General features: G+C 34.2%; 1 protein-coding gene across 1 annotated transcript; it reads left to right on the top strand.

Annotated features, from left to right (window-relative positions):
* The first annotated feature begins 36253 nt into the window (after window positions 1–36253).
* LOC144431019 (uncharacterized) lies at window positions 36254–65308 on the top strand. The gene is made up of 12 exons (XM_078118969.1): window positions 36254–36258; window positions 37765–38224; window positions 51619–51798; window positions 52534–52651; window positions 53348–53417; window positions 54287–54369; window positions 57319–57385; window positions 58434–58495; window positions 61756–62019; window positions 63211–63993; window positions 64532–64617; window positions 65252–65308. The coding sequence occupies exons 1-12, from the start codon at window positions 36254–36256 to the stop codon at window positions 65306–65308; spliced, it is 2235 nt and encodes a 744-aa protein (XP_077975095.1).
* The last annotated feature ends 6781 nt before the right edge of the window (window positions 65309–72089 follow it).

Below are 72089 nucleotides of genomic sequence, written 5' to 3'. Positions count from 1 at the left end.
AATTTGATATTTTGTGGGAATTAAATAGCAGCCACTATGCGGCAACAATGAGCAATATCCTTTTCGGTATCCATGGTGACTTAATTGTAACTTCCGGCCTAAATAATTTTACACATCATGGAGGCAAAGTATTAGAAAAACAGGCAAAACTTCGGAATTCTTAACGTTGGAGATGTAGCTTAAATTTACTATTATTTTGAGGCTATTGATATACAACAACCTATTTTATTCCAAAAAGAAGATTACTATTAGGATAGGACAGAATAGAATTTAAATATCCTGCAGAAGAGGAAAGCCAATAACACCACTTAATCCTATGGAAAACCACCGGTTACCTGTCAATGTCGGGTATAGGATTAGTTAGCAAGTTATTTGATTTCGGATTCATGTACTTGATAGTGAAGGGAGTTGCGACTGACCAGTGGTTACGTGAACCACCTTACGGTGGGGAGGAGTCCAACAATCATCTTGTACGTAATTATCCATCACAGGATTCAAACCTGCCAACCCACGCAAGGTAAAGTCAGTGGTGCGGCAACGAGAGTATTTCTAACGCTTAGCATGATGAGTCGCATCAATTAGCAGAAATTAGGCCTTGCCAATAATTTTTTTATATGCTTTCTTTTCTGGTTTTCATGAGTTGGATTCAGTTATTGTCCCACTTTTCTCTGTTTATCTCATTATCCCAACCTGATATAAGCACAGATAAGAAAATAAATCAAATGATTCAGATTAAAAATAGAAATTTCCCAGGCCTCAGTAAAAATTTTATTTTATATTTGACTTCTTATAAAACTCTTTTGGGCCATGTGGCTAAAAAGCTCTTCATAAGCCTTACCTATCTTGGCATTGCAGGTTAAAATGTCGTGTTTGAACCATTCACACTTTTGAATAGGAAAGATTTCAGACTCCAAATATTGTATATCAGTGGAAGCTTATACAGAGCCTATTTTAAAGTGAAAGGCAGGAAACAAACATTTAATAGATGTTCTTGTTATTGGTAAGAAAAGCTATAGGACAGTGGTCACCAAAGTGTGGGTCGCGAACCCAAGTTGGGTTGCTCTAAATATTTTAGGGGTCACCCAGTGTCCGGCATTGTATACTTGTTTTATTTTTTATTATTCTATTGCGTGCATTCTACACCGAGCTGACTAGCACTACATAGCAAGTTTGGATTTTCTGAATTATAGTGATATCTTTTATACAGGGATCTGCAAATACAGGGTTGTGACCCAAAACCGTCTACTCTTAGTCGCAAAACAATTGCAATTTTCCGTAAATATAAAAATTGTGTCTGTATAGCATATTTATCTATCACAACTTTATGAACATCTGATTAAAATTATGGATGTTTTCCTGAGCATCGGCATCTTTATTTACTGCTGTAACATTGGCCAATCAGCATAAGTGCAAAATTTGATGTCACAATAAACGTTCTAGCATACACTCAAACACTTTTGTGTCACTCAGACAGATTTTAATGGTGAATATTATCTTGTTTTCGCATGCTATTTGTAAGTTTTCAGTCGTGTTTTGGTAAATATAAGTCCAAATCAAATAATAACAAATGATCATTTTGTCTTCGTATGAGTCTCATTTTAATTGCAGTAATCAAAATTAGTCTAAAAATAGCTGTGACAGACTAGACTAACTTTTCTACCGGTACATTTAATTGGAAGGTTGTTGAATGTTTTGATTTAAAAAGATAGTCTGAAACATATAAACTGGTTTATAGGCGCGGACTCGTAAAACCACTCTTTAAATAAGTACCAATAATTTTGCACAGGTAGAGTATACAGAAAGAATATCAGGGGATCAAAAGTCGGGGTAACATTTATTGCATAGTCGTTCGAAATGTTATTTGTTATTATCCTACTACGTAGTCAATTGTATTGTTTTTTAGCAATGCAAGGTTAGCAGCAGCTGTGTGTAATTGCTAAATAAAACAGATAACAAGATTTTATGTGCTAATTGTCAGATAATTTTGTGCAAGAAAATTGCTAGTGTCAATAATAGTCAAATCAATAATCAATTAAATGCTTACCAAATCTTTGGGTCGCAAAAAATTAGAAAAACATTTTTTGAGTCGCACCAAAATATACTGGCGGACCCCTGGTTTAGAATAAGGCTATTATGTAATGACAATAATCTGAATTATAACACTAAATCAAGAGCGTATGATGGAATTTTCGAAATGCGACACAGGCCTGAGCTGACAAGAGAAATAAAGGTACTCGATTGTAACAGACACAAGTGTGACATCACAATAAACAGTGGCGAACAAAATATGCGTGAAACATACATTCTCTGAAATTATGGGAAGTTGTGGGGCGTCTATTTAGGCGTTGGAAAATATGGCAAGTCACACTTTGAAAACGCTATATTGCAAGTGCACGAGAATAAGATTTCACTGTGATTAGTTTATAGTGGTTTGAATAATTTTAATAAATATTTTTTTCTTGACTGTGGTATTCATATACCTTGGGGTCATGAGTGCTTATCATACGCCATAATTTTTTAAATCGGGCCGCGTCTTAAAAAGTTTGGCGACTACTGCTATAAGAGACTGTTTTGAGCTTTGGCAAGGAGTAAAGCAGGCACAAGATTTTAAAATCATGCAGTTCTAATGTTTGTTGCTTTCAGTTGAGGGACTAAAACCATTAGCTCGATACTTGTCAGAAGCATTGTAAAGAGTAAAGTGTATTCACTCCAATAAACAAAAAAACTTTTATTTTCTATTGGAATCTAAATTTTGGTCAAAAATCAGATTCAGTCAGTCTATTCATATGACTTACTATCGAGCATGCACTGATAATCCTTGTGTTAATTTTAACCTGAATATATACATTTCATTTTATGTTTTACTAAAAACTTAGAAAATATATAGCGAAGTCTTACTGAAATTGAATTCAATATTTTCTGACTCCAATCGAATTTTACAAAAAAATCTTCCCGGTGTGTCATATTTTTTCTTTAATAATATGTTAATGAACATATATATGCATGTATGATTAGGATACAGTTTTTTTTTTTTATTAAAAAAATTAGTACTCTCAAAGTATGTGAACCACTGTGGCAGACACCAGTACGTAGTATGTGTACCAAGTTAGGGTTAGGCTATAATTTCTGGTACGGGAGTCACTTGGATGGTCCACGAACTCGTAATAGAACTGGAATAAGGAAAATTGGAATAAAATTATGGTCAAATTTTGAATCAAGATTGATTGGAAATACAACTCGTACAATCATACAGTAACATTCAACAGTTTAACTTGGAAATCTTTGCTTTTAAATTGAATTTTAAATATTGTATCGAACACCATGATAATATTCCTAATAACACTTATATATAAAGTTTACTTTTTTGGACTTTTTCCGAAATGGGAAATTGTGACTGAATATTTTTTGTGTGTGCTCTATATTTTTGTTTTAATTCTTGAATTCAGAAGATATTTTATATTTCATTTTGCATCTTCCTGTCATTAGAGTAGGCTATATTAACACTTATTTTACTTTCCATTCAATTGAGGCTTTTGAGCCTTAGGATTTTTATTTTCTCAAATTGAATAGTTCTTAAGTAGTGGTCTCAATTTTTGCTTTCAAACAATGAAAATACAATGGGAAGTAGGAAACCTCACCAGCTACTGGTACAGATTAGCATGTGACAAGTCATCTTCGCCAGCCTATTTCGACTTGACTCCACATGGATCAAATGAGTGTACATGTTGTGCGTGTCACATGGACATTATGGCAAGTACATGTTTAAAAATAGGTTAATTTTCATCTGGAATTTGGCTTGTTAACGTAGTCATGTTTATATATTTTAGCCTTGCTTTTATAATATGGAACTGGTACCGGTATCGTACTCGTTTTCATCATCCTATTTTTATAATATTAGTGCTTCTTATGTCTCATGTGCTGTCGTACTAGATCCATATTACTGTGAGTTTAACAACCTCTTTTCATGTATATAATTACCTCCAGCACCCAGCCTCTGTAGAGATCCATGAGTGTATATTTGAAACATCACTTAGCTTCTGAATTAAGTAAGATTGTTCGTTGATGTGTACTGGAATTCAGTACTGCGCCAAAAAAAAAAAACAATAGTCCTTAGCGCATCCATGAAATAATTACCGGTACCCTTGGTTGTTTATTCAATGATCCGTGGCTGCTATGGTTACCTCGGATGTCATGTCTCAAAGTCCGGCTTTTGTTAGTATTTTAGGTTCGACTTCTTTCTCAGTTTGGTTTATTGTTAGACTAACCCTCTCATAGGCGAGGCTTCTCGATAACCATCAATTTAAAAATTCTTCATCCATGTTGGATATGGCACCCTGCAACATGAGTTATAGAATTTCTTTTTAGCAACTTATTTAAGAGAATTGCATGATTATAATTGGTGGCAAGTTTAAGCCAGGCACAATGTTAACTCCCAGTAGGCTAATGACTGAAATGAGCAGGCTAAAGTTTGAAATTTTGAACGTTTCATACTGTCATTATTAATTTACTTTGAATGTAAAGTCAAATATTATTGGTGATTTTTGACAGATGGCCTAATGTTTCCAAATTCATTCATTTGAAATTTATTTATCTGTATTTTTCTGCTACTGCCCCAACATTAGTTTTCAGCATTAATGTTGTTTTGTTTGCTGGAAGTGAGGTTTAGTGTCCCCCCATCCTCCGTTTATCTCATTAGTTGTCCCATGGTTAGTTTAAAAGCGACAAAAGCATAAAACATTATGTTTTTTATCCATGTGAGTGCCTTTTCAAACATAAATTGTCGGATTAGGGTTTTATGCTTGATTGGGAAAAAAATCTGAGTGTTGACAAGAGCCACACTTGATGGCTTTGCTGGCCAGATTGTGGCCCACGGACTGCCTGTTGCACAGCCCTGGTTTATCCCAGGGGAAATAGAATTGCAGTAAACAGATAAAAAATTTAGTGGCATGAAATAAAAGATTACTGCAAAGCTCAAAATCTTTGTGCTGAAATGCTTTTATTTGTTTAACTGTTGCACAGCCCTGGTTTATCCCAGGGGAAATAGAATTGCAGTTAACAGATCAAAAATTTAGTGGCATGAAATAACAGATTACTGCAAAGCTCAAAATCTTTGTGCTGAAATGCTTTTAATTGTTTAACTTGTGTATGATCCATTCGTAAGGTAATATTTCCACTTATCAGTAATTGCCTGGGAAAAGCTGTTTTCAGAACGAAGCTGTAAATCTTGGCATTGTGCGCATCGGGCTAAGCATTAGGGATACGCACTCTATTGCAGCCCTGACTGTCACTACTCAGTGGTGGCATTTTGTGGTAAATGTTTGTGGTATTTAGAAGTAATATTCCAATTTTGTCAATCCCAGGAAATTTTTTAGTAACCTTGTGATGAATTTTTGATTATGTATTTTTGATTGATGTCCTATTTTGGAAGAGTGAAATGTAAATGATTGTTCCTAATTAAATTAATTTCACAAATGAAGGCAAGATTAATGTTGAGCTATAAATTTATTAATAGTATCAACCAATTTGATTAAGTCTGCATCAGGCTTGAATGAACATACAATTTGTATAATCAATATGTATGACTCAAACGTTTATTGGGAGAATCCAGGGCTTGAAATCAAATTTTTCAGGTTTTCAAATATTTTGATCCAGATGATGGTTTTGAACGATTTGCCAACTCTCGTAATTATTCTCAAAATATAAGCTTATAAAATTTAATATGGTGACCAATAGGAAGGAATTTTTTTGGAGTCAGGGTTTAGTGACATAACATTGAAGGCCCACATGATGAGCATATTGTAGGCACTATTGTACCATTTGATATTTTCTTCAATGAGTTCAATTTTTTTAACTCTCCCAGTCATCACATTCTTGAAAGGACTTCCCAGGCACTATATTTTGCGACTAATTAGTTATGAGACATAAACGGTTGTATTGTTATGCACATTCCAAAGGGTAATGCTGGCCCTGGATCTCTTGTGGTAGAATACTATTCATTTAATTAACTATTTGTGGCTTCAATTTTTTTGTAAATAATGTCTGTATGTTTCTTAAACCTAATTCCAAAGTTTTGTCCATTTTTTCAATGTTTTTGTGTTCCAGATTATTGCGAAATTTTCTCTGTAATATTTCTGTGTCCTATCTTTAACCTTAGTCAATGATTAAATAGTTTTTCTGATGAGATGACAGTTACTACCAGAAATTGGAGTGCTATGTAAACAGTTGATGACAACAGGTGATTATAAATGTATATTCGATAGTCCTATAAAAGATGTATGTAAACGGGGTGTGTCCATGCCACGCCAGTTTTTGAATTGTGTCTGTTGAGTGCCACTGTGAAACGAGAGAGCTTATTTCCATTTTTCTCTCACATTTATTTTTTCAATTGATTGAAAGTTGGAGAGAACCTACTGATGTCATCAGTTTTCAGTCACGTGTATAAGTCAATCCTAGGTGAATTAACTTAAGCAAACCAACCCATTCATTGTATTTTGCATTGAATTTGCAAATTCCGAAAATACAATGTGAAATTCTCAGTAACTATCTATCATAATGATTGTACTATTGTTTTGTAAGAAAATAACACAAGAAAATGTTATGGGCTATTACTCACGCTTAACCTTTCACTAGACAGTAAAGCACTCGTCACTAATGTGCTTAAATAAACGATTGAATGAAAATTAGTTCTAATGAAATGGTTCGCGTTTATTTTTGATATATTCAACAATAATGCATTATCTACAATCAAATGTAGCAAATATGTCAATTATCTAATCTGTGTTAACAATGCTAAAAGAATTGGATGTTGTCCCTATCAAATCCCAATCAATCTCGATGCAGGCAATGATGGTAAATGAATTACCGGTAGACGAATTATTCAATTATTAGATTTTTCAACCTCCCCAGTCATGCATAATCATTTATCACACATACATACAAAGGATTTTCATGCCAGAATGAATTGCAGTTAATTGGTCTGGCACAAAATGTGACCGAATATATTGAATTCTCATGTACCCTACCACAGATAATAATTGGACCCCTTGCGGATGATATTAATTTTATTCAAACTTTACTATTGAAAGCTTTCTCATGTGCTAAATGAAAATCTGTATGTGTGCTTGATCTTTTCTGTGAATGTATTTCAAATGCAATACTAAAGCGAGATTATCAATCTTAAGTTTTTGCCACTTTTTTGATGTTTTCATTCCTGCTGGTCTGTCTGATTTGTAGTTTTGTAGTAGAAATGTTAAAGCAAGTTTCCCTTGTATTGGCTGGATATTTTTTTCAGTTCATTGCGCTTCTGAATTGTTGCAAAATTCCTTTGTAATATTACTGCGCCCTTTGTTTACTCTTAGTCAATGATTTACTAGTTTTTTTGATAAGATGCCAGTTAGTACCAGATATTCAAGTGTTAAGTAAACAGATGACGACAGACAGGTGATTAATATGCTGTATTTCTTGAAATAGCAATATATTTGCCTGTCCTATAAAGCCGTAAACGAAGGGGGTGGGTATATAATAATTGAAATCTTCTTTGGCCGATTCTGGTCAGTAGGTTAATCATACCTTAATTGTGCAATCCATCAGCAGCCCATGTTTGGTCAATCTAGTTCAAGGAAAGTTAATTTAATGCAACATGAAATAACAGTGAAATTAACTGCTTTATCTTAAATGTATTATTGCTCATATCTTAATAGTTTGGCATTTCACAATTCTTTATTTTAATAATCAAAACTTTCAATCATTCAGGTAAAATTACTTTGCTGCATTATTATAGCTGATACCCAATTTAACTTTCCAAAATTTGATAGGAAAATCTTGGACTATATTGTTTGATAATTTTTCATATATTGCATTGAAAACAAAGATTAATTGTATAATTACCTATATAAGGTATACGCAGTGTTATATACGTAGCCTGGGTCCTGTCCCAAATGATTTTTGAAAAGTGATTTTGCAGCATTCGCTGTGAGACATAAACTCATGTGTCTCTGTCAACATCATTTTGCTCTACTTGTAAGTCAGAGGGGCACAACCTTTTTTCTATAGACGGCCGGATTACGTTTTCAGAAGTGGTCTATGACTGGAAGTGGAATTGACGTTTTTTATAAATCATACTTAATTAGGGAAATTGGTGTTTATTGATATATCTCATTGGCGTGCATCTAAAACGTTTTGTAAGATGGTAAATAAAAAGTATACTGAACAAAAGTGTCTAAGGGTGACCAAATAATTTTATCAAATCGGAAAATTTCAATGAATATGAGATATTCGAATAATTTAATCTACAATCTACAGAGAAACCAGAGCACTGGTCGACACTTACTGTTGGTATTGGCGCAGCGAGAGGGCCAGCCCTAAAATCCTGCTTTTTTTAATATTTCCTGGAGACCTAAGAAGTCCATAATAGCGTGTGGTATTTTCGCATAGCAAATGTTATTTAAGTCGTCGATTGTTTTGGTCAGCTCAACGCGGTTATTTAGGCCGGCATCGATATTATGTCGGTAAACTATAATTTTGGAAATCTTCCCATTTCAAAAAACTTGTTATTTTGCGAGCATCGGCATAGAGACGTTAAGTATAAAATAAAAGGGTAAATCAGCTACTAAAAAAGTTCCAACTGAAAATGAAGGAGTGAATATTAAGGCTCCAAAATTGTTTTATAAAATATTAACAACATGAACGAAATACACCGTAACTTTTGCTTTAGGATTCGCGCCATATGAAAAAGTGCTATTTTAGACATTGCAAATCTCCAAAATTAGGCCATAACCCATAATGCTAGATTGGTATCTATATCATAATTACCGAAGTTGAATCAAATATTTATGCCCACGATTCTGGCTGGCTGCGCTTCTGGCATTTGTAATAATATGAAAATGTATGAAATGTAACAGACTTTTTTCCTCCTTAGTGATATGGAGCAATGTTTACAACTGCTACTTTTTATAATCTCAGAGTTTATTTTCCGTTAATAAAACACTAACATATGGTATTTTGGAGTAAAACATACACACCAGCACGGTCACACATTCACCTTTGACGGCCGCTGATTGTGAACCTTTGTTGTATGTGAATAACTGATAACTCAACATGTTTTAGCTTACTAACAGTCCATACTCCAAACGTAACGACCGAGATATATGAAATTCCGCGCTTTATTTCTTGAATAACTTTAAAAGGTAAGGTAAGTTTGTTAGGAGCTTTTTAAAGATATAAGTGGCTGCTTGCTTGTACGTGGTTGTACCTGTTGTCATGTTTTATTGGTTTTGTTAGATATTTGCCAGTTTCAGTGATTCAAAAATCCAGGTATAAATCAAATAACTCAATGGTCATCCATCTATCATTTTATCCAAGGTTAGTTGCAGTAAACAAAATATAGTTTTGTAAAAGCGACAATTGACTAGACCAGCCGTTCCCAAACTTTGTTCTTTGTGTGACGCTAAATTATCAAGAAAAAAATCACTGGGCACTTCAAGTTCAATTGTAGCAAGAAGTGTCTACCTCTATTGTTGCATAACAATAAAGCCAACAAAAGTAGTGGACATAGAAAGATAAAGTGAATTTATTGATTCATAAACACAGAATTCGAAATAAAATAAAACATTTACGATAAATACAATATGTAAAATATTTAATAGGATATCAGTTATGGTGGAGACTAGGTTTAGCTACCAATACTTTTGAATGGCAGGTTTTCAAATATTTTGATTCAGATGATGGTTTTGAACGATTTGCCAACTCTCGTAATTATTTTCAAAAAAATATTCTTTTAAAATTTAATATGGTGACCAATAGGAAGGAATTTTTCTGGAGTCAAGGTTTAGTGACATACACATTGAAGGCCACATGAAAAGGCATGTAATTTTGTTTAGAATTTTTAGTGTGAGTAGAGTTTTACCCCTCAAAGATTTTAGCCACAAGATTAAAGGTTTTTTTATTGAAGTAAGTCAGTATAAGGGTAGCTTGTGTTCAATTTCTAGTAAATATTCTGTAGGAAAGTTCATTTTCATAGTCAAGGTTCATTGATATTTTTTGATTGAAGGATTTAGAATGGGTTCCTACAAATTCGAAGGCACTATTATACCATTTGATATTTTCTTCAATGAGTTCAATTTTTTCAACTCTCCCAGTCACACATGACCAAATATCACATACTTGAAAGGACTTTCTAGGCGTTATATTTTGCGACTATTAGTCATGAGACATTGATTGTATTGTTATGCACATTCCAAAGGGTAATGCTGGCCCTGGATCCCTTGTGGTAGAATACTATTCATTTAATTAACTATTTGTAGCTTTAATTTTTTTGTGAATAATGTCTGTATGTTTCCTAAACCTAATTCCGAAGTTTTGTCCATTTTTCCAATGTTTTTGTCTTCAAGAATATTGCGAAATTTCTCTGTAATATTTCTGTGTCCTATCTTTAACCTTAGTCAATGATTAAATAGTTTTTCTGCTGAGATGACAGTTACTACCGGAAATTGGAGTGCTATGTAAACAGTTGATGACAGACAGGTGATATTAATGTAAAGCTGTATAACCTATATAAGCTGTATGTAAACGGGGTGTGTCCATGCCACGCCGAATTGTGGCTATTGAGTGGCACTGTGAAACGAGAGAGCTTTTTTACATTTCTCTCTCCTAATTATTTTTTCATTTTGGTTGAAAGTTGGAGAGAACCTACTGATGTCATCAGTTTTCAGTCACATGGATAAGTCAATCCTAGGTGAATTAACTTATGCAAACCAACCCATTCATTGTATTTTGCATTGAATTTACAAATTCCGAAAATACAATGTGAAATTCTCCGTAATTATTATTATTTTAACTATCATAATGATTATACTATTGTTTTGTAAGAAAATAACACAAGAAAATGTTATGGGTTATAACTGACGCTTAACCATTCACTAGACAGTAAATCACTTGTCACTAATGTGACGAGGTTACAGAGCCTAAATAAACGATTGAATGAAAATTAGTTCTAATGAAACGGTTCGCGTTTGTTTTTGATATATTCGACAATAATGCATTATCTACAATCAAACGTAGTATGCCGCCAATATGTCAATTATCTAGTCTGTTTTATCAATGCTAAGAGAATTGGAATACCTACATTGAAACCAGGTATGACCCAGCATGTGGGTCACTTTCGTCTGTTCACTAGGTACAAATTACTTATGGTTTACGGTGCTTTAACAAATTGGCCATGTTTGATGAGTTGATTTCTCACATCCATTAGTCATTTCACAGAAAGAGGTTGAAACTGGGTGTGTCGTTGTCAATCAGACTTAACACAATTTGTTATTTAATATTATGTATGGCCAATATGTATATTAGACGCTACAGTATTGGCCGCAGATTTTATACAATTTTTGGAAGTTATATAAAAATAATTCCATACAATTGCATGTGAATTTATAGAACATTTAAGCAGTTAGAGTTGTACCAGTGCATCAGGCCACCAGTAGATGTTGCAATTGTGATAAAAATGACCAACTGTCTTATACATCCACATGTATTTGAAATATTTTAAACGACTCGCAACGATGACTGGAAATTAAATGTGTAACTCAAACCATCTTTGTCTCCTAAAGGTACAAAAATTTTGTGAACCTAGAGCAGGGTGGTCCAAACCCAGGCCCGCGGGAATGTGGCCCGCTGCTTCCTTTTTTGTGGCCCGCGTCGCATTCGCGCAAGGGTAAACAAAAAATTGAATTTGGTGTTGTTTCCTCATAAAAATAACCAGAAAAATCTTCTGACTTATTGTTACATTGCCATTGTCATCGAATTGACTGGTGTTATGGCTAGCTGAGGCAACTAGCGAAATTGAATAAAGTGGTTGGCTAGTCTAAATTGTTACCTGGTTTCTATATTTTCGGTCGGGAATATATGCTAACAAAATCTAAAAATCTAATGAGGAATCTATTAGCCTAGGTTTACTATGCCTGATAACTAAATATTAATGTAATGGTCGACCAATATAATTCCTGCCGAGTGTTTTTTCTGCAACCAGCCTGAACCGTAATACAAAAAATGCTGCCTATATGTCAGAAAATATAGTAATTACCTTCATGTATCTCAAATTCGGTAAAAATCGGTAATCAATCAGCCTGCAGTTATTTGTAAGTTATTTTGCAAACATGAGTTTGAAATAAAAGCTAACCAATTCAAACATGTTTTTGACTAGATACGGGAGGGAAAATATCACAATACTTGCTTAATATAATAACAAACACGGCATTTTCTTCGTATGGCACTTCCTCCGTTGTGAAGGTTTTGAAGTCTTACACTGAATGTAGATATAGTAAAACTTTTGAAGTTTTTTGGCGTTTTTTGCATGTTTAGCTTGATAAATGACAAATAAAGACCAATGTGTTTGGACAATAAAAGTGTTTGTTTTGTATGGCACTGTTTACTTATTCTTAGCACTATTGTGGCCCGCAAACAATACAAAAATTATAGTGTGGCTCGCGAGGCAGACCACCTTGGACCCCCCTGACCTAGAGGTTTGTAAACTATTGAGCAAACTGTAAATATCTCAATACTTTTAAGTGTCTGCTTGTCAGGAGCATTGTTCAAAGCAAAGATTTTAGAGGTTTCCTCAATGTATTTAGAATCAGAATTCTATTGGTTGATTGATAATTTTCAATCTAATAAATGAATGAAAAGGTTCTTATCTCTCACTTGGAATCGGAATTCTGGAAACCAATCCGATTTGATTTACTTTTTTCATATAAATATATTTTATTTAATTACTGTTGAGCATATGTGGATAGGTTACACCGTATATTGATGTCATAAAATTTATTGTAAAACTTAGTGTAAATGATGTGGATATTGTATTAAAATTTACGGTAATTCTTAGGCAAATATCCATAGTTTAATTATTGAATGTGCCTAATCACCAAACTTTGATGTCCAATTAGGCTTGATGCAGTGTAAACTACATTGATAATTGCTATTGATATGCATATCCAAGTGATGAACTAGCCTATATTAAAAAACCTAACTCTTACTCCTATTCCAAGAGAACGATATTGCATTGCATTTTTAAAAATGCTCACGATATTAGTTGAAGTGTAATAGAGATTGATCAAATTGTATGCCCAATCAATCTCGATGCAGGCAAAGATGGTAAATGAATTAGATGAATTATTCAATGAATTAGATTTTTCAACCTCCCCAGTCATGCATGATAAATTATCACACATACATGCAAAGGATTTACCTGCCAGAATGAATTGCAGTTAATTGGTCTGGGCTGGCACAACATGTGACAGAATATATCGGATTGTCATGTACCCTTCCAAAGATAATAATTGGCCCCCTTGCGGGATGATATTAATTTTATTTAATCTTCACTATTGGAAGCTTTCTAATGTGTTAAGAGAAAATCTGTATGAGTGTTCGATCTTTTCTGTGAATGTATTTCTTATACAATATGTAAACATAATTATCAAACTCAAGTTCTGCCACTTTTTTAATGTTTTCATTCCTGCTAGTCTGTCTGATTTGTAGTTTTGTAGTAGAAATGTTAAAGCAAGTTTCCCTTGTATTGGCTGGATATTTTGTTCAGTTTATTGCGCTTCTGAATTGTTGCAAAATTCCTTTGTAATATTACTGCGCCCTTTGTTTACTCTTAGTCAATGATTTACTAGTTTTTTTAATAAGATGCCAGTTAGTACCAGATATTGAAGTGTTAAGTAAACAGATGACGACAGACGGGTGATTTAAATGCTGTATTTCTTGAAATACCGATATATTTGCCTGTCCTATAAAGCCGTATGCGAAGAGGTTGGGTGTATAATAATTGAAATCCTCTTTGGCTGATTCTGGTCAATAAGTTTATCATACTTTAATTGTGCAATCCATCAGCAGCCCATGTTTGGTCAATCTAGTTCAAGGAAAGTGAATTTAATGCAACATGAAATAACAGTGAAATTAACTGCTTTATCTCAAATGTATTATTGCTCATACCTTAATAGTTTGGCAATTTACAATTCTTTATTTTAATAATCAAAACTTTCAATCATCCATGTAAAATTACTTTGCTGCATTAGTATAGCTGATACCCAATTTAACTTTCCAAAATTTGATATGAAAAACTTGGGCTATATTGTTTGATAATTTTTCATATATAGCATTGAAAACAAAGATTAATTGTATAATTACCTATATAGGGTATATGCAATGTTATATACGTAGTCTAGGTCCTGTCCCAAATGTTTTTTGAAAAGCGATTTTGCAGCATTTTCTGGGAGAAATAAACTCATGTGTCTTTGTCAACACTATTTTGCTCTACTTGTAAGTCAGGGGTGCACAACCTTTTTTCTATAGACGGCCGGATTACGTTTTCATAAGTGGTCTATGACTGGAAGTGGAATTGACGTTTTTCATAAATCATACTTAATTAAGGAAATTGGTGTTTATTGATATATCTCATTGGCGTGCATCTAAAAGGTTTTGTGAGATGGTGAATAAAAAGTATACTGAACAAAAGTGTCTAAGGGTGACCAAATAATTTTATCAAATTGGAAAATTTCAATAAATATGAGATATTCGGATAATTTAATCTACAATCTGAAGAGAAGCCAGAGCACTGGCTGAAATTTACTGTTGTTATTGGCGCAGAGAGAGGGCCAGCCCTAAAATCCTGCTTTTTTATAATATTTCCGGGAGACCTAAGAAGTACTCAATAGCGTGTGGTATTTTTGCAGAGCAAATGTTATTTAAGTCGCCTATTGTTTTGGTCAGCTCAACGCGGTTATTTAGGCCATATTCGATATTATGTCGGTACACTATATTTTTGGAAATCTTCCCATCTCAAAAAAACATTTAATATTTTGCGAGCATCGGCATAGAGACGTTAAGTATAATTAAAAGGGTAAATCTGCTACTAAAAAAGTTCCATCTGAAAATGAAGGAGTGAATATTAGGGCTCTAAAATCGTTTTATAAAATATTAACAACATGAACGGAATACACCGTAACTTTTACTTTAGGATTCTGCGCCATATGAAAAAGTGCTATTTTAGACATTGCAAATCTCCAAAATTAGTCCATAATGCTAGATTGGTATCTATATCATAATTACCGAAGTTGAATCGAATATTTATGCCCACGATTCTGGATGGCTGCGCTTCTGGCATTTGTAATAATATGAAAATGTATGAAATGTAACAGACTATTTTCCTCCTTAGTGATATGGAGCAATGTTTACAACTGCTACTTTTTATAATCTCAGAGTCTAGTTTATTTTTCGTTAATAGAACACTAACATATGGTATTTTGCATTAAAACATACACACCAGCACAGTTACACATTTCACCTTTGACGGCCACTGATTGTGAACCTTTGTTTTATGTGAATAACTGATAACTCAACATGTTTTAACTTACTAACAGTCCATACTCCAAACGTAGCGACCGAGATGTACATGTTCTCATGTTTTATTGGTTTTGTTAAATATTTGCCAGTTTCAGTGGTTCAACAATCCAGGTTTAAATCAAATAACTCAATGGTCATCTATCTATCATTTTATCCAAGCTTAGTTGCAGTAAACAAAATGTAGTTTGGTAAGAGCGACAATTGACTAGACCAGCCGTACCCAAACTTTGTTCTTTGTGCGACGCTAAATTATCAAGAAAAAAATCACTGAGCACTTCAAATTCAATTGTAGCAAGAAGTGTCTTCCTCTATTGTTGCATAACAATAAAGCCAACAAAAGTAGTGGACATAGAAAGATAAAGTGAATTTATTGATTCATAAACACAGAATTCAAAATAAAATAAAACATTTACGATAAATACAATATGTAGAACATTTAATAGGATATCAGTTATGGTGGAGACTAGGTTTAACTATCAATACTTTTGAATGGCAGGTTTTCAAATATTTTGATCCAGATGATGGTTTTGAACGATTTGCCAACTCTCGTAATTATTCTCAAAATATAAGCTCATAAAATTTAATATGGTGACCAATAGGAAGGAATTTTTCTGGAGTCAGGGTTTAGTGACATACACATTGAAGGCCCACATGAAAAGGCATGTAATTTTGCTTAGAATTTCTAGTGTAGGTAGAGTTTTACCCCTCAAAGATTTTAGCCACAAGATTAAAGGTTTTTATGAATGAAGCATAAAGTAAGTCAGTATAAGGGTAGCTTGTGTTCAATTTCTAGTAAATATTCTGTAGGAAAGTTCATTTTCATAGTCACGGTTCATTGATATTTTTTGATCGAAGGATTTAGAATGAGTTCCTGAAAATTCGAAAGCACTATTGTACCATTTGATATTTTCTTCAATGAGTTCAATTTTTTTAATTCTCCCAGTCACGCATGACCAAATATCACATACTTGAAAGGACTTTCCAGGCACTATATTTTGCGACTAGTTAGTCATGAGACATAATCGATTGTATTGTTATGCACATTCCAAAGGGTAATGCTGGCCCTGGATCTCTTGTGGTAGAATACTATTCATTTAGTTAACTATTTGTAGCTTTAATTTTTTTGTGAATAATGTCTATATGTTTCTTAAACTTTATTCCAAAGTTTTGTCCATTTTCCCAATGTTTTTGTGTTTAGTTTATCGATATTCCAGATAATAACAAAATGTATCTGTAATATTTCTGTGTCTTATCTTTACCTTTAGCCAATGAAAAATTAGTTTTTCCTGATGAGATGCCAGTTACTATCAGAAATTGAAGTGCTATGTAAACAGTTGATGACAGAAAGGTTATTAATAAAAACGTATATTCGATAGTCCTATTAAAGCTGTATGTAAAGGGGATGGATCAATGCTACGTCACTTTTTGAATTTTGTCCATTGAGTGCCACAGTAAAACAAGAGAGCTTTTTTTCCTATCTATTCTCTCTCATAATTTTTTTTTCATTTGATTGAAAGTTGGAGAGAACCTACTGATGTCATCAGTTTTCAGTCACGTGGATAAGTCAATCCTAGGTGAATTAACTTATGCAAACCAACCCATTCATTGTATTTTGAATTGAATTTACAAATTCCGAAAATACAATGTGAAATTCTCAGTAAATATCTATCATAATTACTTTAACTATCATAATGATTGTGCTATTGTTTTGTAAGAAAATAACACAAGAAAACGTTATGGATTATAACTGACGATTAACCTTCCACTAGACAGTAAGTCACTCGTCACTTATGTGACGAGCCTAAATAAACGATTGAATAAAAATTAGTTCTCAAGAAACGGTTTGCATTTGTTTTGGATATATCCGACAATAATGCATTATCTACAATCAAACGTAGTATACCGTCAATATGACAATTATTTAATCTGTGTTATCAATGCTAAAAGAAATGGATGCTGTCCCAATCAATCTCGATGGAGGCAATGATGGTAAATGAATTATTCAATGATTAGATTTTTCAACCTCCCCAGTCATGCATGATCATTTATCACACATACATATAAAGGATTTTCCTGCCAGAATTACTGCAGTTAATTGGTCTGGCACAACATGTGACCGGATATATTAAATTCTCATGTACCCTACCACAGATAATAATTGGACCCCTTGCGGATGATATTAATTAGGCTTCCCGCTGCTTGTCAGCAGGGAACCTATTGTATTCCTGTGTTTTATTATTATTATTTATTATTATTATTATTTATTTATTTTTATTTTTTTTTTTTCAAATTGGTCCTACAAACTTGAAATTCACCTCAAATGTGCAGAAGTTCTCAGCTAGCAATAAAATGCAAATTTTATGCATGACTAACCACGCTTTCACGCTCCAGTGAGTGAAACGCGTTTTCAGTTTTTTTGCGATTTCTCAAAATTGATACATGCTATTGGGTTGAAATGCATAACAATGATTAATGGATATGTTCCGGATACGATATGTCAAGGATACGAATGAGTGACCTCGGCGATACGCTCCAGTGAGCAATATAGGATTTTACATTTTCATCTTCTTCTCGAGAACGACACTACTTAGAGACTTGAAATTTACATCACATGCAGATAATAAGTCCCCCATCATAAATTGCAAATTTTATGCATGACTGACCACGCTTTCACGCTCCAGTGAGCAAAACGCGTTTTCAGTTTTTTTGCGATTTCTCAAAATTGATACATGCTATTGGGTTGAAATTCATAACAATGATTAACGGACATGTTCCGGATACGATATGTCAAGGATACGCATGAGTGACCTCGGCGATACGCTCCAGTGAGCAAGTGAGCAATATAGGATTTTACATTTTCATCTTCTTCTCGAGAACGACACTACTTAGAGACTTGAAATTCACATCACATGCAGATAATAAGACCCCCATCATAAATTGCAAATTTTATGCTTGACTGATCACGCTTTCACGCTCCAGTGAGCAATATAGGATTTTACATTTTCATCTTCTTCTCGAGAACGACACTACTTAGAGACTTGAAATTTACATCACATGCAGATAATAAGTCCCCCATCATAAATTGCAAATTTTATGCATGACTGACCACGCTTTCACGCTCCAGTGAGCAAAACGCGTCTTCAGTTTTTTTTACGCGAGAAGCCTGTTAAAGCTGCACGCAGCTCTAGTTTTATTTAAACTTTACTATTGAAAGCTTTCTCATGTGTTAAATGAAAATCTGTATGTGTGCTTGATCTTTTCTGTGAATGTATTTCAAATGCAATACTAAAGTGAGATTATCAAACTTAAGTTTTTGCCACTTTTCTGATGTTTTCATTCCTGCTAGTCTGTCTGATTTGTAGTTTTGTAATGAAAATGGAAAAGCAAGTTTCTCTTGTATTGGCTGGATATTTTGTTCAGTTTATTGCGCTTCTGAATTGTTGCGAAATTCCTCTGTAATATTACTGCGCCCTTTGTTTACTCTCAGTCAATGATTTATTAGCTTTTCTGATAAAAGCCAGTTTGTACCAGATATTGAAGTGCTAAGTAAACAGATGTCGACAGACAAGTGCTTAATATGCTGTATTTCTTGAAATACCAATATATTGGCTTGTCCTATAAATCTCTAAGCGAAGAGGGTGGGTATATAATAATTGAAATCTTCTTTGGCCGATTCTGGTCAATAGGTTAATCATACCATAATTGTGCAATCACTCAGCAGCCCATGTTTGGTCAATCTAGTTCAAGGAAAGTTAATTTAATGGAACATGAAATAACAGTGAAATCAACTGCTTTATCTTAAATATATTATTGCGCATATCTTAATAGTTTGGCATTTCACAATTCTTAATTTAATAATCAAAACTTTCAATCATTCAGGTAAAATTACTTTGCTGCATAATTATAGCTGATACCCAATTTAACTTTCCAAAAATTGATATGAAAAACTTGGGCTAAATTGTTTGATAATTTTTCATATATTGCATTGAAAACAAAGATTAATTGTATAACTACCTATATAAGGTATATGCAGTGTTATATACGTAGCCTGGGTCCTGTTCCAAATATTCTTTGAAAAGAGATTTTGCAGCATTTGCTGTTAGACATGAACTCATGTGTCTTTGTCAACACCATTTTGCTCTACTTGTAAATCAGGGGGGCACAACCTTTTTTCTATAGACGTCCGGATTACGTTTTTATAAATGGTCTACGGCTGCAAGTGGAATTGACGTTTTTTATAAATCATACTTAATTAAGGAAATTGGTGTTTATTGATATATCTCATTGGCGTGCATCAAAAACGTTTTGTGAGATGGTAAATAAAAAGTATACTGAACAAAAGTGTCTAAGGGTGACCAAATAATTTTATCGAATCGGAAAATTTCAATAAATTTGAGATATTCGGATAATTTAATCTACAATCTAAAGAGAAACCAGAGCACTGGTCGACACTTACTGTTGTTATTGACGCAGCGAGAGGGCCAGCCCTAAAATCCTGCTTTTTTTTAATATTTCCGGGAGACCTAAGAAGTCCTAATAGCGTGTGGTATTTTCGCAGAGCAAATGTTATTTAAGTCGCCGATTGTTTTGGTCAGCTCAACGCGGTTATTTAGGCCGTCATAGATATTATGTCAGTAAACTATATTTTTGGAAATCTTCCCATCTCAAAAAAACTTGTTATTTTGCGAGCATCGACTGCCGTAACATTGACCAATCAGCATAAGTGCAAAATTTGATGTAACAATAAACGTTTTAGCATACACTCAAACACTTTTGTGTCACTCAGACAGATTTTCATGGTGATTATCATCTTGTTTTCGCATGCTATTTGTAAGTTTTTAGTCGTGTTTTGGTAAATATAAGTCCAAATCAAATAACTCAATGATCATTTTGTCTTCATATAAGTCTTATTTTAATTTCAGTAATCAAAAATTAGTCTAAAAATAGCTGTGACAGACTAGAATAACTTTACTACCGGTACATTTAATTGGAAGGTTGTTGAATGTTTTGATTCGAAATGATAGTCTGAAACATATAAACTGGTTTATAGGCGCCGAATCGTAAAACCACTCTTGAAATAAGTACCAATAATTTGGCACAGCTAGAGTATACAGAAAGAATATCAGGGGATCAAAAGTCGGGGTAACATTTATTGCAATGTTATTTGGTATTATCCTACTACGTAGTCAATTGTATTGTTTCGTAGCAATGCAAAGTTAGCAGTAGCTGTGTGTAATTGCTAAATAGGACAGATAACAAGATTTTATGTGCTAATTGTCAGATAATTTTGTGCAAGAAAATTGCTAGTGTCAATAATATTCTTAAAATCGATAATCAATTACATGCTTACCAAATCTTTGGATCGCGAGAAATTAGAAAAACAGTTTTTGGGTCGCACCAAAAAGTAGTGGCGGATCCCTGTTTTAGAATAAGGCTATTATGTAATGACAATAATCTGAATTATAACACTAAAGCAAGAGCGTATGATGGAGTTTTCGAAATGCGACACAGGCCTGAGCTGACAAGAGAAATAAAGGTACTCGATTGTAACAGACACAAGTGTGACATCACAATAAACAGTGGCGAACAAAATATGCGTGAAACATACATTCTCTGAAATTATGGGAAGTTGTGGGGCGTCTATTTAGGCGTTGGAAAATATGGCAAGTCACACTTTGAAAACGCTATATTGCAAGTGCACGAGAATAAGATTTCACTGTGATTAGTTTATAGTGGTTTGAATAATTTTAATGAATATTTTTTTCTTGACTGTGGTATTCATATACTTTGGGGTCATGAGTGCTTATCATACGCCATAATTTTTGAAATGGGGCTGCGTCTTAAAAAGTTTGGCGACTACTGCTATAAGAGACTGTTTTGAGCTTTGGCAAGGAGTAAAGCAGGCACAAGATTTTAAAATCATGCAGTTCTAATGTTTGTTGCTTTCAGTTGAGGGACTAAAACTATCAGCTCGATACTTGTCAGAAGCATTGTTCAGAGTAAAGTGTATTCAGTCCAATAAACAAAAAACTTTTATTTTCTATTGGAATCTAAATTTTGGTCATAAATCAGATTCAGTCAGTCTATTCATATAACTTACTATCGAGCATGCACTGATAATCCTTGTGTTAATTTTAACTTGAATATATACATTTCATTTTATGTTTTACTAAAAACTTAGAAAATATATAGCGAAGTCTTACTGAAATTGAATTCAATATTTTCTGACTCCGATCGAATTTTACAAAAAAATCTTCCCGGTGTGTCATATTTTTTCTTTAATAATATGTTAATGAACATATATGGGCTATTCCAAGTGACACTACGGGACAATTCCAGAAATTTTGCAAGTTGTTAGATTCAATATATTTTCACATTTTCAGCTACATGTTTTGTTTCATTGTCCAATCAGTTGCTTTATTGAATATGTAAAAAATTGCACAAAAGTTACACCCAACCTTACTTAGTGGATGAAAAAAATATAGTAAAATATAGCGTGACACTACAGGACGGCAAATCCACCATGCACTACGAGTACATTTTGTTGTGCTGTAAATTTTTGCGATGGTACAGTGGGAGCCCATAATATTTTCTGGTGCAGTAGCTGAACTACCCCTCTATGTGTTGCTCAAGTTACTTAATGAAACACTGTAAATCCATGCCAATAATGTGCATATTGTATGTGACACTACAGGGTGACACTTCAGGACATTTTTCCACTTCGGAATAGCGGCATCTATTATCTCTTAAAATTCTGGAGATAAATCTTTAAATGGGTGAAGAAATGTTCTACAGCACAGCAAACATTTAAACTTTATTAACTTAAATCCAGTGCGTCAATTCCATATGAAATAACTGTACCACACAATCAAACACTTTGTGTCAGGAATCATCACAAAATATGTCAATTATACCAAAATTTCTACATTTCAGGCCATTTTTTAAAAACCATCGAAAACCTGGGTGAAATTTTAAATTGTTCGATGAAATGAATGCAGTCCAATAAAATTCCAATGTCTTTTGATATCAAAAATAAAAAAAAATTACTTTTACTACACTTTTTAAAAAATTGATGGAATTCAACTTTTGCTTGGAATGGCCCATATATGTATGTATCGGTTATTTATAATATGAACATGATTAGGATACAGTTGTTTTTTTTTATTAAAAAAATTAGTACTCTCAAAGTATGTGAACCACTGTGGCAGACACCAGTACGTAGTATGTGTACCAAGTTAGGGTTAGGCTATAATTTCTGGTACGGGAGTCACTTGGATGGTCCACGAACTCGTAATAGAACTGAAATAAGGAAAATTGGAATAAAATTATGGTCAAATTTTGAATCAAGACTGATTGGAAATACAACTCGTACAAACATACAGTAACATTCAACAGTTTAACTTGGAAATCTTTGCTTTTAAATTGAATTTTAAATATTGTATCGAACACCATGCTAATTTTCCTAATAACACTTATATATAAAGTTTACTTTTTTGGATTTTTTCCGAAAAGATCAACCAATTCAATATTTGTTTCTGATTAAGACATGCGGGTATAGGAAATTGTGACTGAATATTTTTTGTGTGTGCTCTATATTTTTGTTTTAATTCTTGAATTCAGAAGATATTTTATATTTCATTTTGCATCTTCCTGTCATTAGAGTAGGCTATATTAACACTTTTTTTCACTTTTTATTCAATTGAGCCTTAGGATTTTTATTTTCTCAAATTGAAGCAGTAGTCTTAATTTTTGCTTTCATACAATGAAATACAATGGGAAGTAGGAAACCTTACCAGCTACTGGTACAGATTAGCATGTGACAAGTCATCTTCGCCAGCCTATTTCGACTTGACTCCACATGGATCAAATGAGTGTCCATGTTGTGCGTGTCACATGGACATTAGGGCAAGTACATGTTTAAAAATAGGTTAATTTCATCTGGAATCGGGCTTGTCAACATAGTCATGTTTATATATTTTAGCCTTGCTTTTATAATATGGAACTGGTACCGGTATCGTACTCGTTTTCATCATCCTATTTTTATAATATTAGTGCTTCTTATGTCTCATGTGCTGTCGTACTAGATCCATATTACTGTGAGTTTAACAACCTTTTTTCATGTATATAATTACCTCCAGCACCCAGCCTCAGTAGAGATCCATGAGTGTATATTTAAAACATCACTTAGCTTCTGAATTAAGTAAAATTGTCCGTTGATGTGTACTGGAATTCAGTACTGCGCCAAAAAAAACAATAGTCCTTAGCGCAGCCATGAAATAATTACCAGTACCATTGGTTGTTTATTCAATGATCCGCGGCTGCTTGGGTTACCTCGGATGTCATGTCGAGAGTCATTTTCTTTTGTAAACTATAGAGTCACTGGGATATCGGGTCGCTTAAATGTTTCTCAAAGTCCGGCTTTTGTTAGTATTTTAGGTTTGACTTCTTCTGCAGTATGGTTTATTGTTAGACTAACCCTCTCATAGGTGAGGCTTCTCAATAACCATCATATTCAAAATTTCAGTTGGAAACATCTACGGTAACTGTATATTACCGGTATATAAATCAAATTCTTGGTTAAGCGATCTCTAGGCATCCATGTTGGATATGGCACCCTGCAACATGAGTTATAGAATTTCTTTTAGCAACTTATTTAAGAGAATTGCATGATTATAATAGGTGGCAAGTTTAACCCAGGCACAATGTTAGCTCCAAGTAGACTAATGACTGAAATGAGCAGGCTAAAGTTTAAAATTTTGAACGTTGCATACTGCCATTAGTAATTTACTTCGAATGTAAAATCAAATATTATTGGTGATTTTTGACAGATGGCTGCCTAATGTTTTCAAATTCATTCATTTGAAATTTATTTATCTGTATTTTTCTGCTACTGCCCCAACATTAGTTTTCAGCATTAATGTTGTTTTGTTTGCTGGAAGTGAGGTTTAGTGTCCCACCATCCTCTGTTTATTTCATTAGTTGTCCCATGGTTAGTTTAAAAGCGACAAGAGCATAAAACATTATGTTTTTTATTCATGTGAGTGTCTTTTCAAACATAAACTGTCGGATTAGGGTTTTATGCTTGATTGGGAAAAAAATCTGAGTGTTGACAAGAGCCACACTTGATGGCTTTGCTGACCAGGTTGTGGCCCACGGACTGCCTGTTGCACAGCCCTGGTTTATCTCAGGGGAAATAGAATTGCAGTCAACAGATCAAAAATTTTGTGGCATGAAATAACAGATTACTGCAAAGCTCAAAATCTTTGTGCTGAAATACTTTCAATTGTTTAACTTATGTATGATCCATTCGTAAGGTAATATTTCCACTTATCAGTAATTGCCTGGTAAAAGCTGTTTTCAGAACGAAGCTGTAAATCTTGGCATATTTATGTGCAAGAGGATTGCTGGATTCCTCGCCACCGTGGGTGGTTCACTTAACCACTGGTTAGTTACAGCTTCATCCTCAATCATGTCCATGCATCTGAAACAAATTAATGAAATATATTCTGCATTTGATAAGCTAAGTATTTTTTGTGATAATAGTAGTATCTTCTCAATACTAAGCAAACTTCAGTCCTCATTCTTGTCTGTTACATACGTTGAATTATGTGCTTGTGAACTATTCTATTCACACTTCAAAGTATAATTTATAAAAGGGAAGGAAACAGTTTGAATAGACTAGAAAAATTTTGAACTATTATATAAACAATTTGCAAAATTGATTTGAATGGCATTTTATCAGTGTTGAACAATATGTGTTATTTAAATATAACAAGTCTTGTATTCCATACCGACTGTCACTACTCAGTGGTGGCATTTTGTGGTAAATGTTTGTGGTATTTAGAAGTAATATTCCAATTTTGTCAATCCCAGGAAATTTTTTAGTAACCTTGTGATGAATTTTTGATTATGTATTTTTGATTGATGTCCTATTTTGGAAGAGTAAAATTTAAATGATTTTCCTTAATTAAATTGATTTCACAAATGAAGGCAAGATTAAGGTTGAGCTATAAATTTATTAGTAGTATCAACCAGTTTGATCAAGTCTGCATCAGGCTTGAATGAACATACAATTTGTGTAATTAATATGTATGACTCAAACATTTATTGGGAGAATCCAGGGCTTGAAATCAAATTTTTCAGGGTTTCAAATATTTTGATCCAGATGATGGTTTTGAACGATTTGCCAACTCTCGTAATTATTCTCAAAATATAAGCTTATAAAATTTAATATGGTGACCAAAAGGAAGGAATTTTTTTGGAGTCAGGGTTTAGTGACATAAACATTGAAGGCCCACATGATAAGCATTTTGTAGGCACTATTTTACCATTTGATATTTTCTTCAATGAGTTCAATTTTTTTAACTCTTCCAGTCACACATGACCAAATATCACATACTTGGAAGGACTTTCCAGGCACAATAATTTGCGACTAGTTAGTCATGAGACATAATCGGTTGTATTGTTATGCACATTCCAAAGGGTAATGCTGGCCCTGGATCTCTTGTGGTAAAATACTATTCATTTAATTAACTATTTGTAGCTTTAATTTTTTTGTAAATAATGTCTGTATGTTTCTTAAACCTAATTCCAAAGTTTTGTCCATTTTTCCAATGTTTTTGTGTTCCAGATTATTGCGAAATTTTCTCTGTAATATTTCTGTGTCCTATCTTTAACCTTAGTCAACTCTTAAATAGTTTTTCTGATGAGATGACAGTTACTACCAGAAATTGGAGTGCTATGTAAACAGTTGATGACAGACAGGTGATTATAAATGTATATTCAATAGTCCTATAAAAGCTGTATGTAAATGGGGTGTGTCCATGCCACGCCGGTTTTTGAATTGTGTCTGTTGAGTGCCACTGTAAAACAAGAGAGCTTTTTTCCTTTTCTCTCTCATATTTATTTTTTCATTTGATTGAAAGTTGGAGAGAACCTACTGATGTCATCAGTTTTCAGTCACATGGATAAGTCAATCCTAGGTGAATTAACTTATGCAAACCAACCCATTCATTGTATTTTGCATTGAATTTACAAATTCCGAAAATACAATGTGAAATTCTCCGTAATTATTATAATTTTAACTATCATAATGATTGTACTATTGTTTTGTAAGAAAATAACACAAGAAAATGTTATGGGTTATAACTGACGCTTAACCATTCACTAGACAGTAAATCACTTGTCACTAATGTGACGAGGTTGCAGAGCCTAAATAAACGATTGAATGAAAATTAGTTCCAATGAAACGGTTCGCGTTTGTTTTTGATATATTTGACAATAATGCATTATCTTCAATCAAACGTAGTATGCCGCCAATATGTCAATTATCTAGTCTGTTTTATCAATGCTAAGAGAATTGGAATACGTACATTGAAACCAGGTATGACCCAGCATGTGGGTCACTTTCGTCTGTTCACTAGGTACAAATTACTTATGGTTTACGGTGCTTTAACAAATTGGCCATGTTTGATGAGTTGATTTTCACATCCATTAGTCATTTCACAGAAAGAAGTTGAAACCGGGTGTGTCGTTGTCAATCAGACTTAACACAATTTGTTATTTAATATTATGTATGGCCAATATGTATATTAGACGCAACAGTATTGGCCGCAGATTTTATACAATTTTTGGAAGTTATATAAAAATACTTCCATACAATTGCATGTGAATTTATAGAACATTTAAGCAGTTAGAGTTGTACCAGTGCAACAGGCCACCAGTAGATGTTGCAATTGTGATAAAAATGACCAACTGTCTTATACATCCACATGTATTTGTAATATTTTAAACAACTCACAACGATGACTGGAAATTAAATGTATAACTCAAACCACCTTTGTCTCCTAAAGGTACAAAAATTTTGTGAACCTAGAGCAGGGTGGTCCAAACCCAGGCCCGCGGGCCACATGTGGCCCGCCGCTTCCTTTTTTGTGGGCCGCACATAAACATAAATTGAATAAACAAAAAATTGAATTTGGTGTTGTTTCCTCATAAAAATAACCAGAAAAATCTTCTGACTTATTGTTACATTGCCAATGTCATCGAATTGACTGGTGTTATGGCTAGCTGAGGCAACTAGCGAAATTGAATAAAGTGGTTGGCTAGTCTAAATTGTTACCTGGTTTCTATATTTTCGGTCGGGAATATATGCTAACAAAATCTAAAAATCTAATGAGGAATCTATTAGCCTAGGTTTACTATGCCTGATAACTAAATATTAATGTAATGGTCGACCAATATAATTCCTGCCGAGTGTTTTTTCTGCAACCAGCCTGAACCGTAATACAAAAAATGCTGCCTATATGTCAGAAAATATAGTAATTACCTTCATGTATCTCAAATTTGGTAAAAATCGGTAATCAATCTGCCTGCAGTTATTTGTAAGTTATTTTGCAAACATGGCACTTCCTCCGTTGTGAAGGTTTTGGAAGTCTTACGCCGAATGTAGATATAATAAAACTTTTGAACGTTTAAATGAGTTTTTTGGCGTTTTTTGCATGTTTAGCTTGATAAATGACAAATAATGACCAATGTGTTTGGACAATAAAAGTGTTTGTTTTGTATGGCACTGTTTACCTATTCTTAGCACTATTGTGGCCCGCAAACAATACAAAAATTATAGTGTGGCTCGCGAGGCAGACCACCTTGGACCCCCCTGACCTAGAGGTTTGTAAACTATTGAGCAAACTGTAAATATCTCAATACTTTTAAGTGTCTGCTTGTCAGGAGCATTGTTCAAAGCAAAGATTTTAGAGGTTTCCTCAATGTATTTAGAATCAGAATTCTATCGGTTAATTGATAATTTTCAATCTAATAAATGAATGAAAAGGTTCTTATCTCTCACTTGGAATCGGAATTCTGGAAACCAATCCGATTTGATTTACTTCATTTCATATAAATATATTTTATTCAATTACTGTTGAGCATATGTCGGTAGGTTACACCGTATATTGATGTCATAAAATTTATTGTAAAACTTAGTGTAAATGATGTGGATATTGTATTAAAATTTACCGTAATTCTTAGGCAAATATCCATAGTTTAATTATTGAATGTGCCTAATCACCAAACTTTGATGTCCAGTTAGGCTTGCTTCAGTGTAAACTACATTGATAATTGCTATTGATATGCATATCCAAGTGATGAACTAGCCTATATTAAAAAACCTAACTCTTACTCCTATTCCAAGACAACGATATTGCATTGCATTTTTAAAAATGCTCACGATATTAGTTGAAGTGTAATAGAGATTGATCAAATTGTATGCCCAATCAATCTCGATGCAGGCAAAGATGGTAAATGAATTAGATGAATTATTCAATGAATTAGATTTTTCAACCTCCCCAGTCATGCATGATAAATTATCACACATACATGCAAAGGATTTACCTGCCAGAATGAATTGCAGTTAATTGGTCTGGGCTGGCACAACATGTGACAGAATATATCGGATTGTCATGTACCCTTCCAAAGATAATAATTGGACCCCTTGCGGGATGATATTAATTTTATTTAAGCTTCACTATTGGAAGCTTTCTAATGTGTTAAGAGAAAATCTGTATGAGTGTTCGTTCTTTTCTGTGAATGTATTTCTTATGCAATATGTAAACATAATTATCAAACTCAAGTTCTGCCACTTTTTTGATGTTTTCATTCCTGCTGGTCTGTCTGATTTGTAGTTTTGTAGTAGAAATGTTAAAGCAAGTTTCCCTTGTATTGGCTGGATATTTTGTTCAGTTTATTGCGCTTCTGAGTTGTTGCAAAACACCTTTGTAATATTACTGCGCCCTTTGTTTACTCTTAGTCAATGATTTACTAGTTTTTTTGATAAGATGCCAGTTAGTACCAGATATTCAAGTATTAAGTAAACAGAGGACGACAGACCGTCCTATAAAGCCGTATGCGAAGAGGTTGGGTGTATAATAATTGAAATCTTCTTTGGCCGATGATGGTGTTTAGTTTATCGATATTCCAGATAATAACAAAATGTATCTGTAATATTTCTGTGTCTTATCTTTACCTTTAGCCAATGAAAAATTAGTTTTTCCTGATGAGATGCCAGTTACTATCAGAAATTGAAGTGCTATGTAAACAGTTGATGACGGAAAGGTTATTAATAAAAACGTATATTCGATAGTCCTATTAAAGCTGTATGTAAGGGGATGGATCAATGCTACGTCACTTTTTGAATTATGTCCTTTGATTGCCACGGTGAACAAGAGAGCTTTTTTTCCTATCTATTCTCTCTCATAATTTTTTTTTCATTTGATTGAAGGTCTGAGAGAACCTACTGATGTCATCAGTTTTGAGTCACGTGGATGGATAAGTCAATCCTAGGTGAATTAACTTATGCAAACCAACCCATTCTTGTATTTTGCATTGAGTTTGCAAATTCCGAAAATACAATGTGAAATTCTCAGTAACTATCTATCATAATGATTGTACTATTGTTTTGTAAGAAAATAACACAAGAAAATGTTATGAGCTATTACTGACGCTTAACCTTTCACTAGACAGTAAAGCACTCGTCACTAATGTTACGAGGTTGCAGAGCCTAAATAAACGATTGAATGAAAATTAGTTCTAATGAAACGGTCCGCGTTTATTTTTGATATATTCGACAATAATGCATTATCTACAATCAAATGTAGCCAATATGTCAATTATCTAATCTGTGTTATCAATGCTATAAGAATTGGACGTTGTCCCAATCAATCTCGATGCAGGCAATGATGGTAAATGAATTACCGGTAGATGAATTATTCAATGATTAGATTTTTCAACCTCCCCAGTGATGCATGATCATTTATCACACATACATACAAAGGATTTTCCTGCCAGAATGAATTGCAGTTAATTGGTCTGGCACAACATGTGACCGAATATATTGAATTCTCATGTACCCTACCACAGATAATAATTGGACCCCTTGCGGATGATATTAATTTTATTTGAACTTTACTATTGAAAGCTTTCTCATGTGTTAAATGAAAATCTGTATGTGTGCTTGATCTTTTCTGTGAATGTATTTCAAATGCAATACTAAAGCGAGATTATCAAACTTAAGTTTTTGCCACTTTTTTGATGTTTTCATTACTGCTAGTCTGTCTGATTCGTAATTTTGTAGTAGAGATGTTAAAGCAAGTTTCCCTTGTATTGGCTGGATAATGTGTTCAGTTTATTGCGCTTCTGAGTTGTTGCAAAATTCCTCTGTAATATTACTGCGCCCTTTGTTTACTCTCAGTCAATGATTTATTAGTTTTTCTGATAAATGCCAGTTTGTACCAGATATTGAAGTGCTGAGTAAACAGATGACGACAGACAGGTGATTAATATGCTGTATTTCTTGAAATAGCAATATATTTGCCCGTCCTATAATGCCGTAAACGAATAGGGTAGGTATATAATAATTGAAATCTTCTTTGGCCGATTCTGGTCAATAGGTTAATCATACCTTAATTGTGCAATCCATCAGCAGCCCAAGTTTGGTCAATCTAGTTTAAGGAAAGTTAATTTAATGCAACATGAAATAACAGTTAAATTGACTACTTTATCACAAATGTATTATTGCTCATATCTGAATAGTTTGGCATTTCACAATTCTTCTTTATGATAATCCAAACTTTTGATCATTTAGGTAAAATTACTTTGCTGTATTATTGTGACTGGTATACAATTTAACTTTCCAAAATTTGAGTTTGAGGTATTAGAACCAAGATGGCGGACACCGGAACGTAGTATATGTACCAGGTTAGGGTCAGGTCATAATTTTAGGAACAAATACTACGGAAATCACTGAACTAGTCCCGAACTCGTAATAAAACAAAAATACGGAAATTGTAATAAAATCATGGCCTAACACTCACCTGGCACACATACAACGTTCCGGCATCTGCCATCTTGGTTCACATACTTCGGGAGCACCATACTACATGAGTCATTTCGCTAGAACTTGTAATAGAACCAAAATAAAGAAAATTGAATATCCCTAACTTGGTACACATACTACGTTCCTGTGGCTGTCATCTTGTTTCACACACTTCGGGACCACCAAATTTGTTATGAAAAACTTTATTCTTTATATTCTGTTTGCTGTATTCTTTGATGATTTTTCATATAATGCTTTGAAATCTAAGATTATCATGTATAATTACTTATGAAAAGTATATTCAGTGACATCAACGTAGCCTGTTCCAAATGTTTTTTGAAAAGTGATTTTGCGGCATTTCCCGTGAGGCATAAACTTATGTGTCTTTTTCAACACTATTTTGCTCTATTTGTAAGTGGTTCACTCAACATTTTTTGGTTTAATTTCAATCCTTACTCCAAACGAACTGACTGAGATATATGAAATTCCGCACTTATATTGCTGTGAGTTTGTGAGGAGCTTGAGATATGAGTAGCTGCTCGCTTGTGCCTGGCCTTGTTCAAAGCAAAAATCATGATTAAGTTTCGTGTAAACTAAAACAAATTGCTCCCCTTCCCAATTTTGGGGCTGCTATGCCCTTGTTCAGTGCCAGGTGACATAGCCACAGGGATTCGGGGTTAAACTGCTCTGCATTTTAAAAATCTTGAGAATATTGAAAATGTATAACTCAACTATATCCTAATTAGGCCTAGTCATTCGATAAATAGAGGTTTTGTCACTTTTGACAAACTGGGTACTCCTGTAGTATGTGTACCAGATTATGGTTAGGCCATAATTTTATTCCTATTTTCCCTATTTTAGTTCTATTACGAGTTGGGGGACTGTCTGTGTTGGCCAAGTGAATAAACCCTCTGATCTGACCATAGGTTTCAGTCCCTTTACACAACATGTAGAAGGCGAACAGAATTATCTCCCCCCATATTGGTACACATACTTCTGGAGAGCTCAGATCTGAAACTACTTTTATGCTATTAGAGTTTGAATGTCCTTGTGTTTCAAGTAAAGCTATGTAAAACATAGTATATAAACAAGTTATATTTCTTGCTGTAGAGTGAGATTTTATTACCACAAACAAAGTCAACACATTTGAAGCAACAGAAAACAAAATAATTCAACAAGAATTGGTTGATCATTATTATTATCATTATTTGTGTGGATCAGTTCGCAAGACTGATGAGGCCACAGAGGCTCTTGGCCCATGCAGTAGATCAGTTTGGTAACATACCCCTAAAAATTGCCTTGACAAGTTTGCAAGCAGTCACTTTTGTGCATTTTAAAACAGAAAGAATACAGTACTGTACATGCGCAAAAACAAAGATTTACGCATACAGTATTTGAGTCTGGACAAAACCAATAGAGTATATTATTTCATAACAAATGCAAGTTTTGCAGCTGCTAAAGTTTAAATAAATATGATGAAAATTTTGTGGCGATTTCATTAAGAATGTACCCACATAGCCCTGCATATTAACAGCTGCGGAATTTTTTATATTCGTTTGTGCAGTTATCTGCATATTTAGTAATCATTCGTTTTTGTGTATATGACTTATATTGAATTGCTGACTCGCACATATACATTTTATTCATATTTGTATCCATTTTTCATCGCGGATGCTGTATCTGAATGATTACCTATATACAGCATGGGCCTGTGTGGCATAACTTATAGCAGGCATACCTTTTAATCCATCAAGAGCTATTTTAATCGATAGTGGTCGAAAGCAGGATGGCCATCCCTGCTATAAGAAATCATTCAGATACAGCTTCAGCGAGGAACAATAGATAAAATATATATAGAAATAAAAAGTATATGTCTATATATATATATGTAGCTTACTAACAATCCATACTCCAAATGTACTGACTGAGATATATGAAATTCAGCGCTTCATTTCTTAAATAACTTCAAAAGTGAAGTAAGATTGTAGGGAGCTTTTTAAGATATAAGTGGCTGCTTACTTGTACCTTGCCTTGCTTAAAGTGAAAATTGTGAGTAAATGTTGTGTCAAATAAAACCCCCCAAGTTTGGGGTTGCTATGCCCTTGTTCGGTGCCAATAGCCATGTGGATTTGAGGTTGAACTGCCCCGCCTTTTTGAAAATTTGGGAATATTGAAATAGTATAACCCACTCAACTATGTCTAATTAAGCCTAATATTAGTCTTTCGTTGAATAGAGGTTTTGTCACTTGTGACAAATCTGGGTACTTCCGCAGTATGTGTACCAGGTTAGGGTTAAGGCATAATTTTATCTCGATTTTCCTTATTTTGGTTCTATTACGGGTTCTGAGACTGTCTGGTGAATATACCCTCTGCCCATAGGTTTCAGTACCTTTACACATCCTAATGAGGTAGCTCCCTCCATATTGGTACACATACTTCTGGAGCGCCGAATTGACACAGTGCAACCACGGCGTAAGTCGCAACACCAATGGGTGTTGTCCCAGTGTCTGGAACACGATAAAGTACTCCTGGTTGATAGGGAAACGCCATCGATAAATCCCAGCGTTTCGCTTACCTTGCCCTCGTTCATTATGTATGTATGTTTATTCGTCTCGTAAAAGCAAAAACACAGGAGGTAGTAAATATCAACATTGAAGACTGGATGTATACACAAGACCACACTGGCCTAAAACACATGAAAGTGCGGCATACACTCCCTAGGATAAGCAAAAAATGCAATGAATCAAATAAGTATAATAATATGGTCCTTCATACAGACAGTTGTGCAAGGAGGGTGGATGGGTAGCAATATAGGCAACAGGTGTAAGGGTAGAGCATGCCCAACTGTTTGTACAGAGGAGTTGGTAGGAAAAGACAACATCAATAAATAGAGACAATACAACATGGAATATAATACATATAAACATAATATTAAAATTTGTATATATACTAAATATAGCACCCTTGAGTAATGGTACCCCACCCTATAAATGGGAGAAATAGTCAAGTTTATAGGAGTATGTGCATATATGGTATGTACCACTCAAGGGTGAGTGTCTTAAGTAATATATGGCTAATCTAGCAAAAATGCGTTTCTTCCAGGCTTGGGGAAATGCGATGTAATAAGTTCTGTCAAGTTATTCGCTTTTCCAAGTTACTTTGTATTTTATAGTTCTGAATACCGCCAAAAAAAATCAGGATTTAAAAAAAGATTTTCAGGTTGCATTTCCATAAAACTTATCATGATATCATGTCAGCCAGACAATTTGAAGGTATAAAAGTATATTGAAATCGAGAACAATAAATTATAAAGAGAATCATTTTGCCATGTCATGTATTTTGAAATAAAATAATAATAGAATAGGGTATCCTGGGATGAATTTAACAATAACCGTTGTCCCTATTGTTTGCTACATTTAAATTTTAATGTACCTCACTTTCTATAACCTAAAAATACAATTAAAATACTTCATTTACAACTAGCTTTTGAAAAGGTGTGTGTATGTGAGTGTGAATGATATGATTCAGTAGTTTTAGGTGAGTGAACACGTACCACTTCTTTTTGGCAATACCTTCCATCTTATATTCTGTACGTTTTAAACCTTATCCAAGGTTTTGTTTACTCTCCTGATTTCATAATCAGTTTTTATTTATTTGTTTTTATCAACCATTTTATCGCCTTTCTGCTGATTATTGAGTCGAAATAAACTTATCTTATCTATCTATCTATAACTGACTAATTTAATACAGGGATGTAAAAATTCAAATATCGCGAACTTCAAATACTGTTTTTTTGTGTTTATAAGAATCCCAAATATGGCGCATATATCCTAGAGTTGTCGTCCATGTGTGGTTCGACAATATGTTACAACCGACATGAAAGAATTTTGATAGGCGCTGACTTGAAGAACTTATAAGACATCGAGAACGTTTTTGATTTAAAATATTTTCTTATCGTATATTTTAACTTAGTCGAGATGGTTTAGGCGTCCTCGGAAAATTGGTTCCTAATTAATTGTTTACATTCTCAGTTTCGATAGTGACCGAACATAACAGGAAATTTTTCCATTCCTTGTAATTCAGAGTGTTTAAAATAGCTCTTAAAGATTTTAATTTTTCATGTTATGTGTTATAAATTTATTTTTGATTATGAATCAATACCTCCAACTTAAAATTAATGATATTGTTATCAACGCTGTCTGGATAACGATAAAATCCCCAATAGAAACTAAATAATATTTAAGAGCTATTTTATAAACTCTAGACTGCAAGAAATTGAAAAAATTTTCGTTATGTTCGTTAACTATCGAAAATGAGGATGCGAACAATTGATTACGACACAATTTGCTTTTAAATTTATTGCCGAATTTAAATGTAAAAAAATTTCAACCAAGAACGTCCTCGACGTCTTATAAGCACTTCAACTCGGAGTTTATTGAAATCTATTCACGATGACTGTTAGTTATTGCCGTGCCACGCTTTCGATTCGGCTGATTGCAATAAAAAATGAAATAATTGTGAAATGTTTTTAAATCTAAGCAGTGGCGGTAGGATATGTGCACCATATTCGGTATTCTTATGAACACGAAAAAACGATATTCCAAGGTTGCAATATTCGTATATTAAATTTATATTGTACATCCCTGCGTTAAATTAACCTAAAATAAACCAATATCATCACACACACATTTTAAGTTTTCGGTTTTCGGCCTTTCATATGTAGAAAATCTTTTCCCGAAAATATTTATGGTATCCAGATTTGCAGAGTTTCTACTGCATTATTATAACATAAAGACGGGCGACAGTAAAATGCGTCAAGATGATGAAGCATGAGAGTATTCGTCACAAGAGAGATATTGTAGTGCTATTGTCACTTTCAATTCGCATCGACAGCGCGCGTTTTCTTTTTTTTTTGAGGTGACATATCTCATTTTCAAATACAAACATAAAGGCGGGAATAGCGTCACTATTAGATATCTAACAGCAATGAGGTATGATTGAACCCTTAACCCCCCCCCCCCCCCCCCTCCCCCAATTTTGCAGTATAAAGTAATTTCTGTCAGTGTGGAAAATTTTTTGTCAAAAGAACAGTATTCCTTTTCACATTGTTTGATATCGTTGGCTGCTTGTATAGAGCAGGAGTTCGCAAGTACTACTCGTCGCGACCCTAAAAAAATAGTTTTATTTTCTCACGAGCCAAGCATTTGGTTAGCATATAATGTTGTGGGAAATACTTTGTAAATAAAAATATCAATTTCAAAACTACTATTGACAGTAGCAATATTCTTGCACATGAATTGTTTGAAACTTAGGATAGGATCTACATATTTATTCCGGGGAGAGGAAAGGCGATGAGATGACATAATCAGGCTTATTCATATGGCGAACCACAGCCTCTCGTGCGGTTACCAGTCTAAGTTCGGGTATGGGATTAGTTAGCCAGATATTTGTTTTCGAAGGCATGACCTTGATGGTGGAGATAGCCCTAACCGACTATCGGTTGAGTGAACCACCCTGCGGCGGCTAGGAGTCCAGTAATCCTCTCGCACATAACTATACTCGCATGGGATTTAAACCTGCGAACCCACGCAGGATAATCAGAGATTCGGTGGCGAGCGTATTCACAACGCTCAGCACGATGCACCACACCGCCGAGCCATACTTAGCATATGAAATAGTATATAATTGCATTCACTCTGCCTAATGAAAATTACAGGCTCTGTGTTGATCTTCTTCCACTTCTAACTTTGATCTGTATTCGTTTTTAATAACACAGAAAACGTCCTTTCACATTAGTAGGTAGTTACGAAGGGTAGAGGAACATTTATTGAAGCCGCAGACAACTCCAGATACTTATATTTATGGCAAATTACAAATTGTTTTGCGACACAGATTAGAAGGTCTTGTGGCCCAAATATGATTGCAGGCCCACTATTTACAGACCCCTGGTATAGAGAGCTCTGTTCAAAACAGAAGGCGTGGAATGGGTGTCTCATGAAACATCATTGAATGTATTACTTGAAATACTTGAAATCGTGAAAACACAATAATAATAATTTAGGAACAATTATGTAAATGTTACAAAGATATTATGAATAGCGACTGTTTACAAAAGTGTACATTATATAACAGATTTATTGGCATCTATGTTAGGCATCATCGCACTTGGATGACGAATGTTTTCTTGTTAGATTTCTAGCAGGTTTAGTTAAAGTTTATATCCTATAACTTTGAAGTTATTGTCGAAAAGTATTATTGAATATTACATCAGATGAATCTTTTTTTATGAAGCTTTACCAGATGGTCAATACGCTGGATGTTTAAAGTGTATGACATTGTAAAGCAAATATGATGTCTTATCAAAAAGTAATAGCAAAAATCAATGATAACACTGAAAAGTGCACTGACTTCTATGACTTTGCTGAACCTCATGGAGTTTTCAAGAGAAAACTAAATGTGGACGTAACTCCTCAATTGGAAGAAATTGATTTTTATAGAGGTGGAAGAATTCCCAAACACGATTATGTACCAGAGTCACATAATCAACAAAAGTATTTACAACGAGAAAGAAAAAGAGGGATCAGAAAAGAGACTCAACTTGGTGAATTGTTTAACAACTTCAAGCAAGGTCATGTCTGTTTCGTGGGTCCCCCTGGATCAGGAAAGACCACACTCATGAAAGCAACCTCAAGAGATGTCATGCAAGGAAAATATTTCCAAGGAAATATCAAGATGGTTCCATATGTAGAATGTAAACAATTTATGAACGACAGTAAAGTAACAGCAGAAGAACTAATTTTCAACAATCTCACGAAAGAAGAACGAGATCAAGCAATATACATTGCAAAAACTCACCCAGAGGAAGTTTTGTTTATGCTCGACTCCTTGGATACTCTTCAATATACAGTTGATGGAGTTTATGAAGTCATCAGTCTAGATGAGCCTGCATATCCTGAAGTAATTATGTGGAATTTTCTCTCTGAAAAATTATTTCCTGGCTGTCGCATTATATCGTCCAGTCGTGAACATTCCATCAGAAATTATTGGGGAGAAGTTCGACCAGACAAGGTTATTGCACTTGCTGGATTAACAATGGAGTCCATCAAAGAAATCATTTCTGGATATGAAGGAAATGAAGAAGCCGAGAAAATAATAGAATTTCTCAAAATCGAAGCTCCACCACTCTTGTTACTGTGCACTACCCCTGTGATGCTGGTTTACACGCTGATAGCATTAAAATTCAAATCTGACTTCAAACCAAACACCATGAGTGGTATTATGATTGTGGTCATGCAAAGTATCTTACGATCACCCCACACTCACCAAGAGATTACTATGGAAGTTTTGGACAAATTAAAAGAACTATCATACGTTGGGACAGTAGAACGTCGAGTTCTATTTACAGAAGATGATTTTCGTCAAGTTCATCTAAAACCCGAAGAAGCAACCGATCTAGCAATTCTGGCTCCTGGAGGAATATATCGTAAACTCTTTCAAGGAATCCATCTTCTTTACTTTCAACATCAAAGTTTTCAAGAAATGCTCACATCTTTCTATATTCTTGGACTGGATTTAAAATCTTTTAAGGAGTTCGTGGATAAACATCTTCATACCGGTCACTTTGTTTTCGTCAGAAAAATGATCTGTGGATTTTTATTGAATCCGACAGTTTATGAAGCAGCCGGAATTTTACTTGAAGGTAATGTGTTGTTTATTGTTGATTCAAATTCAAGCTAGAGCCATTTTTTTTTCTCGATTCGAATCTAAAATTTGTTAAGCGTTTCTCGCATTATCAATTAATCAGTGCAATGGCCTAGCAGTTAAAAACTTCAACCTAATAACTGTATTGGCATTGTAGGTTACTCATCTCAGGTTTACATCGCATACTTGTCTCTTCACCTAGGCCCTAGGGTGTAATAAATTTGGTATACAATGCTGACCTAGGAATATTCCTGTAATTTTAAGAAACAGTAACCCTATGCCTAGCTTATCAGTGCACACTGTTACAGGGCATTGTTCGGAGCCAAATCCATGAATAAGTTCATATAAAAAATTAATTTATCTAATTCTTGGTAATAGGGGCAAAGGTTGAGATACTACTAGGGCAAGGATAGGCAAGATTTTTCGACCAGGGGCCAAAAATTGTGCCTACTTAGACTTGCGGGCCATGTAAGTGTGATGTAAAAGTTACATTTTATGAAAAATATTTACAGTGTAACAAAAGCAAAAGTGGAAAACAATAAGCCTCGTGCCAAGACTAATTTTAATCGCAATCTCAACAAATTGTTTGAGCTAATTTTGACTAAGACATCAAAGTTTAGTTTTAGTTAGGTTGTGGCCAGGGATGGCCATTTCCGAATACTAAACTATTCCGAATACATTCTAAAATAATGTTTTCGAATCTGGAATTCCGAATACATTCTAAAATCGAAAATAACACATTTTTGTTTTAGTTGATTAAAACCCAGTAAATTAGGACATAAGCTTCAATAGAAATATCAGAATGAAGCCACAAACCAACAGTATATGTACACAAAGTAATTGATAGTTCATAGCTATCAATAAAAAATAATAGCAACTTGTGACACAGTCAGTTTGTTAAAATTATTCACTTTGTACAAATGACCATATGAAAAGATAGCCAAGGAGTTGTCTGACGCTTTCTATCATTGGTACCACGATATTACGATAATGGTCAAGTCTATTGACAAAAATACTACTTGTATTCAGATAATTGTGTATATTTTCTGAGAGTAATAAAAATTTATTGGCAATACAGGCAACAACAATCGAAAATCCATTATGCCTTTAAAAATTCTAATATTTAAGCCTGAGGTATTCTACTACCTACCAGTATATTTGTATATTAATTTATGTGAACCACATTGTTATTATGTGTAACATATTGTTGTGTTTGGAATTAGAAATAAATTAGTAAAGAATAGATGACCACCACTGCAAGCGCGCAGCCAGGATTTTCGAAATCGGAAATTCCCATTGCCGCCTGTAACACCCACCGCGATTTCGCGCTCGTTAAAAGAGCCGTCTTTTCAGCGTATAATGATCATTCTGTTACGTAAAATATTCAATCCATGACAACTACGAGATTCTAAAATATCTTTATATATTAATTTAATGTGTCCAACGTAACTCGCGGTTGCTTCTTCTTACGTCAAAAAAAAAAACATTACTATTCGGTCCACGGCGATCTGTGACCTAAAATTACGAGATAAACTGCCTGATGTATTTAATTTTAATACGTATTTTTGCAATCTTGCCAACTCGTTATCGCCGTTAGAAAAATCTCAAAAATTATATAATATCTTGTTAAGTGCAGAGTATAATTCATTTCATACAATGAATATACATATAAAGTTTAGCAGTGAATTAAAAATACATATTCATCTCCGCGATTATGCCACCTGTTAAAAGAGTCGACTTTTACAACAAATAATATAACAACGAATATATATTTTTCTGTTGTGCAAAGTGATGAAATCGTGACCGACACGCGTATTTAAAATGTCTTGCTTTATTAATTTAATTGTCTTCAATTTAACCTGTGGTTGCGTCGACAAAATAAAATCCTCACCACTCTTATATACCATAGCAATCCGCGGTTATAAAAATAAAAACGTGAGGTAAACTGTCCGATTAAATATTGTTTTGATCCGTATTTTGCGAATTGGGCAAGTATTTAGATGTACTTGTTAACAGTGACTCCGCTCGATCGAAATGCTGCCACTCTGATTATTTTTAGATAAAACCGTTCGAAAAATCCATAAATATGCAGTAATATCTCAGAGTAAAATTAATTTCATCACAATAAAATTGATTGAATATACTTTAGATTAATTATATTATATACATCCTCACAACCCGGGAAAAAGTCGCGTTTCAAACCTTGAATCGTGTTAACACGAAAATATTCGACGGCAATTTAAAGTAATGGATAATCAGGCAAATCACGCCCTCAATTAGTGACGATATGTTTCTAAACGCCGACCAAACATAACGTGTGCCAGAGGCACACGAAATTTTGCGATTTTCACTTCCTAGAAAAGCGTTTTTTAAATTTTCGCGGGTCTAAATAAAACTTATATTGTTTACGATTTTATTTTCAGTATTTTAAATTTCCCCTTTTCAATCAAAAAGTTGCGTTGTCTTTAGAAACTCGCCGCCAATGAACGTATTTACCAGATTCACAATTCCGTGCGCGTACAAAAATAAAATAAATGTTATCGTTATCGTGGAACAAATTTGTGGATTTTAGAGAAAATAACACAATCGTAAAGGCGTTTACGGCCTAAATAACACGTTACGCTGATGAGTGATGAAAACAATCACGCGCAAGTTTCTATCGAGAATGTTTTCATTCAACGGAAACGTCTTGAAAGCGGCGTCGAAAATGTGTGACGTCACACAAATATCTGATATTCTTATGAACGTGAATTCCGATATTCGAATGACGAGATATTCGAATACATTCGAATACTTTATTCGAATTGGCCATCCCTGGTTGTGGCACCATCATGCGGGCTAGATTGAATTACTCAACGGGGCGGATTTGGCCAATGGGTCATACTTTGCCCATGTCTGTACTAGGGTGCTTTATTGCAAAGCAAAAAGTAGCCGAGCATCAATAATACGCATCAATCATTATTATTACACATTTTACACTGGATTTGTACTAAAGTACAAGCTTGGGGAAATCTGAAGTGCAATAACAAACACTACTCCAAACAATGTAACAGACACATTAGTACAATGAGGTGCCCAATACATTGATTGGCTATGGCTGACTAGATTTAATTTTCCAATAACTAATTTAAAAGAGATAAGCGCTAATGTTATTTGCAAGTCAATCTTTACTGAATGGTAACTTATCATTCAGACACAAGTATCATCAGTATACATATATTCTTATATTTTCACAGAAATTCAGGATCTTGAAGAAAAACGAGATATTCTCAAGAAAAGTCTGCAATTACAACTTAAAAAAAGATTAAACGAATCAGATCTTTTGGAACTTTTCACTGCATTGAACGAAGCCAAGAGTGGAATGAGCGACATTGTCAAATCCTCTCTTAACAAAATTGACATGTCTGATCATCCTCTTTCCGTCAGTGACGTTCATGTCATTGGGTCAGTAGCTTCCTACTGCACATCACTATCAATGGATTTCGCTAGATGTGATCTCAAGTCAGCCTCACTTCAAACTCTGGCATCTGAATTGAAAGGATCAAATGTGAAGGTAGAATTTCTTATATTAAATTCTTTAAAATTTGTTTTCATGTTCTTACTATAAATAAGGCTTTAGGCAAGCAGCTCATATTTGGAGTTACCGGTAATACTATATGGTAGAATTATATTAATTATATGTCAAATTATATATCTGAATCTATTTGGTTTGAAAGTATTTACTGAATTGTCACACGGAATGTTGTGGTGAACCTGGTTTTGAACATGAAATATGTGGTCCGTCGCACAAATGTAATTGATATAGTTAAATTTCCTATTTGACGAATACTTGCATGACTATAAAGTATGTGCAAAACATCATAGAGCAGAATTTATAGCGCTCCTGTAGTATGTGCACCGGAACATAGCAGGTGTACCAGGGTTAGGGTTAGGCCGTAAATTTATTCCAATTTTACTTATTTCAGTTCTATTCAGAGTTCGGGGACTAGCCAAGTGACTCTCGTAGTAATTGTACCTGAAATTATGGCCCAGCCCTTACCTGCTACCAGTTCTACGTTCCCGTGTCCGCCATCTTGGTTAACATACTACATGAGTAGTTCATTTTGATTTGTCAGTATTAGATTTGCTTCATATGTATTCATGTTTTATACAATTTGGCCAATAAATGGCAATGAACCATTGCACACGGGGCCTCTATCAACTGGAATGTTTCATTAGAATTCCGCTCCATGAAAAAGGGTGAAAACCACTTTCCATGCTCAACTTGTTGCCTAATTCAACAAGATTTATAACAGTCCAATTACAACCTCAAATTGTTCATGTCTCTTTATAGATCATGAAGTTTTACCTGCATGAAAACAAAAACATGGGAGTTGAAGGTTTATCATCAGTTGGACAAATACTTTCCAATCAATCCTGTGTTGAATTGTTGGGCCTTAGCAGCTGCAACCTGTCATCCGATCAACTACAAGCTTTAAAATCATCATTGGGCAGCACAGAGGTATAACACAATAATAATCACATAATTATTGCTTTTGAAAGAGTTGGAAGAAATTTTGAGTTTGATTTTTTAATATGTTATAGTTTTACACCTTCATAACCCAGAATTGGATTACATAGTGAAATTTATGTAAACCTCTATAATTTTAAATTTACCTTTTTCAGCTTTCAGGCCTACTCATTTTTTTTTGAATATTTGTTTGAAATATATAATAACCAATTCCGATGAGCAATTTAGTTCTGTTGAGTCTTGTCCTGTGATTGAGTGAAATACCTAAAATGGCCCTATATTGCACCCAAGGGAAGATTTTTTTTCTGATAAACTTCCAAGTTCAATTGATTTTTATTAAAATTTTAGAATAAATGGGCAGTGAGGAGCAGCATTCATTTTCTTGAGTACTTATCGAATATTGTTTTCGAGAAAAATATTCTTATGACTCTTATTCACAGTTTCACTCTAAACCAAGCCCTGTACAAGTGTCCACTGAAGGAGTTACTATTTTCTAAAAAATAAAAAATTATTTCAGTTCGGCATTGGCCTTCCATTTCGTTACAGCTTGTGTTCAGTGGTTTGAACTTGTGCAAACGCAGTCAAGTTTATTGGTCATCACGCCCATGCATGTGAATTCATAGTTCGCATGTTATCGTATCATTTCCAAAAAATGCTGTTTGGTTTGAGTGTTCGATAGTAAAAAGGAAAAAAAGGAAATAAAACTTTCGACCAAAAATAATATTTCTTAAACAATTAATGATAAGTGTTCCATACCAAATTTAATTTTGACTGGATCAAATATTTCAGCCGCCAAAGCATTATTCACACTATAAATCTTTTGACATATTATACAGTAATTCTGCTGCCGTAAACTTGTAATTTAGTAAATCCCAATGAATCAGATGAGGTCTATGAGAGATAGATTAAGCTTGCCTTTTCATAACAAATCTTGTGATAAACTTTAAGTTTTAGTCCTTTGTAAAGAATTCATAAATTACCATTCAAAGCAACCTTTGACCTCTGGAACCTGGTTGGTTTTCTCCAGACCTTGTCTGTTTTAAATTTCAATTTTGACTAGGTTGCTTCGAGTTAACAATGATATCACATATTTTATTTATTTATGGATTATAAATGCTATGGGAAAGTAGAGAGGTATGGGCCACCTAATTTGCCAAGCTATTTTGTTTGGTTTTTTGCATAAAATATTCAGTCTTTTACTCACTGAATATTTGATAATTCAGCTAACTGGTACACGCATTGTTTTTGTGAAGTGAATTTTTCCACAAAAATGTCGTCGTTTGCGCAAAAAAATTGCTTCAGAAAGACGGAGGTAACATCAACCTCTCTAATCTTGCATTTTCGATGTCCTACATAACGCTACCATATAATTCAAATAGGAAATATGGCACAAACACGAATGTAAATGAAATATAACGAGAACAAAATTACCATGAATTGTCAGTTACGAAATATGACATGATTACAGACAATAAACAAATGATATATGCATGTATATCCCATTTTTTTGATGTGACTCAAAATATTAATACATTTCGTATTTTATTTTATGTCTATAAACAATTCCTTATATGCCCGCATTTGATTATAAAAGTGGTTCCCAAATTAATTTAATATACGGTAAGTTGCGGAATATTAACCCATATCTTAAAAATTGTTTCTATGTGCTAACGTTTAGAAATAAAGCGATAGAAATCGTGAAAATTAATTTTGAAAGTCATTTGCGACTCGCTGATATCAGACATTTTAATCATTTATATACACAAAGACACGATATGATTGATGATGAGTAAGGTAAAATCTCGATAATAACAGAGATAAGCATTTTTATCACACTATGAAAGCATAAGATGCTGTAAAGACAAATAAAAACTTGTGGTGATAATTGCGTTGAGGTGATAGTGCACAGAATGAAATAGTTTTGACCGCAATACTGTGATTTGCTGAAAGTAAAACGAGGCATTGTTTGTTCTAAGTAGAAGGCAGAAATTTTGAATCCTGAAAAATTAAAAAATGAATGTTATTACCCATGTAATCTCCCCCACTGGCTTTTCCCTTGAGTGATATATAATTTTACTCAATCTTAAATCAACATGATTCCTACAATCAATGAAGTTGTTTGAAAATATATATGTAACAGCGGAAAATTATCATCAATTGCAAAATAGCCAGTATGCATATATATCCTGTAAATTTACAGCAGATATGCCCCTTTGGCGACCACTTCCCTAAAAATTGTATGTGTAGTCCAATGAAACGAACATGATCTGGTTCTAAGCATATAAAATTATGGCGAGCCTTGGTGTTCAACTGAAGAACAGAAATTTCTTTTACTTATTCTGTCACGACTTACTTATTCTGTCACGACTTGTTGAGCGGTAATATGAAAAACTCTCAGCGGTGTGGCGCATGGCTCGGCAGTGTGGCAAATTCTGCTAAGAGTTAGGACTATGCTTGCCACCGCATCTCTGATTACCATGCATGGGTTCATAGTTTCGAATCACATGCGGGCTTGATTACGTATGAGAGGATGACTGGCTGGATCCTCGCCACCATAGGGTGGTTCATGTACCCACTGGTCGGTTACGGCTTTCTCCACCATCAAGTACATGCATCTGAAAACTAATCCCATCCATGGAATGGTAACCGAACGAGAGGCCGTGGTTAGCCATATGATGATTAAGCAATCTTATTGGCTTTCCTCTCCCCTGTGATAAATAATCCTATTTCTAAACCCTAATTTAAGCGCTAAAGATTGGCCTCGTCCCACAATGTAGAAGTCTCGGATATTTTTTATCATGTTTTCTCAATGATGTAACTGCTATCTGCCAAATACCTGGGCTGGGCTGCTCTGCCTATTTCATACAAATGGCAGCAGGCCTTTCTATTTGATATATTCCTACTAGCGCCAAAATTATATTACAAATTTACAAAAGAATGGTGAGAAATGAAGACATCAACATCGAACATGACGAGGGAAAATACATTTTCCAAGTTCAATATCCCCGATTAACCGAATAAGAGCCAGATACAAATCTATGGTCACTCACTCAAACAGGGGGCCATGATACTTTACTTTATTGAAGCAGCATTCCATTAGCTACTTGTAATAATAATTTGAAATAGGCCATGTTAATAGCATGGTAATATTTTAATGTTAGTTTTCTGCTTTGTGAGTATTACGGATTTCATAAAGCTCAAGCTTTCGATCTATTTGACAACATGGGTCAGAATCCTCAGTGTTTAAGTGGCTCACCCAATATATATCGATTCTGATATGTCTACTTTTGTAGTTTGATTTATTTTTTCAAATTCAATGGTAAGGTCTAGAACAGGGTGGTCCAAGGTTGTCGGCTCCAGGGGCCACAAAATTGATTAGCCACGTTGATCAGTATTTGTCATTTATCAAGCTAAAACATGCAAAAACCACCAAAAAACTTACTAAAATCAGCAAACGGCTTTCTATATCTACGTTTAGTGTGAGATTTCAAACTCTTCATAACGGTAAAAGTGAAAAGGCTTTCTAGCATAAGGCTTTCTATATCTACGTTTAGTGTAAGATTTCAAACTTTTCATAACGGTAAAAGTGTTTTCGCAAATGTAAGTGCTTTTGAACAGCTATAGGACTTTAAAGCAAAATCTTAACTTTTGAAAATGCTCATTGCTCACAAGATTCTAAAATGCTGCTTTAAATTATATTTTTTGTCACTGACAAAACTTGCCGACATATCAATCAAGCATTGTGGTACCCCCCCTCCCCCAAAAAAAAAAAATCAGTTAAAAATATGTTTGAATTCGTGAGTTTGCAAAATAACTTACAAATAAATAACTGCAGATTGATTGATTACCAAATGTGAGGTACAGGAGGGTAATCACTAAATGTTCTGACATATAGGCAGCATTTTTTGTAATACTGTTCAGGCGGGCTGCAAAAAACATCCGGCATGAATTTTATTGTAAGGCCATGACATTAATATTAGTTATCAGACATAGCCAACTAAGCTAATTCGATTTTAGTTTTCAATGATACCAAAATTGTTAGCATATATTCGTGACCAAAAATATAGAAATCCAGATAACAATTTAGACTGCCAAGCACATCATTCAACTTTGCTAGTCGCCTAGGAACACTGTTCAATTCAGTGACATTGGTGATATAACAATATGCCAAAAGATTTTTCTGGTTAATTCTATGACGAAACAACACCAAATGCGATTTTTGATTACCATCTGGCCCGCGGGCCTGGGTTTGGACCACCCTGGTCTAAAACAAAACCTAAAAATTCCACGAAAAACCACTTCCAGTTTGTAAATGTTCATAATGGAACTCTGCTCTAGGAGACCCTCTTATTATCAGTCGTTGTGTCTGTGTATCTGTCTGGACCAATCGGGATGAAATTTCTCACGTGGGTTATCATGTCACCCTAGTATTGTGCGTTTCATAGAAAGTCCGGATGGAGGTTTCGTTTCAATGACAACGACGAATAACGCGCCGATCGTTGAGAAATTTCCATTTTTTTCCCAGCTCATTGCCAATCAATTGTTAACTAAGTTGAAATTTGAAATTTCAAGAACGCTACCTTCTGCACAGTAAAATACGCTTTCCAATAAGTCGTCTTTGGTCTCGATACTCCATAAACTGGAGAAGCCTTAGGGATGAACATGATTTTTTCCAATTTTTAGTCACCGCATATCAGTCACGTAAGTATGTCTACAAAACGCGCAGCGTTCAAAATGAATTGGACTTTTTAACCAACTTGCTCACTTAGTTAATCGCGCCACAGTTAAAGATCCTCAAGTTTCTATGGATAGCAATAAGTAGCTAGGTGCGGGCCCCAACCAGCAGCGGAGATCCTGGGTGCCTACCGGCTTGTTTTTTTTTTATTTCTCACTCAGTAAAGAACCATTTATAGAAATTTTCATATGTGTTAAATAATTAGATGGTTACCAGACGGAGCCACCCAAATTTCCAAATAGAAAACGGCTGTACACAATGAATATGCTTGATCAGGAACTAAAACGTTTTTAGAAATATTTTCAATGAAACTTCACAGAATTAGCTGAGTTTTTGTCCAATTGACATGGCTTGCAGCAACGATCCGATCGCTATTTCACCCAATGGTGATTTTTGTATTAAAGTGAAAAAACAAAACTTGATTTTCAAATTTTTTGTATTTTAAGCTATAGTATGAGCTTACAATTTTTCTATGTTTACTATATGTTCACTTGCCTGCAAAAACTGCGAGAAATTGCTAAACTTTTTAGGAATTTTGTTATCTCATATTGAGCAAAGGCAGGTCAAAACATTTTTTGCCTTTTGAAATTTGAAATTCATACTTGCGAGTGTGACTGTTTTTATATAACAATATTTTTGTTCTGTTCTATGAGTTTCAAGGATTTCATAATTGCTCAATTATTTCATCTTGTGCAGTTGTTAACATGGGATTCAACTATTCCGAATTTACAGATTTTAATTCTGATATGTCTAGTTTTGTAGTTCAGATTTTGTTTTTAAATTCAACCGTATTTTCTATGAAATATTAATGGTATATTTTGTATCGAAAACTACTTTCAGTTTTAGAAGTTCATAATTTTTTATTTCTCACTCAGTAGAGAACCATTTATGGATTTTATGGTTTATAAATTATTCTTGTCTCTTTATAGATCATGAAGTTTTACCTGCATGAAAACACAAACATGGGAGTTGAAGGTTTATCATCAGTTGGACAAATACTTTCCAATCGATCCTGTGTTAAACACTTGGGCATTTTCAGCTGCAACCTGTCATCAGATCAACTACAAGCTTTCAAATCATCCTTGGGAAACACAGAGGTATAACACAATAATAATGACATGATTAACGTTTTAACAAGGGTTGGAGGAAATTTTGATTTTTTAATATGTTATAGTTTTACACTTTCATAACCCAAAATTGGATTGCATGATGAAATTTATGAAAAACCTCTACAATTCTAAGTTTATCGTTTTTAAGACTGGTTTTCAGGCCTACTTGTTTATTCAAAGATTTGTTTGAAAAACATAATAACCAATTCTTCTGACCAATACGGTTCTGTTGAGTCTTGTTCTGTGATTGTGTGAAATACGCGAAATTGCCCTTCTTTTCTGATGATATGAAATACAATCGGTTTGACCAAAAAAATTGTCACTTGACTGAAACATTGAATTTTGATATCTATTTATCCTCACTTGATAAAAACTTCCATCTTCTGGCACCAGGCTATATATTCAAAGTTACAAGGGTGGGTCAACTTTCTAAATGCGGATTTTTACCAAATTTGTCGAATTTGAATATGAATTTCATGTTGTGTATTAATGCCAATTGCTACCACTTCATTGAATGCAATTATTTTGACCTACAACCCCAAGGCCATTCAGAGTTAGGTCAGCCTTTTATGATGTATCACTGTCGTCAAATTTTATATTAAAAAACAGTAGGCCTATAAGATGCAAAACGATAAATTTTACAATTATCAATGAACTATTAGAAATTTTTATATGTGTTATTAAAATTAGATAGTTACCTGACGGAGCCACCCAAATTTCCGAATAGGGAACCGAATTTCCGAATAGCAAAATATAAAAAACTCATGCTCTCCTCTTACCAATCTGCTGTTGCCACATCTCCCAGTTAATGTCGTGTTGGTATTCCATTTTCTCGCCATTTTCAGCTAAACAAATGACCAGATTCATAACTATTGAGTCGTAAGTACCTGGAATAGTCGTTCTATGTGATTTGTGACTTTTTAAATCTCATTCTATAATTACCGTAGTTTTATAGTGTATTTCTCTGCTAATTGGTACCATTGCATGGACATATTCCATGGGATAGATAGGAGTGTTCTGAGGATATCACCCATATATAATATTGGGTGCATTATGACATTCAAAACAATAATTTCCAGGCCATAGATGTACAATAAACCTTGATCTCAAATCAGTTAGTTAGTGCTTTTATGCTAAGTTGTTAATAAACGTTATATTTTGTGCATTACAAGTACCTTTATTTTGAATGGTTACACCTCTACACTATTCCCGATTGTTGTTAAACATTTCATTGCCTGCTTGTTGCGTAACCCCTGAATAACTGTTTCATATTATAGTCTTTATAGTTACCCGCATTTCGTTGAATATTCAATTCACTGATTAGAATCATTAATCTTAATAATTTCACACAGAGTTATGGTACTCATCTTTTACTCAAGCACAATGACAGTACGAGGTTCATGTTTCATAATCTCTTCTCATCAAATGGGTAAATTAATTAGTTAACATTTTATACACGCCTGCACTTCGCAAATCCTATCTTATGCATCCTTGAAAACTCAAACCCGTACCTAATCTAATCAGCTGCCAGTGCCCCGGGTGAGCAGTTGTCATGGTTACCACGCTCAATGGTGCTTGTAGTCTCTATTTTTACATTGACTTGCTCCTCTGGATTTACTAGACCGTACTTAAACGTTCTCCTCACTGACATGCGATTCCCATTCTATTTTATTCTAAGCTGTATATGTACGTCACACTGATTGAAGCACTATTAATGCTATGATTCTTTTGACATTTACAATGGAAGGAGTAATTCTGATATCATAAATGTTCGAATGTCCCGTTGTGTTTTAGTAAATATTAATGAGACAGGTTAATTAGGCCTTTGGGACATGAATTAATCATGCCTATTCACAACAAACCTTGTGACAAACTTTAACTTTTAGTCTTTAGTACAGAATCAATAAATTACCTTCCAAAACAACCTTTGACTTCTGGCACCCGGCTAGGTATTTAATGTCACAAAAGCTTGTCTGTTTTTGAAATTTCAATTTTGACTGTGTTGCACTGTGTTAACAATGATTTTACAATTTTGTTTTTTGATTACAAATGTTAGCAATTTGTGAAATACAATTGATTTCACCACAAAAAATGCTACACAGCGAAAACATTGAATTTTGATAACTATTGTTTCTCCCTTGATGAAAACTCCCAACTTCTAGCACCAGGCTGTATTTAATGTTACAATGCATTTCTGTGTAATATGAATAATATGGGTTTGGCAAACTATGATGAATATGACTGGTATATATTTTATTCACGTCTGACTGTTTTTTGTTTTTGTTTATTTCAACAGATTGATTGGTTGGATTTGGGTGAATATCTGGGTGAAAATCGTATTGCAAACCATGAAGATATTGTTGCAGTTGCAAATCTGCTTCCTAATGTTAAAAAGAGGTTGGATTTGGTAGGATGGGAAATGGCAGATGAAGATAAAGAAATATTACAGAATAAATTGGATGAAATTAGATCTGAGGTTTGAAATTCTTTCTGAGATAAACTAAATGTAAAATATGGGACAGACATAAAATCAACGATTTGCGTAAAAACTGAAATAAACTGCAAGTCTAAATTGTTCACGCTGAACTGAACACTTCAAAGTTTCATCGAAGCGTATGGTATTTCTATTGGCGTCATCTCAATTCTTTAAAGGAGTAATTAAAATATAATGTCATCGCAGTCAATGTGATTGTGTTGCACATATTCAATATTTGCTATATTTTAATTATGTTTATTTGTGCTTTAATAAAAAGAACAATTTCATAGTACATTTTTTTAGTTCCCAAAATATATCATTCATCTTGCTCTACTGCATAGATGATTAATTTTAATTTTTTTATCAAATGAAATCAATAACAAAAATTTTACAATATCAAGGTTTTGTATCAAGATTCATTTGTGTTCACCAAGCAAAAGTCTAAATTTGAAATGAATTTACCAATTTTTCACAATAATTCTTATTTTAATGAACTACCAAGTCACTAGACTGTCAGTTTAGTGAGTTATCAAAGATAAGATAAAGTATGCAAATTTTGAAAGTTTTTCAATAAATGGAAGAATTCTTGATAAAATAAGCAGCACTTTTATATAGTATGGTTTTATGGAAAAATGCATCAAATTTTAGCACTGGAATCATTAGATACCATTGTCTGTTTAAATATTGTTCTGCGTCCTTAGTGCTAATTTTGTGTGAAAACTTTATTCATTACAGGAACTAGAAATTCAGTTCGGTCCATTCGAAAAACTCAAAAGTCAAAGCAATTCAGCAGATGCTACAACTAATGTTTTTTCTAAACAACTTCCGACCACAACTTCAAAAGCTGAATTTGGTAAGTTGTAAATTTGTTTTTGAAATTGAGTGGTGCTATGGTATAATGAGTACGTAATGGCCATCAAGTATTTTAGTTATGGTCATCAAGTATTTTTAATTTTTTGAGGGGTTTAATGTTAAATAAATATACTTTCTTGCTGCTGAAACTGGCATATCATTCAACAGCATCTTGCAACATGTTATATAGCCTATTGTGATTCCTTGAAAAGATTCTGTATTTTTATTGTTTATTATAAATATGGAAAAATCGAAGAATTTTTTCAGTGTGATATGATTGAATATAAATCTCGGATATTCAAAATTAATTTCATGGAAAAATATAAATTGTTTCCAAGTTGTTACATTTGGTTGCAGAGCATTATTATGGATGGATGCTTGGCATACCAATCTGATTATCTTGCTCGGTTCACAGTTTCGGATCCTAGGGATAATTAAGTGCGAGAGGTTTGCTGAATTTCATGTCGTCAAATAGTGGTTCATGTGCCCACTGGTTGATTGAGCTTCCTTCACCATCAAGTCCATGCATCTGAAACAATTAACTGGCTAATTAATCCCATTCCCAACCATGCATTGGTAACCGGATGAGAGGCCATGGTTCACTGTATAAGCCGCATTATTGATTTACCTTTTTTTCAGTTAAAATAGGAAATTCTATCATAATTTCTGATAAACGATGTTACATATTCTTTCTCAGGATCACCATATGACAGTTTTGAAAATACTGGAGAAAATGTGGAAACCTTGCAAGAAGTAGGAAGCCCCAGGTTAGATATAACAGTACTTTGTATGATATATAATGCTCACCTATATTTCAATTGTCAAGGATAGTGATGTCATAGTGCAGTGGTTCCCAAACTTTATGTTCATACGGCGCTAAATTATCAGGGAAAAAATCGTGGTACACGTACATGAAACTTGTTGCCTTTGGATAAAACTGAATTTTGTGATCGTTATTATGCATTTTATGCTTTTTAAAGTTTGTCAATATGTGCGCCTGAAGGAAAGGGAATGCCATTAACAACATTCAAACTTATTTATTTAATGAGAGGTATGCGGCAGTTGCTCTGAACACATCTTTTCAAAGCGAGATGTTATACTCAAAATGTACATGCATTTCTCTCTATATGTCCAATCGTAACCGGTATTTTGTTTTGATTGACACCACTGCTGAGAACCCAGCTTTGCAGAGATAGGAGGTTGCACTTGTGGCCATTTCAAACAGGTGCTTGAACAAAATTCATATGAGTCATTAAAATCTGATGTCAAGTTGACAAATTGCTCAACTTTGCTTGTTGATAAGCATATATCTTCATATACACATCATTTAAAGTGAGAAATAATAAAACATTTATAATAATTACAATATGTAAAAAACATATTTCAGCTATGTTTAACACAATTCTGTTAATTTTCGCGTTGTGGGAACCTCTGGCCTAGTGGTTAAAGTGTTTAACTTATTATCTATCACAGGTTAGAAATCTTTGATTTAAGGCCCATGCCCACCAGCTTACCTGGTGCACAATCTTTAACGCTGTGGGTGAGGGGAGAAGGGTTTTGAAATCGAGTAATAGGGGCTGTTATTTTAACCAATGAATCAAAATTAATACATTTGCATTCTCCAATTTATCTTCAGAAGTGAACTCCCACTGTCTGAAGAAGAAGCAGAACAATCAGATAAAGAAGTAACGGAAGAACTTGCAAAGCCAACTCAGCATAGTAAGTCAGCCATATTAATAGAATCAGATGGCGTTGGGCTGAGCTAAATGCTTATAATTATGAGGAAGTGCTGAACCATTGAGATGTTGAATAATACAGGGGGTGTGCAACATTTTTTGCCGATGGGCCATATAACCAACTTCAGACATCTAGCTAGGCCAGACAAAAAAATTAGTTATTCCATAAACATAAAGAATTGAAAAACTCCCACAACAAAGAATCCCATTTATATAACAGTTCAGTGGGACATTGGAAACTTTGAGTTCTTGCATAGTTTGTTAAGATCAGCTTTGTCAGAACTGTCAACATAAACTGTCGGATTAGGATTTCATGCTTGATGGGAAACAATCTGAGTGTTGACTTGTCCACACTAAATGGCTTGATGGGCCAAATCTTAAATCGGAATCTTTTGCATGCGTTGTCTATTTGTCATGAGCAAGAGGTTTTCAAAAAGTTTTGTTGCTACAAATAAGGAGTCACACGCTCTCACATCTGTTTCTGAGTTGAAATATTTGTTTTTAGCTTTGTGATTTGCTTATTCCCTTTAAACAACAAAAACAGCTACCATATTTTCCAGCTAGTAAGTCGACCTTCCAAATAGGACGATGCCTATTTCTGGCACCCAAAGAGAGGGTTTTCATATATAGCTCTCCAATTAGACAAGTAGCAAAATTTCTCCTCTGTTGGTCATTCTAGCATTATTATGAATGGCGCGCCCAGGTCATGTTTGTATTCTAACAATAAAGTGGCAAATAATTAAGACATGGTCATTTTGAACAGTCAGCTTAAGAGCTAATTGATATCAGTAAGCGGAACACTATACTTGAAAATGTTTTGTAGATTAGATTGTAGATTAGATTGGGATTTGCAACAGATTTGCCCAAATGTTCAAGTTGCAAAACTATTCCAGACTTAAATTTCTTTCAATTTGAATATAAACCACTACTGCAAATAAGGCGATATAAATGTTTTGTGCTGATCTTCAACAGGATATGAAACATTAAAAAAAAACATAGGTTCGAAAGTTCAGGACGGTTGAAGTGTTCTATTTTAATCAGAAGATATTTTATTTTGGCCAACACTCTAGGCCACCCTCATTGTAAACTAATCAATTTAGCATTATGAGCTAGTAATATAAGGCATTGAAGATTTCATGAAATAATAGAATCTTCATTCTACTAAAGGAAACACTGACACCAATTGTTCTGTATGACTAAGTTGCCTAGATTGCAACTACCTTTCTTTCCTCTATACCAGGACTAGGCAATTCACAGTCCGCAGGCCTGATCCAGCCCATCGAAGTGTTTCATCTGGTCAGGCAGTTTCGAGTCTGATTTAAATAAGTCCAGCATGCCGCCCTGATAACAACTTAGCTAGAACTATGTAATTATTCAATGATATAATGACTATAACTTCAAAAAACTAGCGCCACACCATTATCACATTGGGTTCCAGCAATTCTGGATTTTTCCAACAATCCATGGAATCCAAACATGCGGCAGTATGGCGCATGGTTCCAATTGTTAGGAATATGCTTGCCATCGCACCTATGATTACACTCCGAGGGTTTGCAAGTTAAATCTTTGCCAGGGATATTTATATTTGATAGGATTACGGAACATTGTCGTAGTGTTGTCCAATTACCCACTGGCTGGATACAGCTTCTTCTATCATCAGTCCATGCATTTGATAACAAATAACTAATTAAGTGCCATACCTAAAATTGATTGGTAGGCGGACGTGGGGCTGTGGTACGCCATATGCTTGTGCTGTCATATCGATTTTCCTCTCCGACAGGATAAATACGTAAATACAATACTATTTCTGTAACTTACTTTTTACATTATTTCCACACTCACTGAAAACAAAGCATTTATCTGATTGCAATCTTACGTTAAAAGCTACAAAACCTGGAAAGACCATAATCATCTTGGTTTGACACAGTCTGCAAATTTTCCTACTCCTGCAAGCGGTTTTCTTGTATTGATTATGACTATAATAAAGATCTTTAGCATGTGGCAACGGAGCCATGAGTTCTTTAGGATAGACTATGCTTTTAATGAAATTTGTACGAATAAAATATCTACATAAAAGAGAATATCATGCCATACAAATAAGAGAATGCATTGATATTAAAACGATAATAAATTTTGTGAGTGAGGTGGATTGAAGCCTCTATTCATATTTTAGGTTAGCTAATATAATTCTTCGAATGATTTATTTAAACAAATTAAACTATTTAATCTAGTCAAACTATTATTATTATATTACCGATATTATAAATTCAGAATAAATAATTGGTTGTTAACATTAGTAATGAAACTCTGTAAAAGTATTTATTTTGACCACCATTTCCTTTTTTGCCATTTTGATTACCTTTTTAATATTGAAGTATTCTCATTTCTGAAATTTTGATTTTGCCGTACATTCATATAAACAGCATTTGCAGCATAGTTAAGTCGGTACTCATGTAGTATGCGAACCAAGATGGTGGTCGCTGAAACGTAGTATGTGTACCAGGTTAGGGTTAGGCCATAATTTCAGTTACAAATATTATGGGAGTCACTTGGCTAGTCCCCGAACTCTTAATAGAACTAATATAAGGAAAATTGGAATGAAATTATGGCCTCACCCTAACCTGGTACACATACCACGGGAGCGCCGTTAAGTCATTACTTCAGTGATTTCTATGTATAAGACTTCATGTTTAAATAGCTAATTGAAGTTGCTAATTATGAAAAATATTGTATACCAGAAGACAATTGTTAGTGTCATAACACAGAATATAAAATGTAATGATTTTCATTTAGAACTGTAATAAATTATTATAAATTTGAAAAATCTGAACAACATTAAGAAGAATATGAAACTTTATTTTATCCTTCATATAAATAAATGGCTTTTCTTACGCAAAGTGGTACGCAAAGTGGTAATTCAAATTTTTTTAAGGTGATACTTCATCTAGAACTACTGGTGAGAAGAGGAGAAGAACTTCAGATGGAGAAGGAGGTTCAAGGTCAGATAAATCATTAACATAATTAAAAAATAATGATCTTGGAAATATTTGTTTCATATTTGAGTCTTAATTGTGATTATCCTTACCATCAATACTCGTTCTTTGTCTGACTGAATTTATCTATGGAACAAGTTTCACTTCAACTCAATAGATTTGTTCATAGCCTTGTTCAGACCAATGTGGTATCCTGAATTTACATTCGTCATGGTTGTAATACAATATCTTTATAAAATCTTATTGTTTTGAGATTTTGCCCAGATAAGCCTAAAGCAGTTGCAAAAATTGAATCTTAAAAACAATTTTGCTCATAATTTTCATGTCTTCAAAAAGACTGGTGTGTCTCGATTGTTTTTCTCTATGCAGTTTTTATTTTTCAAATCATATATATTGGCTAACTAATCTGAAACCCAACATGGATTGGCAACCGGACAGAAGGCCGTGGCTTCCCATATTATTGACCCGCCTTATCGCCTTCCTCAACCCCCCTCAGGATGAATATATAAGTCCTATTAGGATTTACAATACATACTTTGTGTTACATTTTTTGAAAGACTAAAGTTTCTCTTAGTGTCAATTGTTTCTTTTATACTATTAATTTTTATTTTTGACTCGTTTGGAATCTTGGTGTCTCAGACTCCTTATGACCAGTTCTGTCCTCTCGTGACTTCCTGTATATTACTTCGTCCCTGAATATAATTTATTTTGATTTCTTGCATGACGAAATAAACTCATTGTCTATAGCAGCCCAAGTCGAATTTGGAGTGTAATCAAAAAATCGCATTCGATGATATTTCGTCATGAAATTAATCAGAAAAATCTTTTGAGATACTGTTATATCACTAACGTCACTAAATTGACTAATGTTATGGCATTTTTTGCGTTATGAAGAGTTTGAAATCTTACACTAAATGTAGTTATAGCTAAGATAGCTTTGATACCTAATTTTGAGTGATTTTTAAGTGATAAACATGAAAATCTTTGCCAATAAAATAAAATTCAGTCAAGAAAATTTACTTTGTTTTCTTATGTACATAAACTTTGTTTTCAGAAGCAAAATCCCTACAACTGAATTAGAAGACATTCAACAAGAAGATGAACTAAGTCTATATGGTAAGTCTGCCACATGTCCATAAACTTAAATATTATGAGCAGTATGGTTTTTGTAATATTTGTGTGATTGCGTTTAATTAAGTATAACAGGGTGGTCCAAACCCTGGTATGGCACATTTCGTGCGACGCCCAGAACAATTTCGAGAGAAATAAATTGTCTTGGGCAGACAGGGCCCGACAGATTAGATAAGTGGATTTGGGGTTTTCATCCCAATTTCACACCTTAAGCTCGCAACAGCCTCTTAATTTAGAGAAACATTTTGTGCCTATATTTTAGCGGGCCGTGTGATAGCAGCGGGGAAACGCAGAGCGGTCTTTGTGCCGCGCAGTCAGTTTTTTTAGGCTAGGTCCCCAAATCCCAACTTTGATTTACTTGATTGTTCTTTGGCGATAGCGCTAGGTTATTTACACCAGGGGTTCTCAAACTTTTGATGTTGCGGAGCCCTTGAAAAGGTTGACCATTATTCACGGAGCCCCAAAATAAATGTTAAAATTGTTACTTTCCAATTAATATTCCTGAGTAAGTTAAAAGTACTTTACTTAATTTGAATGCAACACCTTTTTAATAGGGTTAATTCAAGTCATAAATGAATCTAAATTTCAAAGATAAATTATATATACTAAAGCTATAAATTTGACACTTGACAAACATATTAATAAATTAGGGATCGAATCTTTTCCCTTTTGACATTTTTGGAAGACTTAAAAGGCGCTAAGAAACGCGCGCGATTGCATTTTGTTACAATCGCCGATTGTTTTCGTCAGTATGGCGTGTTTTAAACCTTAAACATCTTTACGCCGATGTTTATTCTTCCTAAATCAAAAATTTCCATTGACATATACGTGTATTGTTCCACAATGACAACGATAATTGCTTTTTTGTTCTCGTGGGGAATTATGAGTTCAATGTAAAAAAACATGTTATCATATTATAGTCATCGGCGACGAAATACTAAAAATAATAATTAATAAAGAGGGAAATCCGCAACTCGAATTTCTTGATTGGAAAGCGGCATTCTAAAATATTAAAACTGAAACTTAAATGGGAGATAACACTATAAGTGTTGTTTCAGCAGACTTTTATAGACATTGTGAATCACAAAATTTAGTTTTATGTTTACTTTGGTTATTCATCATAGTAACTGCGAAATCGAAACACAGTCAATTGTGCATGCGTTGTACCTTTTAGCCGCATGCAATAAAATAAATTACAATCGTTCATATTTTGCCCAGACCTTGGGTATTTTATGTTATTGGACACGTTTAGTGGCCATAACGATCGTTTCAATATTATGTTGTTGTTGTTCTTGTTCTTTGACACGTTTTTAAAAAATCGCTTTTCTCTTCGAATACTGGACCAATTGCTTTGAAATTTTCAGTGGTTAAAGATTAATTTCTTCGCTAGAAGGCTATTACTTTCATTTATTTCAAAATTTTGCGTGAATTCTATGAAATTTGATATTTCGTCTAAAATTTTGCTGTATTATTTTTTATCCATGGGAACACGGATTTTAGTCAGTGTCATGACTGGCTGTACGTTTTGATTCGGCAAAATTCTTGCTACTGGAAATTCAGAACTTTTTTGAGGGTACCGGTAGCGTCAAAGGTACCGGTAAAGACTGATTCGCTCTGGTCTAACGTGTCCATATATTTGTGCGTAGCTCTCTTGTTTTAGAATAGTATTCTTTCATTTTAGTAATCCTAATAGTAATCTCGAATCAAACGTGAGTGACCATGAGGCATGAGCACAATTAGAATTATTACGACAAGACACTTTAAATGCAATTTAAATGAAGAATGTTGCGTAGAAATTTCCAATTCCAATTTTGAACCCCTCCCTCTTAAGAATCCTGGCTGTGCTCCTACTTATAAATAATGTCATTTTTTAATTCCGCCTTTTTGCCATATTTCGAGGCTATATTGTTGTCCAATTTTATCAAAGCTGTTATTGCTTCTTTGAACAGTTACAAAATTAGCCAAGTCAGTATTTTGAAAAGTAACCGAATAGCTCGCGGAGCCCCTGGGTTTCTCTCGCGGAGCCCTGGGGCTCCGTACGGAGCACTTTGAGAACCTATGATTTACACTGCATTTTAAAAAATAGTCAAACATAACAATTCATCATAAAATTAGTGTTAAAAGAAATGTGACAGAGGAAAACTGGAAGGAAACGTATTTCCTTGCCCACAACAATTGTAAACCACAGTCACTGGTGTTCATATTTGTTTCAAAAGATTATAATTTGAAGCGACGTTACAAAATTGGATAATACCACTGTACTTCTGTGGAAGTAATTTTGGAAGAACTTAAGGCTAACTAAACGCTTTACATATTTTCCTTGAAATAGAAAACATCATCCATGCAACATAACAATGAGCTAATTAGATCGGTAAATCATCATTCTTTAATATTTTTAACGTAAGTAAACTCTCAGTATTTCCTTCAATTCTTAAAATTACAGCCCTCCAACTTTGCAAGCTTGGACTGGCCTGAAGTACAAATTCGAAAGTAGTTTGGTGTTTTGCACGAGCATAAATGTAAACAAATTTAATTTTTTAACTTGAAATATATTATGATTTCAGAGTGTAACTTGTGCAATATGAAACTAATGAATTATGGGAAATTGAAGCATCTAGAACAGAATTTTTGCAATAGCAGGTTATACATATTTAGGCCTCATAAATATCCATGTCCTCGTAATTCCTTTGACTCCAGCATCAAAATATTTGTTAGTACACAGTATCATGTTAGGGTAAATACTACAGGGGTCTTCCTGCCATAAAAGTGTCATTATTTTGTTACTTGTACACTTGATGGTATATATGCACACAATCAAACGTTTGATGCCCTTTACTATAGCCTACTCTTTTTACGGTACATCGCCAAAACAACACTTTGAGACTGTCTGGTCTCGCACTTTTATTTTCATGGTAAGTAGAAGGTGGTGCATGGAATCGACTTTTTTTTGTTAAAACAGTGATTGTTTGGTATGTACCGTGTTGCTTTGACGTACCTATTGCTTTTGATTTTATTTATCAAATAACATATTTAGTTGGATTTATTATATTCATCGGGTTTCTGTTAGATTTCCCCAAGGGTGGAGTCGCTCGATAACCAGTATTGGTTTTCGACATCTCCTTTCACCCTGAAATGTGACTTTTTTATATTTCCTTTAATTTGTGTATGTATAGTTTGTACTTTCAGCATGTTGAAGAAATAAATTACTGATTACTATATTTACTAACTCACTATTTTATTTCTAGCTTTGCCGCAAATTGAAAATGTTTCATCTCAAAGAAGTGGATCTGACATTCTTTTGACTTGGAATGAAGTAACTGACAGAAACGTTCTATACAACATAGAAATCTTCTGTGATGATGTGAAACTTGGAGAGACTCACACCACAGAGGTTCCGCAGTATAGAATGAAGTCACCTACACTTGGTAAAAAATATCGTTTCCAAGTCTGGGCTAATGATGAATGGGGAAACTCTGGCATAAAAACACAGTCAAAGAATGTTATCAAATGTAAGTTATGGCCATTAATCATTTGGAGAAGTAGCAACATTATATTTCAACTTGTTTGTTGTTCTAATAAATAGTGAGTGTATCTACATGGTGGCGTTCCATTATCAATCATTATTATAAAATTATCAAGCATTTTCATTCTGACAACTTAGGGGTGCAATTTGCGTCCGACAATGTTGTTCCTATCACCTATTAATCGTTCATCTGTGGGCCTTGGTAGCAGTGTTGGGGAGACTCTAGTAATTCACGCATTCGAAACCCGAACAATAGCCATATAAACTTTTACTTGGAACCCAAGAAAATAATTTTAAGCAAGTCTTTCGAATAGCAAAAATCAATTAAATACAATTTACCATATATATCAATGTTGTGTAATTTTTATGGGAAGACAGCTCATTGGCATAAAATCAGTGGTTCCAAATGGCCTCGCATGTTTCTAAAACGAAAATGGTTTATATCCGTTGACCAAGGCACAGTGTTTTTACTCTACCGTTTGTGGGGATTCAAGATTTGGTTACTGCGTTTGACTGTACCATGTCAAACTGATACGTAAAATAATTATGCAGAAACCTTCACTGGCTCCAACTTCCCCCTCTCCCCCCTTCCCTTAATTGCAATACATGGTAATATATCGTGCTATGGTCATACAAGAAATCTGGATTTATGAAACCTAATTATTTTTCTATTCCTGAACGTTTTTGAATACCTGTTTTACCAGTTTGTTTCCAAACTAGTTACTCTAGTAACTTCTGGTAACAAATATTTTGTTGCATTTCCAGTGTTAGCAAGCCCTTTCTATATTTTGCTTTCTTTGCGCAAAATGTTCAATCAATAGTGAAATTAGAGATGAGCCTGCTTTGATTTATGTCTAAATACCCATTTCCTGCTCGAGCTACTTCTTACGTTTTATTGCAGTAATCAGCAATCTCTCATTTTGTAGCCAATGAACCGCTTTCCCTGATGGGCTTCCTGCATCTGAAACAAATTACTGGTTAACTATTCCCATACTCGACATGGACTGGTAATCGAACAAGGGCCGAGGTTCGACATACGATTGAAACGTCAAGTCTACTTCCCTTTTCCTGGGATAAATATGGAAGTCCTAATGACATTGGAAGGGTTCTTTAGATAACATCGGCAACATTATAATTTATTTTTTGTCGCAATATACAAGAAATCTCTTTTTTTTAGTCGTAAACGTTGAAGTCGCCGGCGGATCCATAAGACTGAATGAATGCAAAGTCACGTTTCCAGAGGAAACTTTCAACAAACAAACAAAGGTCTGGATGTCGGTTGTAATTGACAATTCACTATGTCCCGAAGAATACATTGGTATCACACCAAATTTCGATATCAGCGCAGATTCCGAATTCCTCAGAGATGTGATCGTGCAAATCAAGTCATGGTGCGTCGGGCTGGAAAAAGACAAAATTGACATATTACATTTCTCAAGTAAAACTGACTGGGACATTATTAAACCTGATCGAATCACAGAGAATAACAGCATAGAATTTCGATGCAGAAAGTTTAGTCTATTTACTGTCGCCATGAATTGGTTAAAATGGCTAATTGGTAAGCAAGAGGTTATCGTGGACAACTGTCTCTATATACATAACAAAAAAAAGTTTCATTTCACATTCTTTGAGAAAAGTGAGACTGCTGAAACCAATATCAGATCACATTACAGAGAACTAGGGGCACGTCTTGCTCCGATTTGGTTCAATCCATTCGCTTTGAAAACTGGTGACAGACTTTGCCTCGAGTTACAGATTGATCAAGAAGATTTACAATTCAATATGCCCCACGGACAATTCATTTGCGACAGAATATTTCTAACATCCCAGAGACATAAATTAACATTTCATCTTCTTCCTAATTTGCAAGAATATCCTGAAAGACTCATCATTTGCAGAGTTTTGAAAAATGACGTTTTGCATGAAATGCAAGACTTTGATTTTCCATTAGCCCCTTTAGGTAAGTGATACTGGTAGTGATTCATAATTTCCTTGTCATGTCTCTGCTCCCTAAGCTAGTGGTTCCTCAAAAATTTGTTATCGTCTTGTTCAGGTTTTGTTTTAGGAGGCCCACGACAGAATTAAAAAGGATTTTTCAGCCATTGACTGAGCTAAGGTATTGCATTGAGTAAAATTCTGTCTGTTCTTTGTGTTGTGTGTTCGGCACCTCGACTTATTTTAGCCTCTGAAAAAGACATTAATAAAGGTGGTCCACGAAGTAAAATTCTCTGTGAAAGTGGGCTGCGATATAAAAAAGGTTGAGAAACACTTGTTCAAGCTGAGTAGAAGGTAACCCCTTGTAGGATGTAAAGTTGAAGTTTATTTTTCGAATTTTTTTTCAATATTCATAAAATCATAGGTTTCTTACATTAGCTGTGCATTATCTTGAGAACCTACTCACCATAAGACCATCTTCAGTTTGATTATACTAAGACCAAAAGCAATCATTATAATAAATACTTTCTACATTAAACATCTTTTTATTCTTATATTCGTAGAGGGAGGAGGACCTCCACCTGTCAACTTTGCTGGAGCACATATTGGGAATCTGCATCTACCTGAAAATCATAACAATCAGCAAATAGTAAGATTTGAGTAATATTTATTTTCAACTTTCCGCAACTATTTTTCAAAGTATTCATATGTATGTTTTCAATCATCTCCTACAGACCTGCACGATGTAATAGACAGTGTGTAGCATTGTGCTAAGTGTTATGAATACACTCAGCAACACACCTCTGATTAGTCTGTGGGTTTGCAGGTTCGAATCATGTGAGGGATAATTAAGTGTGAGAGGATTGCTGGAGTCTTCGGCGCTGTAGGGTGTTTCACGTAACCGCTGGTCATTTATGGCTTCCTCCACAATCAAGTTCATGCAATTGGAAATATTGACTAACTAACCCCGTACTCTACATAGACTGATAACCAGACGAAAGGCTGTGGTTCGTCATATGATTAAGCAGTGTTATCGGCTTTTCCTCCCCCGAGATAAATGTGCAAAACCTATCCTAATTCATGTTGATAATAAGCCCCAAAATGTGATGTCACTATGCATATTAGAACTTCGCTATACCAGGGTACCAGAAACTGTTGGATATTCAATCACTAAGCCATATGAAATATATAATCCCTAAATTTGAATGATATTTGTCTGCGTTTTTATGGCAGGTAATAAAAAAAAAACATTTGCTAGATAGTAAAATTGAAATTTTTTTAAGGGGCAAAATGAACAAGAAGAAGCTGGTGCAGTAGGTGGAAACCAAGCAATGGAATAAACCAATACAACATGAATGTGATGACGGTACGTGAAATCCCATTTACTAAAACAGCAAACTTGATTTCTTGTCTTTTATATTCTCGAAATAGTTCGTGGAGTCATATTAGATCAGTGGTTCGCAACCTTTGATAATTAGAATGAAAATTACCATTCAGTAGCAGAAAACAACATCATCAATCATTGGTACTACGATCAAAATTATAGATAGTGATACAAATAAAACTTACATTTTTTAATGGTTCTGTGGCCCACCTCAAAATCTTTTCGTGGCGCAGCAGCGGGACATGGCCCACTGGTTGAGAACCAGTGTATTGGGTGAAACAATAACTCATTTTGTCTCCTATTTTTGCTATGTTCACTGTACTGTGAATAATTGCCTTCGTTTTTTGAATGTGGTCTTTACATATCTGCGGACGATCAATTACATATTATTATATTTGCAGGAATTCAACCAGGTTTTTCCTCGAGTTCATTTTTAACAAACAATATTCAAGATTTGTAATTGTTGCTAATCTAATGCCTTATTCGAACATCACATAGAAAATTGTTATGATATTTCTCTACTGAGCACAATTTTTAGAGTCATCTAGATGAAAATTTTTTTTTTTTTCAGATGCCGATGATCTTGAGAAGTTTCCCAAACTGACCACATTCTAAAGACATTGCTAAGATAGAAATGTTTCATTGACATGTTACTATTAATGCCGTATATTCAACATTAAATTTCTCCAATAATCTCAGACTTAATGCCGAATGATCCTGTGGTATCCTGCAACACATTATGGACATGCATATGTAGTGAAAGGCTTAAATATTAGAAATAATAACTCTTAAAGACTAGATAGTCTAGTCCAATAATAGTAGAATTGAGGGAAAAATTTTATAATTTTTTTTTTCGTGTGATATGCTGATTTTGCATAGGCTTGGATTGTGAAAACATACTAATTGACTCTTAGTCATATGCTCCACCCTTCAGCAACGATTTCGGCAATTCAGGTCATCCCTCACAAGATTTGACCTCTTGAACTGACCTCAGAGCATTTTGTAAAATTCTGCACCAAATTCAGATTTGCATGTTTTTTCATACAAATTCTTGTCATTCCATATTTTTTTTTATTATTATTTCCTATTAGTTTTAAAAATTAGGTTGGGTGCTGCATTAATGCTTCAGCTTCTTATATACTATTTTTAGTGAGCCATAACAAACTCACTTTAAGCTTTTCCAGATATCATGTGTATTGTTTTTATGTCGCCCTCATTCAGAAATTTTTGTGTAATTATAATTTTATGGTATGTCAACAACTTTCATTATTTAGGTCAGGTTTTGAGTTTTTTCTTATAATTGACAACTGCTGTACTTATTCTTGCTGTATATCAGTTTACTTTGCCACTCGACATTTTTGCTTGAATTTTAAAATATATAAAAATAATAAAAACTATAAAAATCAATAAAAATATAAATAAAAAAAAATCCAAGGTATTAACCTATATCGTAACTCGTTTTAAATAGCCATTGTTCGAATTATTATTAATTTTTGTTGTGAAATGCATTATTACCTTTCGCTCTTATATTTTTGAATTATTGTCAACTATTGATATCTATTATTTCTGTGTATATTTCAAAACATCCCTATAAATTTATGATATTCTGATTCGGCAAACCCGTCATAAATTATGCATTTCATGACTGTTATAATAACAGTTGGACTGGAGTGATTGATTTTTGGCTCAGTGTTGTGGTTTGATATTGTGTTCCGAAAAGTCGGTAGCTCAATTGTACCTTTGCCCCTAATCTATGAAAAATAACAAGAGATGTGCATTATTATAATAGTGATACATGTAGATTCTACATTCACTTGTAGAATATTACAATGACCTGTTTTGCAATGCTTATTACGAATTTTCATTTTTTTTGTTTTGTGTAAGTCAGCTTTTCAAATTTTCATGCACCGCAATCAGCATTTCTAGTTTATATTATTCTCTATAACTCCGTGTGTTTCTCTAAATTCTGAAAATTGAAAAAAAAAATAAAAATAGTCAGAAAATGAAATTTCACATGTATTTCCCTAAATTTAAAAATATAAATAACAGAAAAATTATTCACAAGTTGCCAAAATGCCAAGTTGCTCAGAAATAAAGGAGACTGATCTATGAGTGGAAGTATGTGGGACCACTGAAATTACCAAAAACAATATATGTGGATGAAAAGTTAAATCACCTTATAGAAAATCCGTTACAGTCTTAAAAATTGTGGGGAACTGCAATTGGCTCAGAGAGGCGTAAGAGTCCGTCTATAAGCACATAACGTTTGAGAACCATTGTCCTTGATCGATGTGTAATTTCAAGCTGAATGTGCTGTTTGTGTGCGATGTCTCAAACCTGATGATATACAGCTCATTATTGATTGCAATCTTTAAAAAATTTATATTCTGAGAGCTTACAGACAAGTCGAGTGGATATTATTTCTAATTTTTGTCTTTCGATTCGGATTTTTGAGTATGACATTGAGGATAAAATACCCATTAGAAATGGATATTTTCATGCAAATTCGCTTTCCCAATCAGTCTAATTGTTTGTTCTGTATAAAGCGAATAGTAGTAACTGATGAGAATTCATTTTTGAAATTCTCATTGGTTCTTATACTTGAATGTGTAATATTTCGATTATTGAGTATTTCTAGTCGAAAAATGTTTATGATTTTAATTTATTTTTGATTCTGCGTGGTATTCCGTTAATTGTTGTAGCATCTGTATAATAAATAATCAGTGTGATAGAACCGGGCTCCATGCACAAGACCTTGCTTGCCTACAACTAGAATTTTGTGAGCTAAGTGCTGTTCTTATCTCGTGAAGTTTGATTTTGTTTAAGAGAATAGCTGAATTCAACTGGTAGGGTGGTCGATGAAATCGACCAATGTTTTACTAGTAACCCTTCACCTGGGTTAGTTTTTGGACGGGAGGCCATCGTTTATCATATAGTTAAAGCTAAGGAATTTTACTCTGATTACCCTCCTAAATAAATATCAAAATTTGATTACTTAAAATTGTCCTTATTTGGTAACTCACATGTTTATTATGGCATGACTTTTATGGTATAATATTTCTCCAGTATGTATTTGTATGTGACTTTTCAAGTTACTCAATGTAGAACAACTTTTCCCACATATTCCACAAGCATGAGGTTTCTCTCCAGTATGTATTTGTATGTGACTTTTCAAGTTACTCAATGTAGAACAACTTTTCCCACATATTCCACAAGCATGAGGTTTCTCTCCAGTATGGATTTGTGTGTGACTTTTCAAGTTACTCAATGTGGAACAACTTTTCCCACATATTTCACAAGCATGGGGTTTCTCTCCAGTATGGATTTGTATGTGACATTTCAAGTTACTTAATGTAGAACAACTTTTCTCACATATTCCACAAGCACGAGGTCTCTCTCCAGTATGGATTTGTATGTGACATTTCAAGTTACTCAGTGTAGAACAACTTTTTCCACATATTCCATAAACATAAGGTTTCTCTTCGATATAAATTTGTATGTGACCTGTTGAGTACCTTATGTAAAACCACCTTTCACTACATATTTCACAAGAATATGGTTTCGCTTCGGTATGGATTTGTATGTGACTTTTCAAGTTACTTAATGTGGAACAACTTTTCTCACATACTCCACAAACATAACGTTTCTCATTGATATAAATTTGTATGTGACCTTTATAGTTACTTAATGTAGAACAATTTTTCCCACCTATTCCACAAACAAAAAGTTTCTCTTTGAGATGGATTTGTATGTGACTTTTCAAATTACTTCATTTAGAACAACATTTTCCACATATTGCACAAGCATAAGGTTTCCTCCTTGTACGTGTATGTGACTTTTCAAATGACTTAACGTAGAACAACTTTTTCCACATGTTTCACTAACATAAGGTTTCTCTCTTCGATATGCATTTGTATGTAAATTTCGGCTTCCAACTTTTCAGACATATTGCACAAGCGTAAGATTTCTCTCCTGTAGCCCGTACACGTCGAGTAAGCGAATATTTGGCCAGTTAGATGGGCCAAAGCGCTTCGACATCTCATTGGTCAACATTTACTTTTCATATCTTGGACTTTCATATTTATCCTGGGGGAAAAAGGTATGACAACTTGGACATATGGCTAACCACGGCCCTGGTCTTGTTACCAATGTATGTCCGGTACGAGGTTGATGGCCAGTCATTTTATTTCAGATGCATGCACTTGATGGTTAAAGGATGGGGTTTACATATTTATCCCATGGGAGATGAAAGCTGATAAGACAACTTTTTCATATGCTGATCCACGGTGTCTCGTCCGATTACCAGTCCATGATGGGTATGAGAATAGTGAGCCAGTTATTTGTACAAAGCGCATGGACCTGTGGCATCTGAAGTCATTCATATCCGGGACTTTAATATTTATCTTGGGGAAGAGACAACTTGACAATCAACTTACTATTGTTCAATTAGATATCCGAACCTTAGGTGTCGCCGCTTGATAACCAGCTGTGGCCCCGCGACCTCCCATCCTCAGTGAAACGTGTATTCAATATTATTCATTTAAACATTGTATATTATTTTTTAACTGGATGGATAAAATAAACTGGACTATGAACATCTGGCGAATCCATGTCAGGTATGGGAATTGTCAACCGGTTATTGGTTTCAAATGCAGAATAGAGTAGATGTGGTTGAACGTGTAATAATAATTGGGAAATACGGGGATTGACTATATCAAGATGAAATTGATGCAAAAGTTCAAAGGTCGAAAATCAAAGTTTTTCATGCGCATGCATTCATTAATTGCTTTTCATGGTAGTCCCTGTAACCGGACAGCGATTGCATTAACCACTCTACAGTATAATCACGTTCCATTCAACCATTCTCAGATTATATAGTTGTGATTACAACAAGTTCATACTCATAGGTTATCAATGCGACAGGAGGACAGCTGTGCGCGCTGTTGTTCTCAGTGGGCAAATGTTTCCCAGATATACACTAGGTGGCAATATAAAACAGCAAAGTTCACTAACGCGGCCTTTGAACTATTTGCCATTGTCTACATAAACATTTTTGGACACGTAAATGGACCTATGGATCGTTTAAATATTATGTTCTTGGTCCAATTCTTGTTCTTGATGTTCTTGGTCACAGAAAAAAAAAACGCTTTTCTCTTTGATCACTTGACCAATTGCTTTGAAATTTTTAATGCTTAAAGATTAAATTTTTTGCTACAAGGGTATTACTTTTATTTATTTCAAATATACCGGTGAGCTGCATGGGATTCGTTTTTTTGTGTGTGCCATGACATCATCCGAATTCGCCACCATGTGGCGCTACGTGTCCATCTATTTGAGCATAACTCTTTTGTTTATAATTGTACCATATAGTTGGAATTTCTTATGCATTGCATTAGAAAATGTAATGTTGACCAATAACAAGTGTTAATGTTGATTAACAAGTCAATAAGTAAACACGACCCCAGATAACTCAGCTTGTTCCATACTTGGTACCACGTGTTTGACTAGTTTCCACTATATCGTTATTGGACGTAATAAGGGACTTTTCAAGTTACTTATTGTAGAACAAATTTTCCCACCTATTCCACAAACAAAACCTCCCTTTGCGAGACGGATTAAGTATGTGACTTTTCAAATTACTCCCTTTAGAACAACTTTTTCCACATATTTCACAAACATAAGTTTCTCGTCGATATAAATTTGTATGTGACCTGTTGAGTACCTTATGTAAAACAACCTTCCCTACATATTTCACAAGCATATGGTTTCGCTTCGATATGGATTTGTATGTGAGTTTTCGAGTTACTTAATGTAGAACAACTTTTCCCACATATTCCACAAGCATGGAGTTTCTCTCCAGTATGGATTTGTATGTGACATTTCAAGTTACTTAATGTAGAACAACTTTTCCCACATATTCCATAAACATAAGGTTTCTCTTCGATATAAATTTGTATGTGACCTGTTGAGTACCTTATGTAAAACCAACTTTCACTACATATTTCACAAGCATATGGTTTCGCTTCGGTATGGATTTGTATGTGACTTTTCAAGTTACTAGATGTGGAAAAATTTTCTCACATACCCCACAAACATAACGTTTCTCATTGATATAAATTTGTATGTTACTTTTCTAGTTACTTAATGTAGAACAATTTTTCCCACCTATTCCACAAACAAAAGGTTTCTCTTTGCGATGGATTTGTATGTGACTTTTCAAATTACTCCATTTAGAACAACATTTTCCACATATTGCACAAGCATAAGGTTTCCTCCTTGTACGTGTATGTGACTTTCATGGGCCAAAGCGCTTCGACATCTCATAGGTCAACATTTACTTTTCATATCTTGGACTTTCATATTTATCCTGGGGAAAAAAGGTATGACAACTTGGACATATGGCTAACCACGGCCCTGGTCTTGTTACCAATGTATGTCCGGTACGAGGTTGATGGCCAGTCATTTTATTTTAGATGCATGCACTTGGTCATTTTATTTTAGATGCATGCACTTGATGGTTAAAGGATAGAATTTACATATTTATCCCAGAAGAGATGAAAGCTGATTAGGCAACTTTTTCATATGCTGATCCACGGTGTCTCGTCTGCTTACCAGTCCATGATGGGTATGAGAATAGTGAGCCAGTTATTCGTACAAAGCGCATATACCTGTGGCATCTGACAGGTCAACACTTTTTCACACACTTTTTTCATTCATATCCGGGACTTTAAGATTTA

The sequence above is a fragment of the Styela clava genome, chromosome 2, assembly GCF_964204865.1.
Source record: "Styela clava chromosome 2, kaStyClav1.hap1.2, whole genome shotgun sequence".
Classification (NCBI taxonomy): domain Eukaryota; kingdom Metazoa; phylum Chordata; class Ascidiacea; order Stolidobranchia; family Styelidae; genus Styela; species Styela clava.
This window is presented reverse-complemented; position numbering and strand designations above follow the sequence as displayed.

Coding starts and splice junctions, on each gene's coding strand:
- LOC144431019 (XM_078118969.1), top strand. Junction 38,225..51,618: donor ATGAGCCTGCATATCCTGAA/GTAATTATGTGG, acceptor TTATTTCAACAG/ATTGATTGGTTGGATTTGGG. Junction 62,020..63,210: donor GTCAAAGAATGTTATCAAAT/GTAAGTTATGGC, acceptor TCTTTTTTTTAG/TCGTAAACGTTGAAGTCGCC.